At 45.1% G+C, this 66,832-nt stretch overlaps 1 protein-coding gene across 3 annotated transcripts; it reads right to left on the bottom strand.

The window, feature by feature from the left end:
* Positions 1 to 10,156: 10,156 nt before the first annotated feature.
* Gorasp2 (golgi reassembly stacking protein 2) lies at positions 10,157 to 38,914 on the bottom strand. Of its 3 annotated transcripts, XM_087646385.1 has the most exons (11): positions 38,730 to 38,914; positions 34,592 to 34,668; positions 24,697 to 24,777; positions 23,130 to 23,333; positions 22,606 to 22,692; positions 21,835 to 21,965; positions 18,734 to 18,866; positions 17,684 to 17,807; positions 14,120 to 14,206; positions 12,650 to 12,769; positions 10,157 to 11,250 (listed from the first exon to the last, which is right to left on the bottom strand). In XM_087646385.1, exons 4-11 carry the CDS (start codon positions 23,271 to 23,273, stop codon positions 10,916 to 10,918), a joined length of 1,161 nt encoding a protein of 386 aa, XP_087502511.1. In that variant the 5' UTR covers positions 23,274 to 23,333; positions 24,697 to 24,777; positions 34,592 to 34,668; positions 38,730 to 38,914; the 3' UTR covers positions 10,157 to 10,915.
* Positions 38,915 to 66,832: the final 27,918 nt, after the last annotated feature.

Below are 66,832 nucleotides of genomic sequence, written 5' to 3'. Positions count from 1 at the left end.
CTGCCATACCCTAGCGTCTTAGCGACGACCAAGTAGGACACCCGAAGCTGGCGCCAGCTATGCTGCGGGATGCTGTACCAGACTGCGTCCCAGTCATGATCCTCAAAGCCTGGATACTTTTTGGGCTGATATCCCGGAGCTGCCCCCACATCATCCATCCACCCAAACTACAGTGCTGGAAGCCGGAGCACGCCTTCCACCTCTGCTGGCCACGCCCTGGGCCCTGCAGGGCCGGCCTGTAGACCCCGCGGCCTCTGACGGGTCGCGGCTTTTCCAAGTTCGCAGCACCACCTAGTGGCTCGCGGAGCTCACTGAGGGTTGCCGTGGAGTCTGGGCGGCTGGGAAGGGAGGGCCGAGGCTTGAGGCAGGACAGACAGATCTACCTGGATTAAAACTTTCCACCCCAAGCTTCCCTTCAGTGTGAACTGGAGCCTCCCTAGCCTCGGTTTGAGGATCCTGAGAGGAAAGGCCTGTTACTTCCGAGGAAAGCATTCGGTGGTCTGCCCTCAGATCATCACATCTCTCTAAATGTGATTGATCCTTCTTCTCACTAAAATAGTCAAAATAATTGTTTTTCCATCTGTATTTAAAGTATGTGTACTAAATTAGAAAAATTAGTTTTCTTCCATGCATTGGTAATAGCGCAGTCCAAACCCTGAACCTGATAAACAACCTGCCTTCTGCCTCTCCCGCACTTCCTCTGTGCCCCCCGCCCCCCGGCTTCCTTCCACTTTACTTGCCTAGGAAAGACATGCATTTGAAAACGTGAGCCTTCTTTTTTTTTTTTTTTTTTTTTTTTTTTTTGGTTCTTTTTTTCGGAGCTGGGGACCGAACCCAGGGCCTTGCGCTTCCTAGGTAAGCGCTCTACCACTGAGCTAAATCCCCAGCCCCAAACGTGAGCCTTCTTATCTCATCGTTTATACCTTTTAATATTTGGGCACCGTTCCAAAAAGGACAAACAGCTTCAGCAGAGCCCAGAAGTGGTGTGCCTGGGATTAGACTCAGTGAACGTGGGTCAGAGGAGCTTGTCTTGTGCTTTAATTCAGCCCTCTACCAAGCAGATGGCGTTCAGTGGAATGTATTCCCTCCTGTTGCAGAAGCACACGAAACTAGCTACCAAACTTAAATGAAGTCATGTTACATGTGTGTGCCCACTGTACCTGACAGTTCATGGTAATTCTTGTGAGAACAAGGCCCCAAACATGATTATACACCATGGCTACTCCTCTAGCACAGGTATCAGCACCAGGCTACCTAAACAGATTCCCAAACCTCACAGTGATGCAGACCCAACAGGGAGACCTGTTCAGGATGCAACTGCCTCCGTGTCTGACCAGCCACAGAATAAGACTTTGAGATGTCAGAGAGTGATCACCCACGGTCTCTCCAGAAAATCCAGGCTTCGGGGACCTAAGGCGGAATACAGCTCTCCTAGACTGTAAGGAACCCATTTCCCCTGCTTAGAACCTTGTTTGTGCACACTAGGAAACAGCCCAAGTACATGTTGAAAAACTCTGGCAGGATGGGGTACAGCTCAGTAGATAGAGCACTTGCCAAATATGTGCAAGATCCACACTCCAAACAGAAACAGTAACACCACTGCGCACCTCCAGTGTCAGCACCACAGAGTTGGAGGCAGGAGAATCAAAAGTTCTCCAACATCCTTGGCTGCACCTCGAACTCATGGTCAGACTGGGCTTCCTGAGACTTTGTCTCAACAATAACAGTTATGATTATACAGGATGTGGAAATGAAACGTTCCCATAACTTACCGGCGGTAATCCTAAGTCATGGGCTTTTTGAAGATGCTTTCCTTGAGCCTCAGGTAGATGTCTTTGTGTGTGTGTGTGTGTGTGTGCACGTGTTCTCGTGTGAGCATGCACATGTGCATGGAGGCCTTGGGGCACAGCCTTGGCTTTTCTTCCTGCTCTAGTGATCACCATGTAGGCTAGGCTGGGTGGCCACCGAGGACCGACCCACCTGTCACCTGTCTTTGCCTTTCTGGTGCTGAGATTACAAGTGCCTGCTATTATACCTTTTGGGAGGTTGGGCATGGTTTGAGACAGGGTCTGACTACATAGTCCTGGTTGTCCTAGAACTTGCTATGTAAATCAAACTGGCCTCGTACTCAGAGATCCACCTTCCTCTGCCTCCAGAGTTGCATGATTAAGAGTATGCACCACCATGCCTAGCTAGCTATGCTTTGCTTTTTCCTACTCAGGTTTCGGGGATATCAAACCCTAACCCTAACCCTTCCTCACCCAAGGCAGGCACTGTACCGACGAAACCGTCAACCCTTGAGAGAGGTGTTTTTTCACCAACCGCTTCCCCATGGCACCTGGGAGAATGTCCTCTCTGCCCTTTCTCTGGCCTGTCACTCCAGAGATGGAACAACTCGTTACAATGTCACCTCTCTGCTTCTCTGTTTAGTCACTTGGTTTGATATTCTAGAGGCCTGCAAAGGAACTCTCAGTCATCTCGTCAGACTATCAGCAGTGTCATGTTGCTGGCTAAGCAGCGCCTTGGCAGACACTGCCCATCCTGCGGCCTTTGTCACCTCCCCTGTGCACAGAATCATCTGACTCTCCTCCTAAGAGGAAGGAATGCCAGTGTTAGTGGTACAGCTCGTCCCTCCTTCCCTGCAGATATAAAACAACAAGCAAGCCAGGGGAAAAGCCCAAAAGGCTTCATAAGCTCATATATTCTGAAGGTTCTTTAGGTGACTGATTGGAAAGCAGGGTCAAAGGTCTCCTGATGCTCAGAAGGCAGAAGGCTACAGGGAAGAGGGAGGCCCACCCTTTCTTAAAAAGTAACATAAAAGAGAGGGCCGTACTCTGGGAGAAAGTGCCTGATTGTTGACATATGATGAGTATGTGGTGTTTGTGGCTGTAGCACAGTGGGGTTTCCTGACAGCCTTGGGGCCCAGACCCTGGATTCTGGGCAGCTCCCCTGTAAGGATACCTGGGCACAGCTAAGATTTCTTTTGGGGGAACTAGAGCTGGGCCTCTCCTCCCTGCTCTTGGGTCTCTGTACTCTTCTCAGTTCACACATTTCTGTGAAGTTGTCTCTGAGGTAGGATGGAGTCTCCTGACTGCTTGGTTCCAACAACTGGGCAGACCAGCTTGGGGGTCTTGATACCTGAAGGTCGAGCTGGGCTGAAACTCCAGAGTTTCAGCTTTCATGAGTCAGCACCCAGTCTAAGCTAGACATCTCAGTGATGTAGCTAGCTACCTGTGAGTCACCCCCATTCCTGCAAGTAACCTGTGACCCCTGCAAACTCACATGTTCACTAAGATAGACTCAGTGAAATTTCCTTTGGTCTGACATTGTTACCCTCTCTGAAGCCAGTAGATGTTTGTTTACATTTTCCTTGGAAAAGTCACACAGATGCCCTCACAGGGACTGAGGAAGCCAAAATGAATTCGGGAGGAGTGGTTGCAGGCCCCCGCAGAGGGTTCTGAGTGTTCGCCTGATTTGACAGAGTGTAGAGCATCTGCGTCTGTGGAGGCAATCCTAGTATGGCTTCTTTTCCATAACGATGTGCTCCATTGATGTGGGGGTGACTGCATGCTCTCTGCAGTGCACCAGTGGTGAGACACGAAACCAAATCTAAGCTATCCGAGAGTTGATCTCCCTTGAGAGGATGCCAGTGTGAGCATCTTCCTCTAGAGCAGTGGCTCTCAGCTTTCCTAATGCTCTGACCTTTAATACACTTCCTCACATTGTGGTGATCCCCAACCATACATTCATTTTTGTTGCCACTTCATAACTGTAATTTTGCTATAGGCACAATTTTTTTTTTGATTCTTTTTTTTCGGAGCTGGGGACTGAACCCAGGGCCTTGCGCTTCCTAGGTAAGCGCTCTACCACTGAGCTAAATCCCCAGCCCCTAGGCACAATTTTTTAACACACTTTAAAGTGTACCCTTGTGTCATTCAGATGACAATTTCTCTGCCCTTGTTTCAACCCAGACATGGCACTGTAATGCTTATACCAAGAATCTCCTGTCTCAAGTTTATGTAAACAGCTCTTACCATCTATTCTCTGCCTTGTTAATAAAGGCTGATCACCCAATGGCTGGACAGAATGGCGAATAGAGCAGGACATAGGCCAACCAGAGCGGAAGAGAATTGAACTCAGGACCTCTGGAAGAGCAGTCAGTGCTCTTAACTGCTAAGCCATCTCTCCACACCCCCTCCTCACCCCTGAAGACTTTTAAACAAGGATAAAACAGCTTCTTTCAGCTGGGTTCAGGAAGCTGTGGATAGGGGAGGGAGAGGGCGGGGATACAGGAGGGAGTGGGCGGTATCAGCCCAGTGCAGGGAAGGCAGAGAAACTAAGCAATACAACCTCTCATCTCTCCTTGAGACAAAGGCCACACAGTGGAAGGGGACTCTGTCCCTGGTGCTTCCTTGAGCCATCAGGTACAGGGATTAGAGGACATCAGGGAACAGACAGGCTGAGGAAATTAAGCATGAAGACAGCATTTAATTCCCAGTTCACCAGACCTGACTAATTGTCAAATACCTTGGATTTGGTAAAGAGCTTCGGAAGTCTTACTGAACCCCATGGGAAGGGGGGGAGCTGTAGAAGAAAGGAGAGGTTCTGGAAAGTCTGTAGGATTTGGACAGACATTGTAAATGAGATTTGTAAAGTATTAAGTCAAAGGAAGTTGGAAGAACAAAGCAGCTGTCTGGTTACTCAAAGGCAGATGCGGCATGGCTTATAAGGACGCAAACGCTGTGCGAGTGACCTTCTGGGAGGCCTTGTGGCCTGAGCAAGAGAAGAGATAAATGACAAAATAGCACAGGTGAACAACATTAAGCGCGACTTAGTAATGGACAGTTAGCTCATGAGTATGCAGTGTGCATTTATCCTTGGCATGAAGTATAGTGAGGGAGAGAGTATTCAGCCTGAGGTTCTTTTAAGCAGCTGGTGTAGCTGACTGCAATATGGCAAGGACCATGATACTAGCTGGGAGCTGTCAAAAACTAAGGAACTGGCTCTAGAGACAAATATGGTAAACGAGTATGTCCCTGAGCCAGGTTGATCAGCACTGGCTGGTCCAACTGCCACCAGGATGGAGAGACATGTAATAGTAACTTTTATTTGCCTGAAGTAATTGTTGTCTTGGAGGCTTACTGCTAACCTGGGCCTAGTCCTGGAAGCTTCCAGCCTCTGTGCAATCTTATCTAGACCTAGGATGTTTTCAGCCTCTGAGAGTTGCTGCTGAATAAGTTCATCCCTTCCTAGTTCCTTTGAACTCTGGCTGGCTGGTTCAACTCAGCTGTTCTGCCTCAAACTCCTTTCCCAGCTGACTGATTCAATCTGGCTTCTCTCTCTGCCTCTGACTTTTTGTTCTGCTTGACTAATTTGGCATTCAAACTAATTCGGGCAATCTGTTCTAATCTTTTGGTTCCTTCTCACTCTCTGGCTCATTTTGTCTTCACCTATGTCTAGCTTGTTCTCTCTCTGCAATCTGTCTCTGAACAACTGTCTTGTAAACCTGCCCCTCCTCTTTCCTTTTTCTCCCTGTTCTCATCAGAGTTGAACATTATCTTATTCTGTCAAGTCTTTCTCTGATCCATCACTTTGTCTGCCCCTCAATTAGACATCACTTTCAAACATGGCTGCTTCTTTTTACAAACTAACTTTACCTTCACTGTTTAGGATTAAAGGGTGTGTACTAAGGACTGAGCCAAACAACTAGAAAAATGGGTTTTCAGTAAACACAATCTTGAGGTGTTCAAGATTTGATCACCATTTTTGTATAAATAAAAAGGGAAGATTTTTATCTCTACCACAGTAAAGCTATTTCAACAGACACAATTATCAATCCTACACATTTAACAGTCTGAATGTCCTTAGGAAGATCCCCAATGCCATGATCCTTTTTCACTGCAGCCTTTGTCATCTGACCCCTGCATGAGTCTATTCAGCATCACGGTTTTCAGTCTGCCAGTCTGATGAACAATTTTTTTTTTTCAGCCACTTTGTCGAGCTGTCCCAGGCAGGGGTTGGGGGGGTGGGAGACGGCTTTCTTGTCTGCATTGCTGTCCTTCTGAGTACTTGGATCAAATCTTTAACTCATTCCCTGACCTCCATTCTGATACTAAAATATCTTTAAAGTACACAGGTTGATCTAATTCAGTAGTTCTTTTTCCTCTGTAATCCAGTGTCTTCCAGCTAATCTTATTTCCCATTCTGCTTATCAAGGAACAACTAGATCTTTAGAAATCTGAATGTAGACATTTAGGCATTGCATACTCAGCTCCACCCCGGTGAGCCAGGCTTCATACTCATTGGCCAAGGGCTGTCTATCTTGATTCTCAATTTCATTAGGTAACACAGAGTCACAATTAAGCACATCCTGTTCTCTTCTTTCCTCTGTCTCTTGAATCTTAAGCCTTTGTATTATTATAGCTATCTTTTCTTGTATAGCTATTTTTCAATGTTTTTTTTTTGAAAGAGAAAATATAAAGATTACAACTGAAATTAGGGAGGGGTTTACTCCAGTGGTTAAAATTGCAATGAGTCCTTCAATGGCCTTTTCAAGTGATGTTTCAAACATCCTGGTTCCTACCCTTGCTCTCAAGGGATCTGAAATGGAGTTTCCCACTTTTTCTAATACAGGAAGAGTCTGTCTACATAATTAAAATTATCTTTGGGGGTGGCTTACTGTGATTTGCTGTCTCAGAGGGTCCTGTGTTTTCCCTCGTTCTGGGCTCGAGGCTCCTACCAGTTCAGTCTTCCAGGTCTCTCCGTATCCAGATGAAGTCAAAGAATGCTTCCCAGCCAATCTCCTCTGCAGCTTTCTCTCAGATGTGATGATTCGTATATGCTTGGCCCAGGGAATGGCACTATTAGATGGTGTGGCTCTGTTGAAGTAGGTGTGCCATGGCAGATGGGTTTAGACCCATCACCCTGGCTGCGTGGAAGTCAGTCTGCCACTAGCAGCCGTCAGATGAAGATGGAGAACTCCTGGCTCCTCCTGCACTATGCCTACCTAGACGCTGCCACGCTCCCACCTTGATGATAATGGACTGAACCTCTGAACCTGTAAGCCAGCCCCAAATATATGTTGTCCTTTGTAAGACTTGCCTTGGTCATGGTGTTTGTTTACAGCAGTAAAACCCCAACTAAAATAGAAGTCTCATGTCCTCTGTGACATTTCTGTCCAATGACCTTTGCTTTCTGCAACGTTGGTGGGCTTTGTCCTTCTCCAATTATGTTGGGTGCTCCTTCTAACCACATTGGTTGGGAGTTGTAAAATTATCTTTTATCAGGTGTTTTAACTGTCATCTCAGACGTTTACTGCCTGTCTAACCCAGGCCGAGTCCTGGAAGCTTCTGGCCTCTGGATAATCTTGTCTAGGCCTAGAATGATTTCGGCACCCGAGACTTACTGAATAAACCCACCCTTTCTAACCCTTTCTGACTCTGGCTGACCAGATCAGCTCAACTGATCTGGCTCTAAACCCTTCTCTAAGCTGGCTTCTCTAGGATTCTCACTGAATTGCTGCTGGACCTCATACTCCTGGCTCCTTCTTACCCTCTGGCTCCTTCTGTCTTCACCCGTGTCTAGCCTGGTCTCTTTGTGCAACCTGTCACAGTAATACTGCCTCTGCCTCCTCTGTGCTGCCCTCTTAGGTCGCCTCTCTGCTCTCTGTGCTGCTGAGAGTTGGTCATGTCCTATTCTGTCAGATGTTTCTCTGATTGTCACTTTGTCTGCCTCTCAATTAGACATCAAGAGACCAGATCTTGGGTTCAGACTCCACCTTAAAGAACCTGACCTAAGGTTGAACTTGAGTTAACCAACAAGCCAACACCTCGCACCATGTTCCAGGTTACTCTAACTAGTCTGCCCCGACACTTTACTTCCTAACAACCAGCAATGCAGAGGAAAGCAGAAGTTAAGTTTATGGTTTGGCTCCCAGCACCAGAAAATTATGTAAAAAGGCAACAAAATTCCATGATGGCCCCCAATCAAATGTGTGCCAGGCTAGAAACCCACTGCTTGTTTGCTTTCCTCCCATTCTGCTGCATCAGAGACAGCAGTGTGGCCCAAGCTCGCTCGAGCTTGAATAAAGACCCCAGTGTGAGTGCATCACTGGGAAAACCCTTTAGTGCTGGCTTAGGGTTCCACTGCTGGGAACAGACACCATGACCAGGGCAACTCTTAGAAAGGACAACATTTAATTGGGGCTGACTTACAGGTTCAGAGGTTCAGTCTGAATCATCATGACAGAAAGCATAGCAGCATGCAGGCAGACATGGTGCTGGAGGAGTCAAGAGTTCCACATCTTGATCCACAGGCAGCAGGAGACTCTGGGAGTAGCTTGAGCATAGGAGACCTCAAAGCCCTCACTCATAGTGGTGCACTTCCTCCAAAGACGCCACACACTTCCTCATAGTGGCACTCCCTATGGGCCAAGTACTCAAACACATGATCCTATGGGGGTCATACCTGCTGAGTAGCTAATAGGTTTGCAAAAGTATGTGGAAAGCCAGTAAAGACAGAGAACCAACTCCCATAAGGTATCCTCTGACCATCTCTCTCTCTCTCTCTCTCTCTCTCTCTCTCTCTCTCTCTCACACACACACACACACACACACACACACACACAGAGTCACTGCCACACTTTCCTGGAAATGTCGCCTCACTTTCCCCAGTGCTTTTCCCTCAAGTGTCTTGCTTTTCTCGAATACTGGCAAGTGACTAACCAGACATGCCCACGTGCTGCCCACTGACTTCCCTAGTGACTGTGATGAGAGCTGAAGGTGGAGGAGAACCAAAGACTCCATTTCCCAGCCTCCTTCAGCTACCTGTGGCTGCATGGCTCCTCATCAGCAGATTTTAGGCTATGATGGTGTAGCAAACTTCTCTACAGTGGCTGAGTAATGGTGGCTGGGTTTCTATCTCATCTGAGACCATGCCGTGACCTTGTGGGTGGACACACGCGCAGATGGAGCAGACAGGATCTCTCTGTGGCCCTGGCTGTCCTGGAACTCGTTCTTAGACCAGACTGGCCACAAACTCACAGTGGTCAGCCTGCCTCTGCTTTGAGGCTCTCTTAGATAACTCAGCCTATGCAACATCGTTACTGCCCTGGCTTTCTTGTGAGACCCTGAGCAACAAGACTGTCTCCCCACCTGCCACCAGGGTCTGTTACAGAGCTCCACCATTGTTGACCCAGCACTTAAACTGGGGCCCACGAGGTTCCTTCTTGGCATACTGACCAGGACAGTCTTAAATCTGTGCTTCTGGAACCTAGTACAGGGTCTACCATTGCCCTCAAACTCCTGGAACTAAGGAGTCCAGTGGTGAAGCATTTACCCAGCATACTCATGGCCCTGGGATTAATCCCCAATGCTAAGAGACTCAAGTTTTCCTGAAGAGAATACTCAAAGTTATGTACCTAAAAGTAGAGTCACTGGGTTACCACCCTCCCAGTGGGTGTTTTTGAGGGCTTCTCCCCTAGAGCCTGAGGCTTCATATTATCATAGGCATCTTCCTGAAAGATGGTCCAGGGATATCCTCGAATGATAACCCACTAAGATTAAAGACGCTTCATTGGAGAAACTGCTGTTTAATCATTTTATACAGCTTGAAGACTTGCTTTGACTGCCTTACAGGATGCTGTATTTTTCTAGAGGGAGGGAGGGATGGAGGGAGGGAAGAGAGGAGGGGAAGGGGAGGGAGAGGGGAATAGAGGGGAAGAGAGAGGCTAACCAGAGGTCTGCATCAGATGCCTTTCTCAATCACCTGGTTTTTGCTACAGGGTCTCTCACTGAACCTGAACCTGGAGCTGCCAGAGAGCTTCAGGAATGACCAGAGCTGGGACTACTAGAGACTTCTACATCAGTCAACTTTAGGTCTGTGTCTCTATAACACATCCTGGGAGAGGGGATGGGTTTCTGGCTGAGTGTCAGCAATGGCCAGCCTTGCACTGAGTGTCTTTAAGCTAATACCAGGCCAAGGGCCAACAAACTGCTTCCTTCTTATTTCCAAAGGGAGCATTTAGATCACCCAGGAAATCGATTCCACTTGATGTAGCATCTCTTGGAAACTTAGAAAAGCACACCCACACAAGCTGGCTTGAGAGGCGAGGCACGGTGAAGCATACTCCCATGTGTATCTGGATACAACACAAGGAGAACACAAAGCGACTGAAGTTTATTGCCGTCTTCGCTCTCCCAGGGTCGCCATACCATGAAGTAGCTACAGAGTGCAGCCCTCCTCTATTTCTCTTTAATGCCATCTTACCACGGGCATCTAAAGCAACAGCAGCAGCTACAAAACGGTGTCTGAGTAATTCTGAGTTCAAAACAAGATCTGTGTACAGGCAGAATAAAAAGATGTTCAATTAACAGTGTGCATGTAACCGGAACAAAACATCTTCGACTGGGAGTTCTGTGTAAACCTTAATAGAGATGCGACTCACAGAGACCAACATTAAATTCTTGTTTCCTTTTACAGTTTAGTGAGGTGGTCTGTGTTCTTGCAAACGACTTACAAAGTACAAGAAATGTTGCGTGTGGGCACTAGGCATAAAATATCTCATCTCCTTACACAAGGCGTAGCAGTGGTACAGGGATTCTAGCAGGCCCCCGCCGTCTCTTCCAAAGACGTACATCCCAGAATGGCAGCAGATGCCTGGCAGCAAGCCACCCATAACAACTTTTTTTGGTTGTTTAAAATACAAGCACATTCTCAGATTCCCCTCCTTGGCTGTAATTCCCCCAACTTGGTGGGAGACAAGCCCTCAGACTCTTGTGCAGTTTCCCCTTAGAATTATGTACAGGACCCCTACAGATACGTACAAACTAGATGAAATCAATGGTAGTTTGCGATTCCAGATATGATCCCATGGTTAAATAGACAGACCACATCAGTTCTGAAGGTTGATTCCAAGTTAAGAAGCCTCAGAAGCATTTGCATCCGTAACTGCAGACACAGGCTTCTCCATGGCTGGGGTGCAGTCGCTCACTCTGTCCTCAACAGTGGTGGGGACCTTGGAAGCAGGAGACATCACATCCACAGTGAGGGAGGAGGTGTCTGCCTTTGCAGTAGTCATGACAGGGTCAGAAGGTGGGCCCATGGCAGGAAGGGAAGACAGTGGTTCCCCTGCGCTGGCTGCAGAAGAGCCCTCTGGAACCAAAGGGAATGACGGGAGGAAGTCGGACGGCATGGGGAGAGGTGCAATGCCAGGTAAGTTTCGGGGAGGCAAGGACGGAAGAGGTGGCAAACCTAGGACAGAAACAGCAGAGATCACATATCCTCCCAGCACCCAGATCGCTGCTATCACGCACCACTACCTGCTCCTCGGCAAGAGCCTGAAGCTAGGAGGCAGCATGGCCGCCGCTGCTGCCCTCTGACTGGAGGCTGGGGCTGAAGGCTTCCCATCTGCAAGCTTGTGTGCCTCAGCTCTGCACTCAGGGTGTCTGCTGATGAACAGAATGTGGTGCTCCACGGCACTCAAGGGCGCTAGCCGGATGTCAGTTAGGAGGATCTGCACCCAGGCAAGGTACAATGCAGTTACAGCTGCCTCTTGTCAGCAAAGAGGAAGGAGCCATGGAGAGCAGCAAGTGCTGCCTCAAGGAAGCCCCCTGCACCTGGGGAGGCCCTGAGCCTGACAACTGTCTCTGCTGTTCTTGGTGCTCTAACCTGGAGACTATTTAAGGAGAGAAGAGCAAAGGGAAGGTGGACATACAGTGTATGTCCAGGATACCACTGGCTGGAGAAGCTGGTTCTGCTCTTAGACGCCTGTTGTATTTAAAGACAGAGGGGACCAAGAATATGGGCACCAGGGAAAAGAGGCAGGGAGTGTGGTCAATGCAGCTCAGGCGTTCTGGGTCCCTCGTTCTTCAGCCCTGGCACTGAAGATGTGTTGAGCTGATGTGAGAATTGCAAATCTGTCAGAAGTATGACAATGACAACCAGTATTTAATGTGGAATGATCACTACAGTGTCATGAATGGGCAGTTGGGGGCTGGGGGGGTCATCAGCAAGGGCAGACTTGGGGACTGCTGTTCCCTTTCACCTGGGCACTTGAGAGCCACCTGCTGGCAGCTAGTACCTGGGTTACTACTATAAAAACAACCGAGAATACTTAGCCGTGTAGACTGTCATCCTAGCACTTGAGAGGCTGAGACAGGAAGTTAATCCATTTGAGGTTAGCTTAGGCCAGCTACACAGTGAGACCCTTCCCCACCTCCGATCTCAAAAGAATGAAAAATCACAGGCCTAGAATGCACAGAGCAGGCACCAGCATTTCCTGTGGCTTGCATCCTTAAATAGGAACTGAAGAGAGGGGATTCATGCATCTCTAGTAGGTGACCTGGACCACACTGTCAAATTCAGTGCACAGGAAACTCCACTGATTCTGAGACAGCCTGTCTGGGGCCAACCCTGCCGGGGGGCGGGGCAGGGGGTGATAGAAAAAGGGAGGGAGGGAGGCAGGAGGCTGGGTCACGGACTTCTTTCTTTCTTCTTTTCCACATAAAAGATGGATACTGATTAGAAGAAATTGAAATGTGTTAAGCTGAGTTACTCTTTCTGGAAAAGACTGAACTGGAAGCCTCACTTTCCTGAATAAATTTTTTTTTTTTATTAGCAATGTCTTAGGAGGGTAAGGCATGCAACATACCCGGCTTCCCGAGCTCTGGCAAGCCGACCCCTGGCATGATGTGCGGAGCAGGGAGGTTGAAGTTGGAGAGGCTGGGGAGGTTGGGGAGGCTAGGCAGCCCTGCTGACAAAGGCATCAGACCTGAGCAGAGGTTGAGAAAGAGCACAAGGTAAGTCATTTACCTGGGAAGGAGAGTGACAAAAGTACCCTCTTTAGAATTCCAGTACCAGCGTTCACTGATAAGCAACAACCGAAGCTCATAGAACATGTTCTTCTGTCTAGGGATTAGGCTGTGAGACCAGCAATGTTATAACAGGCAACAAATGCTCCTAAGACCCTGGACAAGAGTGACGGTGCTCAGTGGTCCAGTACCTGGGGAAAGGCTCCTTTACTGTAGCAACTACCTAGGAAGCACAACTAGTAACTACACACTAACAGTTCTCCGTGCTGCACCATCATTCTGTGTGAGCACATGTGCAGCTCATGGCTGACTACATCTGCACACTGATGACTGTGGCCCTGTGGTGGGAGGCTCTACCAACAAACACACTCATCACTCAAGCAACATCTCATTGGTATCAGCTAGACAACTGGACTTAATCTACACTGGAAATACTAAGAATCCACACAATTTAACATGTGAGCTTCTCAATATATAGTAAGAAGCCTTCTTAGCCAGGGCAGCCACAGAACAGCCACCAGGAAGTTCTACACACACACAGACACATTCACACACACACACAGACACATTCACACACACACACACACACACACTCACAGACACATTCACACACACAGACAGAGACACATTCACACAGACACATTCACACACACACACACTCACAGACACACACACATTCACAGACACATCATACACACAGACACAGACACATTCACACACACAGACAGACACAGACACATTTACACAGACACATTCACACACACACACACTCACAGACACACACACATTCACAGACACACACACAAGACACATTCACACACACACAGACACATTCACACACACAGACACAGACACATTCACACACACAGACACATTCACACACATTCACACATTCACACACACATACTCACAGACACACACACAGACACATTCACACACACATTCACACACACACAGACACATTCACACAGACACACACTCACAGACACACACACAGACACATTCACACACACACACACTCACACACACACACATTCACAGACACACACACACAGACACATTCACACACACACACATTCACACACACACACACATTCACACACACACACACTCACAGACACACACACAGACACATTCACATACACACAGACACAGATACACAGATACACAGACACAGACACATGAGATGTTGGGGAGTCTCAGGCCAAGTGGTACTTGATTCCTGGCCTGCTAAGGAGAGCACCCCTGTTCTGTCACAGAGCTTCAGAAGCAAATGTCATTATCAAACAAGCCTTTAACCTGGTGCTTACTTGGTAATGTGGCAGCTGGGTTCATTGGTGGCACAGAAGCAAGGGACTGGTTTACTTGTGGCGGCAACAATGGTACAGTCGGTACACCTAAAATAAAATACATTAAATCATTTTAAAACCAATTCTACTGCCAGAGATGAATAGACTGATGCAGGAGGACACTGTTCAGTCTTCACCATGGCCAAGCCCCAACTCTTGGCTGCATCCTTTGCTATATATAACCTTTCAGAGCTGCTCACCAATGTATGTCCCTGACAGACACCCTAGCCATGGCCTAGGGAGGGATGAGAAAGCTGTGTAGCCTTCCCTGGATAAGCTCACTGGACAGGAAGTCTGTGCAAGCATGGGGCTGCTGGAGAGAGCCTGTGCCCCAGAGGCAGTGAAAGCTGGTCTGGGAGCGAGGAAGACCACAGATGTCTCCCAGACAAAGAACACCTGGATTTCCAGGGGCACAGAATGACTAGGCTCCCTTTAACCGTAGGCCCCTACATAGCCGGCGCGTGCCCACCTGTAAGAGAGGCTTGTGGAGACATTCCCCATGTACAAGGACCCTCAGGATGCCATGTGATGAAGACTTATCTACTGGCACTAACCTGCTTAAGTGAGAGGTTTTTCTGTCACAATAGTAATACATGTTGGACACCCTTAACTGAAAATCCGCAATCTGAGCTAATCCCAAATAGGAAGCTTTTTTGAGAGCCAATGTGACTCTGCAAGTGGAAAATTCTATACCTGACTTCATGGAAGGGATGGAAGTCAAAACACAGGCCCACTGCAAACACAATGGTCTTCACGCTATGTGCATGTGTTTCCGACAAATGAGCTCGTGCTTAGACCTGGGCTCCACTGCAGGGTGTCCCAGCACAGCTGCTGGCTCAGTATCCATGCAGAGCCAGGCTTTAATATGCAAGGGAGAGCACTGCTCCTAAGGATGAGCCATCCACGGGTGGCTGCTTAGTTATTTACTAGTGTACAAAGTGCTCTCCTGAAGGAACTGGAGACATGGAGGAAGGCAGAGGGGGAGGGAGGAGGAAAGGAAGGGAGGAAAGAGATGAAGAAAGAGGAGAAGCCTCAGCACGGCAATGGCTAAAGTTCTAGGGCCTCAGGCTGGGGGATTCCAGTAGGGAAACTCCTCTCTCTGGGCACACTGTTATCAGCGTGTGCTTGTTAAGTAGTAACACACAATAGCAATGTTGTAACTATCCTATATTTCTATCTTAAATCTAGCCTTTAACAAAATGAAAACGGGCGGGAGGGACGGCTCAGCACTGGCTGTTCCTCCAGAGGGGCTGGGCTTGGTTCCCACCTCCCACATGGTGGCTCCCAACAGCCTGTAACTCTAGTTCAAGGGCAACAGGAGCATGTGTGGTGCACATATACACACGAAGGCAAAACATTCATACACGTTAAAAAGAAAATAAAAAAAAAACATTCTTACAGAAAGAAAATAAAAATAGCCTGGATTTATTTCAAATCCTATATCCTAATAAAACCCTTCATACAGTTTTTCCCTTTTAAAGGGTAAATCCCATTTTTTTGTACCAAAAACTGACTGACCGAATCTAAGCCAGGGACTGTAACCTAGGGCCACCAATGGCCTTACTCAGTCTGGGAAGTTCCTGGCAGGTTTGCAGAAGAGCGCTCTTTGCTGCTATCAGATCTTTTTAAATTATTCTATTTATGTATGTGAGTGTTTTGCCTGCATATATGTCTGTGTATTATAGGTGTACAGTGTCCCCAGATGCCAGAAAATAACGTTGCATCCCCTGGGACTGTAGTTACAGATGGTTGTGGGCCACCATGTGGGTGCTGGGGATCACTGCCCTTGACTGCTGAGCCCTCTCCCCAGCCCAGCTGCTGTCAGACTCGTAGGGGAGTGGGATGGTTGGTGAGTTCAGGCATTCCAGCTAGAGGGTGCCTACTGTCTGCTTCAGCGTGATTTAGGACTGGGTGAGGCCCTTGTCAGTGGGAAGAACCTTTCAGAAGGGGAGGGGAACACCTGGGCTCGTAATAAACGTTCTGCAGAAAAGTCACGCAAGGCAGTGGGAGAGGGCAGTGTGAGGCATGTACCAAATTCACTGATTAACGCCAGTTAATATTCTAAAATATCTACAAAAAACTTAAAAAAACAAAACCAACACTTTCCTCTGCCCACAATCATTATGTGGAGTTCTCTGAGAACGAGTCAGGATGGAAAGCACGTCTAAGAGGAAGCTGCTTCTGACGTGTCATGGCGTTAACACTTCATGTCTGAAATTCCTGTTCTAAACTGAAAATATCAGTACTACCTTCTTAAATGGATTCAACACTGGAAATGTTTAGCTCTTGAGTTTTTTGTGAGCAAGCATTGCATCGTTCCTGTCTGTCTCTTCAGTATCCTGAGGCCATTTCATCACCTGCAGGGGCCTTGGTGCCTGTGCAGCTAACCCAGTACAGGTTAACTGCAGTGCGGGGAGCGGGGAGTCAGAACCAGCTGTCCATGTCTCCAAAGTCACTCTCAGTTATGATGGCCGGGTCAGACGGGCCTGCTGCCTTGTGAAGCAGCCCCACCTACGGTTACCACAGCTACTCAGAAATCAACTGGACGGCTGTGTGATGGCCTTCAGAAAGAACTCACACATTAGATGGATGGGAGATAAGCCCCTTGCTCCAGCCTCGGACGCCAATGGGGTCCGACTGCATTGGGAAACGTGCCTGCTTGCAGTAACGGCTGCATATCCTCCAGAAAGGAAGCTCACTCTGACAAGTGGTAGGATTTAAGCCAAAGGACCAACTCCAGACACCATACCTTCACCTATCAATGCCTGATGGGCAGTCTAATCCCATCAGAGTTGGGGGCTAATCAAATTCTGAATACAAATAGCTAAATGAGCCAAAAACCAAAACCCTATTTCCCAAGTAAACGACGTCACAATTCAGCTAGTGCTCCTGACGATAATATGGACACTATAGAGTCTACTCCAGACATTATAAAGAGGAGACACCAGAAAACAGGAGATGGCAAATGGGGAAAAAGAACTGTCGGGGTTGGGAGACTCGCATACAGACTCAGAGGCTTGCACACAAGGGTACAGACAGGCTGACTTACTCAGAAAGCCAGCAGAACCATCCTAAACGTCCCTCAGGTGATGAATAAAGGGGTCAGAAAATGCAACAGCCATACTGCAAAACATTATCATTTAAAAGGAATGAACGGCTAATATATACAACAGTATCAACGATCCTTGAGAACATTAAGCTAAGAGCACAAAGCAGTCACCAGACCATACATATTCTAGGAAATGTCCACAATGGGCGGCATTCAGCCTGGCAGACTGTGGAGACCAGGGAGTACTAGAGGTGAGTAGAGGGTTTCTCTGGCCTATGGCAGTAATGAAGTATTCCAAGTTGATTGAGGTGTTAGTTGTGTAACTTGCAAATAACTAAAAACCACTTAAAGCGAGTGAGTTGGATGGCATGGGGATCTCTGTCCATAAAGCTGTTAAAGACAACATTAAACCGAAGCGAAAGCCCTGCGTGGGGCAGAGCAGGGATAAGCCGGCTAAGTGAGCCGGCTCTACATACCTGTACTGAGAACATTGCTGACAGCCGGTGGAGCTGAGCTAATGGACAGTCCAGACAGACTCTGCTCAACTCCTGCAGTTCCTGGTGGTGACAAAGATGGGGGGCTGACTGAGGACAGCTGGACCTAGCAAACAAAGGAGGTGGGGTAGAGAATTACTTATCAGTTGAGAAACCAGCTGGAAATCCTAATGTCCTGATCCACTTCTCCACTCTCAAGTTTTTTGACCTCCTCAATGTACTCATTCGTCTCTCACTGACACCTCACCTCTCAGCAATCTGCTCTCTAGACACGCTAGAGCCCTATACTCAGTGTCACTTCTAATTCCCTCATGTCTCTGTATTCTCCCATCAGATTCTGACTTTTCCCTGGCTGCCACATGACATTATGGCCTTCACACACCAACCTCTCTCTAGGGAGTCAGCACCTATCACTGGGCGGAAGAGGGTGGAACTACCTGGGCTCTGGCCCTGGGCTCTGCAGGCATGGGAAAGGGAAGGAGACATTTCTCAGTTGCAGCTCCTCTGGAAGTGGGAAGGCTGAATTAAGACAATATGGCAGGAGTCTGGAGAGAGGGCAACGAAAGCAGCAAGCGCTGCAGAAGCCCGAGTGTGCGCAGCCCCTGCACCTACACTCAAGTTTGCACCTAACTCCAACTCCAATTCCCTTTCCTGGCCTCCTTAGGGGCACGCATACACGACACATGTGCGCACACAGCCCCAGCTTTTCATCCTGTCAGGCATGTGGTTTTTATGTGGCCAGGTAGACAGGAGGAGTGAGCACCCGGGATGCCTTCCTAACTAAGAACTGTAAAAAACCCTGCAAGCCACACAATCCTGTGACATCTCCATCCCTGGCCTGAAGTGCTCTCTGTGCTGATGCTCGAATCTGAACACCTAGTCCTGTGAAGGCCGCCCCGCATACCTCCCTCCAGATGTATCGGACCTCAAACTCACCACGATGCTTACTGCCTAACTTAGCACTGCATGCCTCAACTACAGCCACCAACGCAGGCTTCCACACACAGACGTGACCACAGTAAACGCTCTTACCTCCGTAAACCCATCCTTAGGAGGAGTCATGGGGGTGCCAGTCATTTGTCCTGGAAGGGAAATCTTCTTTCCTTCTTCAAAGGGACGCGTAGGTATTCGGTGCAAATAACCATAGCCGATGCCACAGCCGAGGCTAAAAAACATCCCCTTATTGTTGTCAATCAACTTCATTTCTTTGAGGTTTTAACACGTATGAGCCCATGCATTTCCTACCACTCCTTCGGGGTTTTTTGTGACGTGACCTCACGTAGTCTGAACTCCTGATCCTCATGTCTTCACCTCATTTCATTCTTTTAACTAATGCCATCTTCCCAGAGGTGTCTGGGCTCAACCCTACGTATAGTCCACTCTGGTCTCTACTCATAGGTCCTGTTTCTCTTCACGCCTGGTCACCATGAGCACAGGCATGTTTACTTCTACTCTCGTCCCCTGGGGCTGGGAGGAAGTCTTCACTTTTTATTACCTTAACAGTTCCTGGCACTAGGCAACACCTACTTATCACCCACTGCGTAAATCACGCCCTGCCTGCCCACTGAGGAGCTCTGCACACATCGATATGATGACATCATTTGACGAATACAGCATAAACCAGACTTATATACACAATGACAACTTCTATTTTCTCCTGCCACTCTCCACCAGAGGCGCCTTTCAACAGATCTGGGCACACTGCTTCTTTCTAGTCGCCCTCTCACTTCTCTCTCTTCCTCTGGAGAGAGTCTCCACTGTCCTCTGTGTGCACTGCCCTATTCTGCCAATCAAACAGAGCAGCTCATGGCCAAGTCAGCCCATCCATCGGCCTCTGCTCAGAGGTGAAAATCTTTTTTTTTTTTTAAGATTTATTCATTTATTATATATAAGTACACTGTAACTATCTTCAGACACACCAGAAGAGGGCATCGGATCCCCTTACAGATGGTTGTGAGCCACCATATGGTTGCTGGGAACTGAACTCAGGACCTCTGGAAGAGCAGTTGGTGCTCTTAACCGCTGAGCCATCTCTCCAACCCGAAAATCTTTGAAGTAACATGAAAACTAAAAATAGGCTCTTAAAAAAAAAAAAAAAAAATCAGTGGAGTGCTTTTTCTGCACCCAGGTCTTTAGCTGTCTCTAGGGACAAGCATGAAGAAGTCATATGAACATATGTGTACTATGGTGACAGCTCTTTTCTGCATTTTGGAGTCAACGAATGCTTACTTATTTTATAGCTTATACAAGTTGAATCTTAAGGTTCAAGTAAGTCAGATCTGAACCACTGCACTTACAGCCTTTGACAAGTTAAGTTCCAATCTGTTTCCACCATGATCTTGTCTTTCCCTAGCACCTAGCACTTTCAGAGCCACTGCCTGGATTCCTCCCCCAACCCTCTCCTTTGCCAAGGCACACATATTATCTTTGTGGGCCCCACTACTACCAAAAGCTGGTAGAGTGGGCAGTGTCCAACTTCAGCTCTTCCTTATCCAAATCTGATTTTCACAGTGATGCTTTCTATTTCAAAATTATACTTCCATTTTCTCTTATCATCAAAGCTGTACTTTCTCTCAAAATTAACAGAAGAAAGATTAAGTCATCTATATTGATCAATGATAACCTTTTGGCATAATCACATTTTAAAGCAAGGAGTTTTGTTTTGGTTGTTTGTTTTTTTATTTTTGCTGGGAGACAGTGTTTGATAGAAGCAATAGGGTTTTGCTAAGTAGCCCAGGTTGGTCTTGAACTTGAATCAATCCTGCTATGTCAATTTTCTCAGCACTGGGGTGGGCACCACCATATTGGCTTATGAGGTGCCTGCTATTCAAAATAACTAGGTAATGACAGAGAAAGAGCTTGAAGCAACAGCAAAATGTGCTGCAAATTCAAGAGAGGCTTGAAATGAAGAGCTGCTGAGTAACACATGGTCAGCTTCTAAGGACTGAAGGGAGAGAGGTAGAGATACTCTGAGTACAAAGGCAGAGCACACTTGAGAAAATGGCCAAAAAGGAAGTGTCGAAAGAGATGCCCCAAATGGTATTTAAATTATATAAAAGCAGAAAGCCTTCAAAGGAAAGGAACGACAGGCAGATGTTTACAGATGTTTACAATAGGAGAGCTCTAATGTACAGTATACAGTCAGTGTCATTAAACATGAAAGAACAACAGTGTCTTTGCTGCAGGCCACACTATCTATAAAGCTGCTCTGTTTCCATGACCTGTGCTCCATGTCACCAAGACCTCTGTGGCAATAATCTCACTTGTGTATTCTTCCAGGGTGCAGAGTCTCAATGAGCTTCTGTTCAGGACAGCTTAGCCTGTCATGGTTGCTAATTGATGCAGAAGACCCAGTCCATCCCTTGTCCTGGGTCCCTGTGCTGTGTAAGAGCAGAGAAAGCTGGCAGCGCACTGAGCGCACACATTCATTTTCTCTCTGCGATGGCTGTGATTACAGGTGTGTGTGTGTCTAAAGTCTGGTTTTATGCAGTGCTGGGATCAAAGCCAGGGCTCTGTGCTCACCAGGCACGCAATCTGCCCTGGAGTGGATCGATTATGAATGCCTTGAGAGCTTATTTCTGGGTGTTTGTAATAAACCTGGAGAGTAGACAACATCAAGTGTTGCCCAGGCAGGCCAGATGCTTCTAAGATACCCTGTCTTACTTTTCTTGCAATAAATCCGAAATGGCTAAACACGCTGAACTCCAGAACCTTAGGTAGGAAAACAAAAAGACTGTAAGGATATGGAGCCCATACGGAGTCCTTCCTCTTCTATGAAGGAAACCACACAAATCGAGCAGGGGTGAGGACAAGTATAAAGTTTAATTCTGCATAGGCTTTTCTGTAATTATGACTTACAACCAATAATTCCTCAAATCAGAAAGGTCATTAGCTCTTAGGTCAAGAAGAGGAAAACAAAACAAAACAAATGGGCTATAAAACGGGTGCTATCCTCCGTAGGCATGTACTTTAAAAAATGTATTAGTAATTTCAATATTCTACATCATTTTTCTCAGAATTTTTAAAAAATCAAGATGTTACTTAAAAATAAAAGCATTCTTTTATAACATAGTAAAATAAAGTTGTAATGCTAAGATTAGGCAGTCATAATTTTACCTTGTGAATGATCTTACCTGCCTTCCCCACCCCATGCAGAATTTGGTGTAATGATCACTTCTCGGCAGTTGTCAGTGTCTGTGTTGTACACGTAGAGCTTAAGAGGCTTTGCTTCATGGGTCTCAATAAGGCTGAACAGGTCTTCAGACTGCACATAATCAGGAAAAACAAGGGTACTGTACTTGAGAACAGTGGGTTTCAAATTTGGCTCCTAACAAAATCAACTGAGAAGCTTCCTAAAAGAATTCAGCCTCAGAGCCCTACCTTAGGCATGGAAGTCACTATTTAATACCAAATGGTCAAGCAGAGTCTAATTTAATTGCATATTAATATTAATCAAGCAAGTCCACTAGACACCAGGCCTCCTCGTGTGCTTAAAATGGACTCCTCTTCCCTAAGGTTCCACAGAGCTGGTCACTCAGGCGCCTTGTTTCTCTATTTGGATTCTTGCACCAGCTGAGAGTGGAGGAAAGGATCTGACTAAAAGGCTGAGCTAAGGAGACTTCTCAGCAAGGGGTGACTAGTCAGACCGATGAGAAGTGAGATTGCTGGAGGTGCTCCAGAGGGGTCTATGTCACACAAAGAAGCTGAGCAAGGGTCACACGGTCTTCTCAGAGCCACCCTTATGGAGACAGCTTCAGATGCTCCATTTAACACCCTCAGGCAGAAGGTATCTTGAAAAGACCCTGAACTTGGCCAGCAGAGAGGGCATGTGGCTCTCAAACACTTTACTAACAGACACAGCAACTACCTAGCACGTCTCCTTACTGAGTGGTGTTTCGGATTACCTCATTCATGACGGTATCAGCTCCAATGATGTAATCGCTGTGAGGTCTCAGCCCCGCCAGTGCTGCGGGGGAATTCGATTCCACTTCCTAGGACAACACAGGCACAGTCCAACTCAACACACAGAAAGCAACTGTCCACGTTTTAGAACGACGGCTCTTAACTATAGTGCCCGAAGAACCCCCAATATCCCAGGTTAGAAACGTCAGATTTAAGAAACTAGAGAATATATGTATTCTAAATTTCCAACCACAAAAGCTATATAATATTTGATACTTAAAATATTTTTATGGTTATCTGCATTATTAATTCTTTGGCTTCTCTTCTTTGAATTAAAAACAAATCCATACCAAACAGCAATGGATGCTGAGTTTCAGAAACAAAAAAACCACAGTATCTCCATATACAATTCAACCTTTAATAATAATATCTCTACAACCTGCCCAACCTGGAGATGACCACCAGTGTCCTTCCTGCTTCCTACGCTATGCTCTACCCAGAGAAACAGTTCCCAGCCAGCACCTACCAGCACGTGCCAAACATTTTCGTTGGCCCCATCGAAACTGCAGAACCGGATGCTAACCCCCAACAAGCCCTGGCCGCCCCACAGGTTGCTGGGTGTGACCGAGGCCTCCCGCAGCTCCAGGGTTTTGCTGCTGTAGATGAGCATCTTCACAGGCTTCTCCACGTTGGCTTTCAGCAAGTCCTTCAGAGTGTCGTTGTCCTTATTCTAGAGACAGAAACCAGACTCATTAGTAAGTAAGAACAATGCTAATTGCTATTAGTTTAAACATCTCATAAAACAGTATTAATAATCAGTATAAATAAAAACTCATCAGGCAAAAGTATTAACATTCAAATGTTTCTCCAAGTAAGAGAAGGTCAGGAAATGAAGAGCTCTCAATTAGCCAAGCAGATTGCTTTTCTAACAGTTAAGCATGAATGTAACCGGACACTGGGGTGACCAAGCAACTTTGTGGCTGAAAACAAGAAACCCTGTAACACGTTCCTCTAACAAAGTTACAATGACTGTGCTTTTATAATCTAAGATATGGCTGACCTTAAGGTCTAATTTTGGACCGCCTAATATATGCTCTATTGTTTATTAGGGGCTGAAAGGGAAAAGGAGAAATAAAGTTAATGTACTGTATAAACAAAGGCCATTAAGTCAGATACAAGACAAATTATGAGCAAAAACTTAATAAGACCATTATAAAGCAAAGCCAGCCAAATAGATACTGTTTTAAGAATTCCCTTTGTGGAAGTTACATAATTTCTTTTTCAACAGACTATAGCAGCAGTAAACTGAAGACAGTTTAGAAAAAGCATCTTTTTGAGAATAACTCTTTGTGAACAACTTTTTTGTTGTTCCAATAAATTTATGTATCAAGGGACTGGGACCCACAGAAATCAACAGGGAGTCTCACTTTCCTGATCCATTTGTCAATCGCCTAGAAAAGTCATGGAGTTCAAATCTGGAGAGACTCTACTTCTCTAAGATGATATGAGACTTTAATGTTGACTAGCATCATTCTCTTCAAAATGTAAATATTCTGTGCCCAGTGCTGCACGCCTTTGGTCCCGGGATTCAGGACACAGAAACAAGTAGATCTCTGAGTTCCAGGCTAGCCTGGTCTACAGAGCAAGTTCCAGGGGTAGATAGTGAGACCCTGTCTTGAAGAAACAAAACAAACAAAATATAAATATATTATGTGTACACCTAATTTTGTGTGTGTGTGTGTGTGTGTGTGTGTGTGTGTGTGTGTGTGTGTGTGTGAGAGAGAGAGAGAGAGAGAGAGAGAGAGAGAGCGAGCACTTGGTACTCTTGTTCTGCACTGCGTATGTGGAGGTAAGAAGAAATTCTGGAGTCAATTTTCTCCTTCTATCTTTGCATGTGTTCCAGGGATTCAATTAAGGTCCCGAGACTTCTGTGGCAAGGGCCTTTACCCAATGAGAAACCCCTAATATGTAACCCCTAATATGATTACTTCTAAAAGATAGTTGATATACATCTAACCTAGAAAATTTTTAAAATTCCACTTTGAAGAAAATTACAAAGGTCTATATACAAAACCATAAAAAGTTGAACTTACTAATCTCGAACCATTAATAGAAACAATAAAGTCAAAGAAAGGCTCCAGTCCAGCTCTGTGTCCTGGGGAATTTTCCTGTACCTGTAAAGGAACATTGAGATAAGTACTTGGAAGTGAAAGCAGGTGTGGGGCAGAGGGGCAGAGGGGCAGAGGGGGCAGAACGGGAGGTCCCTCCCCCAAATCAGCAGACAGCCAGTGCAGAGACACAGGCCAGCACTTATTTCTCAGGCACCACTCAGCTCCACACCAACAGAGCAGCTATGCCAGGGCAGCCAGCTGACCGTGCAGAGGATCAAGGAGGACGAAGGGAGGTGCACCGGCCTAATCACAAACCTATCAGATCTGGAGCTAGCAAAGGGGGAGGAAGCATAGATCGTCTAAAGGGAAGATCTAAAGTGGATTAACACTGTCTACCAGACTTTCTAAATTCATAGTAACATTAACAGTCAGTAAGAGAAATATAACTAACAAACCCCAAAGTGAATACAATTAATTTTACATTGGCTTTTCCAAAAGATTTTTGCAAGTGTGTAACTTTTGTCATTGTTGTTTTGAACAGGACCTTACTCTGTAGACCAGACTGGCCTCATACTCAGGGACCTATCTGTGCTGGAACAAAGGTGTCTGCTGTCATACCTGGCAACAATAAGGAATTTTTATTCTGCTTGAGGTTATTAACACTGTCAAAACTACTCTAAAAATGAAGCTTGCACTAATATTTATAGGCTGATTTTCTGAACTAGACTGTATAGTTCTTTTTTGGTTTTGGAAACAGTGTCATACGCTATAGTTCAGGCTGGAACTGTCAGTAATCTTAGCCTCCCTAAATTCTGGAGTTACGGGGATGAGCAACCACACCTAGCTTTAGACCACGTGGCTTTAAGGGCAATTCTGAGGCTATGCAAAGTGCAGTTCATACATATTTATATGCATGTAACTCTAGATATTCCTAGAGGAACATTCAAATTTTTACTTTCTTCTTGGGTCAATGTTTTTCTTTTTTTTTTTTTTTGTTTGTTTTTTTTTGTTTTTTGAGGCCAGGTCTTCCACTGTAGTCCTGGATGTCCTGAAACTTACTCTATAAATCCCACTGGCCTGGAACTCAGAGATCAGATTGCCTCTGCTTCCGAAGCGCTGGGATTAAAGGCCTGTGTCTCCAGTAGTATTAGCCCTAAACAAGACTATATATGTGTGTGTGTACACACACACACACACACACACACACACACACCCCTCCATTACAGAGATGGGTCAGTGTTTACTCATTTGAAAACTGTTTCTGCTTTATTATGTCTCCTTGTAAATGCTGGATTAAACCTGAGGAAGCTCTAGAGGGACATAAGGAGGAAATGGAGAGTGGGCTCCCTAAGTTGTTCACAGAAGACACTGAGAGGAGAGGGCGGGAAGACAGATGGCTAACAGGGAGAGGGAGGACCTGGAGGCGCTGTTCAGCACCCAACCCAGAGTCCTTAGAGGCCTTGCAGTTGAGGCTCCTGAAGAGAGCTGTTTGCAAAAGAGCTGCTGTTTTCACTTTCTTTGTGGATGGGTCTTCCGTCTTCCCTAGATATTCAATTCTTTGTCCATCTCAGCAATCTCCTGTTACAAATTCTTTTTATAAATAAGTTAAATATCAAAGGAAACAATTATCTAAAGATGTTAGTTCTAGTAAAGAAGTATCAAAGGGGCTCACTAATGAGTTATTTCTTTAAAGATTTTTTTTTTTTTGAGGGATGCGGGTGGCATATTGGTGCACACCTTTAGTCTTAGCCCTGGGGAGGCAGAGGCAGGCAGATCTGCAGGAGTTTGAGCCTAATGTGGTCTACATATCAAGTTCTAGGCCAGCTGGGGTTACTAGTGAAAGTGTCTTAAAAAATAAGACACAACTTTATTCTTATTTACATTTACATGTGTGTCTGTGTATGGCATGTACACATGAATGCAGGTGTCTGCAGAAACCAGAAGTATTAGAGCCCTGAAGTTAGAGTTCCAGGGCTGCCTAGTGTGGGCACTGAGAACTGAACTTGGTCCTCTGTGAGAACAGACTGTGCTCTTAACCACCGAGGCTGTTTCCAGCCCCAAGGGTGTTCTACTACAGAAGCAATTGGAATGTATCTTCAATTGTCTTATGGCCAGCCTTCTTGTGTATTATCAAAACAGAAGATACAAGTCAAAAGAGCAAAGAGACTTCTCCTTAAATGGCAACTCTAAAACGCAGAGGGTGACTTCCTGGAACATGCAGAACATGCCAGGATAGGCTACATGGCAGAGAGATCCTGTTCAAATCAAACCAAACAGATCCATTAAGGAAGAGGATGAAGTCACATCTACTAGTCACGGATCCCCGCTACAAGTAGTTATCGGTTAGATGTGAGATCCCCCAGGTATTAAAACATTAAGCCATCCCTTAGACACCCCTAGGAATAATTTTTCTTTTTTAATTGGGTCCATATCTAATCCGATTATCTAATATGAATTATCTAAACATAGGTTCTAAATACCCACTGGTAGCATTACTAGAATTCAACTAGTTTACTGATTGGTTTTGGGCTTCTTCCCTGAAAAGTTTATCTTTTAGTTTCACAGAGCCAGGGAGAGTTCTTCTGCAGTATCATCAACTTCCAAAGGTGACCCTACTCTGATTCCTAGCATGCTGCCCTACCCGCCCTCACAGTGTAGTAAAGTTTAAAGTATTGTTTGAAATGGAAAGCGTCCAATATCATCAGAAGGATCCTCCCTGTAACTCAAAAAGACTCAATAGCTTAGTCTGAGTTCTAAAAGAAATAAACAACCCTTTCTATTTTTCCATTTCATTTGCTACAAACATCGACTTCATCTGTTTTTAATGGACCTTGAAATTAATTTCTTTCTCAAATTTATTATACAACATTAGAGCCCAGCACAAATTAGGGCAAGAAGATATCTTAATTACTACTAGGACACCAGCAGAGGGAACTCTGAAAATCGCTATCTGGTTAGGATTTCATTTGTCACAGTATGGAAAAGAAGGTCTACAAGGTCTAGAAAGTAGCATGGAAATGCTACATGGGTAGCTTCCTCGTGCAATCTTATCCTCCCACAGGACTCCACAGCAGCTGCTGAGGGATCAGCTGCTGATGACTACTTCAGTGCTTTCTGTTCCTTTGAAGACCTCGACTTATCTTTTGCTTCTTTCAAGCCTACCTTAATTAAAACAAAACAAAAACTATATGTACCTGATTCCACCGACCATTTGGCACTTATTATAGGGTCAAATATTATACTATGATAACTTAAGATAAACAGGTTACGTTTGAAGTTTTAAGACTGTTTAAAATGTGTAATAAAAAGATAAGAGCTTTAGAGTAACGGACAGCTGTTTTGTTTGTTTTGAGAGAATCTCAGTGTGTAGCCCTGACTGGCTGGCGTGGAACAGCCCAAGGCTGGGAACAGAGATATGTGTCACTTCCCCCAGCCAGGACTGACATAAATTTAAGCCATAAACAAGATGGAGACCACCGAGCATGAATAAGGATGCACATTCAGAAAGCTCAACCACCACTAGTGAGGCTCCAAATAGCAGTTTGGCAGTATTTATTATTAATATTGAAAACATGTACACCCTTTGACCTAATATTCCACTTGAAAGTGTGTTCCCACAGAATCAGGTATGCAAGTGTTCCCCAAAAGGAGCAGGACAATGTTCACATTGTACATTTGTTATACTTCCAAGCCGAGGGCTATACAAATGCCTATCAACAGCAAATAAGAAAATATGGCATATTTTCAACAGTACTAAATCTATTTATAAAACACAACCTGGATAAAGCGACATTTGAGGCAAAGAAGACATACAGAAATGAGTAGAAAATCACCATAAAGTTCAAGACGAGGCCTACTAATTGCCATTGCCACAAATCAGTGCAGCAGACAGAATTCGCCCTAGGGAGGCTGGGAGCGGGTGGTGTGCGACTAGAAGGGGAATGTGGTTCAAGGGTTGTTTGTAAAAATTCACCAGGCTCCACATTTACAGGGACTCTTCATGTAAGAGCTTAAGGCATTTTCCCTCTACCTGGAAGAGAGAAATGAAATTATAATCTAAGAGCGTGTCTACCTCATGGAAAGTGTGACAACCTGCAGTTAGGCTTTTTTTTTTAAAGACTCTGAGCAGTCAATGTAAAGGCTACAAAACAAACTAACAAAAACTTGCTCTGATGTTCATTCTTCACAAGAACACTAACTTCACACGATTTACACTTGTGACCACAGAACTGACGAGAGGCTCCGCATCACCTAATTCACTGTGAGCTCTGTCAGAGCAAAGGCAGCTGTGTGTACCACAGAAAAGGTGAGACAGTGTCAGGGGGGAAGGACAAGGTTCTGGCTAACTATTGCTGCAGCCTTAATGCTGATGACAACTCTCTGAATGGGTGCCTTCCAGTACAGTGGCCACCACCAACATCCACAAAGCCCTTGACTAGTGACACTAAGAGCTGCCATTTACAGTTCATTCACCTTACCAAGAAGAGCCACATGCGGCTGGCTGGACAACACACGTCTACATGGCAATTACAAGCGCCTATTCCAACAGAACACGTTTAGTGGATGGTCATGAAGGTTTACTCACTGAGACAAAGGTTACCATGCATTTACCACGAAAAAGGCAGGAGAAGGCAGTACTTAGTGCTACTTGTGATGCTGGGGGCGGGGGCGGGGGTGGGGGAAGATGTAACACATTTTAAACACAGATTTTCAACAAACTGCTGTGAATAGTTTGATACAGATATGGAGATACTGGCCAATGGTTGCTAGGGTAAAATGTTCTAGATCTTGTTATCTCTCCACAAAAAACAACAACAAAAACAAACAAACAAACAAAAAACCCAGAGAAGATTATGAGATTGTAAACGAGCAGTTTCTACACTAAAATTAGATTGAAAAGTGGAACATGCCTAGAAGTGGAGCAAGGAGGATCAAGGTCGTCCTCAGCTACACTGAGCTTAGCCAGTCTGGGACACACAAGACTGTCTCCCAACCAAACCAAGACCAAATAAATTACAAACAAAAGCCACAAAACATGTCTAGAAGCTGGAATCTGGAACATTTATTTCTGTCCAGACACTGTGGGGAAGATTCCATAGGTCATAAAATCCATGTAAGTAGAAAGAAAAATTGAACAGACAACCAGAACAGCAAATCCATCAAACACTCACGACATAGTAAGAGCATTTTCATGGCACACTCTGCTCTGCTTTAGTGTGTTTCTTTGAGCTGCAAAAAAAATTAAGTTTGCCTAATGAAGTTTCAGGTCATAAAGACAATTAGTTTTCAACTTTCCCTGTTCAATGCGTTCTGTCTTATGTAACTGTGGGTGTGTGCATGCCACGTGTGTGAAGGTGACAGGACACCCTGTGAGACCAGCCCTCTCCATCCACCATTCCAGTTTCTTTGACTGAACACGAGTGGCCAGGCTTTGTGAACCATCTTTCTGGTCTACAACTTCCCACTTCTACCTTCTGCTCTTCTATTAAAGTTTCACCAGACTTACCCCAAACCAATCAAGCAATCTCCCTCCCTGCACACAGACTTCCTTTGCTGTCTTACTGATTCCTTCCCAGGAAAGCCTCTATAGTCAGTATTTTCTCCTCACTGAGACAAAAACCCTGACAGAAACAGCCTAGTTTCAGCTCAGTCTCACGGGTGTCTGTCTGTCCATCATGAGCTGGAGGTGAACAGGGCAGGCAGAAAAATTCACATCATGGCGGCCAGGAGGCAGAGATATCGGAATGATTAGCCTAGGACACAGTCTCAAGGACGAAGCCTCAATGGCCTGCTTGCTCTAGCTAGACTGACATTTACCACCTCCAATAATCCCATCATAAGGACTTTATCAGGGAGTAGTGCACTTATTAAGTCACTATCCGCAGAACCTCCTCACATCTGGAGCCCCACATAGCCTCCTAGAGGTGTGCTCTAATCTCCTAGGTGACAATTAGGATTGAGCAACACAGCACCCACCTCTTCTCCAGAATTAAGAATTCCAGAGGACCCTGGTTCAATTCCCAGTAACCACGTAGCAGCTCACACCTGCCTGTAACTCCAGTTCCAAGGGATCAGACACCTCAGACAGACATATATGCAAAGCAAAACACCAACACACAGTAAAGATAATAGTAGCAAAAGTTATGTCATGTGTCAGTCAGTATCAACCCTTTCTCCCCCTTAGTTCTCCAACTGGAGAGGGCGATGAGGAGGGGAGGAGTCTCATAGTAATATGAGTTTGGGTAAAGTTGGGGATTGGGCACTTTTCACACATGACTTCTATGCGCTTTGCCGCTGGCGCAGACGCAATGGCTACCACAGAGCACCTGGACAGGGAACCACCAGGGACTTGCTGAATCCAGCAGGCTAAGTGGTGCACAGTTCTCTTTACTATTGTGTCACTTGTCCTTGCTTAAATTCCAAACTTTTTCTAAAAAAAGGTTGTAAATTAAAAAAAACCCACGAACAGAAACTAACCAAAACTTTATGAAACTAATGAACTTCTATATGGTTGGAGTGGCCATCAGAACAGAAGCTATATGCTGGGTTGCATGGTTTTACTACCAATACAAATAGGTACTTTTAACTTCATTATTATTTTACTTCATGTTCAGCTTGGTGCCTGCAGAAGCCTGGAGAGGGCATCAGGTTCCTGACTTTTGTGAGCCTGTGAGATGCCTTATGGGTGCTGGGAATCAAACCTGGGTCTGCTGGATCAGCAGTCAGTGCTCTTAATCTCCGAGCCATCTCGTAGCCTCTTTGAATGTGTCTGCATGAGCTCATCTTTCATCAAAACTTTGAATCCGCAACAGAGTTGGACCTAGACACACTTGGCGCTCTGTCCTTTCACACTCAGGTTCATTACCTGCATGTAGCCTGTTTTCCTTCCTAATGTTTACTTTTCCTGTTATCTCTCCTACATGATACACTGTATCCACATGTACGTATGTACATACGTGTGTGTGTGTTTGTGTGTGTGTGTATGTGTATGTCCCTCACTTCACATTGTAAGTCCATCCACTTTCATGCAAAGTTTCTGACTTATTTTTAAGAACTAGAACTGAGTAGTATTCCATTTTACATATATATATATATATACACATATACATATACATATATATATATACATACACACACACACACACCAAATTTTCATTATCCACTCATCTGTTGATAAACAAATAGGTTGATTACAATCTTTTACTATAGTGAATAAAGCAGCAGTAAATTTGGGAATGCAAACGCCTCTATGGTACAGTTTGGTGTTCTCTGGGTATTTGTCCAGGAGTGAAATAGCTGGGTCATACAGTTGCTTTTAACTTTTTGAGAAATCTCCAAGCAGGTTCCCACAGTGACTGTACCATCCACCAGCACTGAATAAGGATTCCTTTCTCTCCACATCCTCTCCAACATTTGTTATCAGATTTATTGATGATGGCCATTCTGACTGGGGTGAGATAGTATCTCAAAGTAGTCTTGAACTCCATTTCTCTGATAGCTAGGGATACTGATCTAGATTCTTGTGTGTGTGTGTGTGTGTGCGTGTGTGTGTGCACGCGCGCTGCATGCACAGGCCTGAGGACTCAGAGGGTGACTCAGGCATCTTTCCTCAGGCACTTTCTGCCTTTCTTTTTGAGACAGGTGCTCTGACTGACCAGAACCCATCTTGTCTCAGGGATCTGCCTGCCTGCCCGCCCGCCTTAGCACCCCCAATGCCTGGACTACAGGCTGGCCACCACGCCTAGCTTTGTTCTATATGGGTAATGAGGATTAAACTCAGGTGCTCGTGTTTGACTACCACTTTGTTGAGCTACTTTCCCAGCCCAACTATAGCACAGATTCTTCTTTATAAAATACAGACAAAGTCTCTATGAATGACAGTACCATCATGTCCCCTGACTCTCAATATAAGCCCAACAGTAAAGATGCTAATCAAGGCCAGAAAACACTTGAGTGTGGTAGGCTCACCTGTAAGTCTTGTTCTTAGGAGTCTGATGCAGGGGCATAACCACAAGTTTGAGGCTGGCCTAGGCTACCTAGTGAGATCCAACCTGGACTACAAAGTGAGGCCCTGACTCAAAAAGACTAGAAAATAATTCCATGCATATGGTCCCTGGAGAACTCACTTCAACTACATACATAAATCCTTATACATGTGTGTGCTTACATGATCACAGCAATCCAAGATTTCTCAAAAAACCCTGAAACCTAAATGCTCTGTGGTTTTAAAAGACAAGCTGTATAGTAACGACTCTGTGACAGGCTAGAATGTTAGGTCTCACTTACCAGCAAATTCCCTTTCATGTTCCAACGACTGGCCCTATGCTGTATTGTGTAACATAGAAAGCAACTTGAAATGAGTTATTTATTAAGCTGCAGAAGTATGCCTATGTCCCAACTACTCAGAAGGCTGAGACTTTAGCTCGAAGTTTCTAATACAAACACACCCATCTCAAACAAACAATCTCAACTCTTGATGACCAAAAAGAATTGGCAAAAAAAAAAAAAAAAAAAAAAAAAAAGTCAAAATTAGCTTTCTAGAAAAGATCTGGGAATAGGGGGCAAAAACTATCCAAATCCCCCAGCTCAAATACTGATTCAGATGCTTTTCCTGAGGAAGAAAAGCTAACGGTGTGACTGAGCAAATCGGAGTAACCTCTCTGTGTTTTCTCTGACTGTGAAGTGAGGCTGGAGGCATGGAGAACACTACATGCAGACGTCTGCCCTGACCACCTGGGCTCTCAGGACTCTAATGACTGCATCCACTCATACTGGGGCAGAGTAGTAAGAAAGATAACGGTGCTCACCTGAGTTTCAAGAAACAACTTCTTCAAAAATGAAAATTCTTTAAAGTAACAAGTATCATATATGCGTGTGCTTTAGGGACAGGAATTAAATGGTCAGATTTGGACCAAGCTTTATTATTGTTTTATATGTGTATGAGAGAAATCAAGAGAGGGGGAGACAGACAGACAGACTCAGAGAGAGCAAGCGCAACGTACACACAAAGATGGGTGTGGAGGTCAGAGGACCATTCCTGGGAGTCATTTCTCTCCTGATGTCTTGTGGGAGCTAGGAAACGAGCTCAGGTTGACAGGCTATGCATAGGCACAGGCACCTAGCAAGTCACCTTGTTAATTCCCTCCAAACTTATGTTTCAAATAGCAGTCTATACAAGGCTAGGCACATATGGGAAAAGTATCTGCCAGCTGATCAGAAAGGAGTATCACTGAAACTGGCATTACCACTACGATAGTGGATTCACACACTAGGAATAATGTAATGCTGGTATTAAAGTCACCAGCTAACCTTCATCGAGTCTTTACCACAGTCCAGAGTGTGCCAGGGAATATCTCACTTAAGGAACAGGATAACCAGAGGGTAGGAGGTATTAAGATTTAACAGTACTTGCTTTCAAATATTCATGTCTGATGTGTGCTGTGGGACTGAGCAATTAAGGTGGCCGAGGCACCGCTCTAGTCTACTTTCAGACGAACAGGCAGTCTGAAGAGGTTCACAGGACTGCTCCGTTAGTAGCAGGGGCTGGAATCCAGTTCCCCAGTGTACTCTTGGGTGGTCTACTAGAATAATCTCTCAATGTATCCATGTCCACTAGTTGATGTGGTTCCCATTTCTGAAATTATGTTTTGATGGCTTCCAAAAGGAAGGGGGGGAAGGGCAGAAGAGAAAGTAAGTCAGCATCATTATTTTCCTGGTGTAGAAAATTTATTTGCAATGCAAACAGGGCAGTATATAGTCTCTCAAAGTACCCACTCTGATCATGAGTGTGTCTTTTAAAGAAACAGGTCACTTTACTAGATAATCTCATTTCCCCAAGCAATATGCAGTCAGATTCCAAAGCACGTGCTGAACTTACCAAGTATTTACCAGTTCACATTTTTTTTTAAGCCAGTGAATTGTCAGCATATAGTCCTTTCAGTAGAATATTAAAGGCTGTAAAATAAGTGCAGGGGTATCAAGGTCAGAACCAGCACTCAATGGAATCCTGACCCAAGCAACAGGTAATGGAGAACAGGAGGTCTGGCCAGTGAGGAGCCCAGTGGGCCAGATTAACTTGCTCAAGACTTTGGACACAAAGTTTATGTTCAGTGATGCAATGTTTAAAGGTGCCCTCAGGTTCATGTATTGGGTGTCTGGGGCTTTAGGAAACTCAAATAATCTGTGTCCTGCATTTGAAGGCCATTTCAAAGAATGCTTATGAATTAAAAAGCTTCCTGGTGTTAAACTGAAGGAATCAAAGGAGAGGAGGCAGAATCTGCAGGTGGTACCCACTTATAAAGCATTCTAACTACATCTGGAAAACAACATTAAGTAGCCCACTGTTTATGAGTTTGTCAAAAATGTAGTCCCCTGTAACAAGGCTTCTCTTCGTCAGTGAGGCACCCCTAAAATAAGGCAGCTCCACCCAAGAGCAGTCACTGTCCAGGTGTCCTCTCCTACAGGGCTAATTTGCAGCCACTTTGCACTTTGAAGTTAGCCCCTAAATGCAACTGCAGCAAGGCTTGGGTTAGGCCTCTGATTACAAGGGAGATGCAAAGTATATCAGTGGCCCATCAGTCAGCAGAGTAACACAACATGTCCCCAAACTGGGGTGAGTGCTGGTTCCAGAAAGTTCTTGGAGAGCTCCCTTCTCAGGAGTGTGTTATACAAAGCCAGAATTGTTTAATTTATAGTGGTCATCTAAGACGAAACTTTTGAGAATGGCTTGGACTCACTTGACAACAAACGTCTAATGGAACAGGGACTGCAGGAGGTAACTCTACAGTAACTTCTACAAAATCTAGAAGCCCTAACTGACACATTTTCTGTGAAAAGTGATACATAGTTCTGACCTGTTGTTTGAATTTTAAAAGTAACATTTCTTTAAACCCTGTGACACAAATGGTCGGAAACTCAAAATACCGACCAGGCTGAGCTTAACCTCAGAGATCTGCCTGCTTCCGCCTACAGAGTTCTGGGAATAAAGGTGTGCACCCACAGAGTTCACTTTGGCAGTGGTATGTGCATATGCCTGCACAGGTCAGGTATAACTCTTCCAGTTCAAGTTATAGGCATCTGTGAGCCATCCAATTTGGACGTTGGGAACTGAACTTGGGTCTTCTCCAAGAGTAGTATGTGACCTTAACCAGTGAGCCATCTCTTCAGCCCAAGTACCCACTTTTAAACAAATAATGTTTGAAAATATTCAGGGTGTTTGATAAACTTTTCCTTGAAAGTACAGCTTTCTAAATTAATTATAGGCTCCACTTTATTTACCAAGAAATAAAACTGCTAATTATTTAGGCTGGAAGACTAACATATCTTTGTTCTCTGTAACTAAGTGTGTCACAAAACTCATTTTGTACTCAAACTTGGTCTTCAACTTTTGGCAATCCTGCCTTACCTCACGAATGTTGGATTATGGGTGTGGCTGACACACCCTGCTCTAATATATATTTTGCCCACACTCAACTTGATTATTATGTCATATCATTCAAAACCTTTGTGGCACATATATTGAGGGTCGAGTAAAGCACAGGAAAATAAAGACAAATACTCTCCAGCAATATTTACCATTAGACAATGCAATTTCACAACACTTTTTTTTATCTTGAAATTTGATTAAGTGCTCTCTAAAGAATGGATAATCAGGAAACACAGCAACTCAGTAAAATGAAGATCAGTATTTATAGAATGTTAAAAGTCTGTAATTTTGGCATTGCATAAGTTAAGTGAAACAAAACGAATTTAAGGGTCTCAACATATCCTTTTAAGAATTAAAGACCAGAAAACTCAGTGCTCAACACCAGGAGGTGCTAGTTAACCACATTCTCCTATGAAGCTCAATTCAGTGAACCTCACTACCCTGTTAGGAAACTTCACAGTGCATATTCTATGCTTTCAACGGTTATATAAAGAAGCTAAAACCCGAGAAAAACACATGCAGTGTAGAAAGAGATGCTTCTCTAAGCATAAAACACACTGAATGACCACAGGAGAAACTCTGCAATGGGGATAACAAAGTGAATATATAGTGGGGTCGCAACTACACTGAACCAGGCAGGAAGGCAGAATACATACCACCTAAAAGAACGACAGAAGACAGACAGACATAGCACCTAAGAAGGTAAGTATTCTGTTTAGAGTAATTGCTGAATCTGTTTCCGGCTGCCCCAAGATTGTAATGCAGAGCTGAGCAGTAGGTACTGACAATAACCTCGATGTTAAGTTTTCTTTACTATGTGGACCTGAAATAACAGTAAGTGAGCGGCAGATACGGGCATCGGAACAGTGAGTACTGTTTTACTACTAACAAGAAAATGGCCAGTGAACTACAGGTTATCAATGAAAGTGAAATTGGATCAGCTCAAACACGGGTGAGTTATCTCAAAAACTTCCCACTACAGACACATTGGCTCCCAAGTTCAGTATCCTGTCGTGGAATGCATCACCTTGCCATAGGCAGTAACGATGAAGGGAGAAAATTGTTCTTTTCTCTCTGAAAAACAGAGGAAAAGCAATGAGTGGCAGAATTAGGGAGAGAAAGGGTTAAGAGTTCAAAAACATTTGCTTTCATGACACAATCACTAAAGCTCCCTTGGATAAAAACCCTTTATAGACTGATTTCAGATTTTGTAAAATTTGTGCTCCAGATGCAGCCTGGTAATTGACTGAGGCCGCCCCTAAACTCGGGAAGAGAGTAATTAACACACCTGCACTACTGACTACGGGCGCACACAGAAATCCTCTGAAGTGCATATGAAGGAGACATACTTCAACTGTCTTCCATAGGAATGAGGTCATTAAACTGGAGTCCTGTTGACAAGAAGATTTGTCTAAGACCCTAAAGACCATTTCTTTTCCTACTCATTAACACTAATGTGTCTTACTAGGTTTCCCTGGGTGTTTATTATAATAGAAATACTGCAGCTCCCTAAGGGTTCATGGGCACAGTCAACCACTCCGAGAACCAGCAAGTAACAAGATAATATACCTCACAGGAGTCAACTCAAAAGCAGACCAGATAAAAAGGCGCCACCACAAATTTTCCTTCGAATCCGGGATGGGGTAGTTCTTTTTGTTTTCCCTACTGATGTGGGATTTAGGAGTCTGGTTAGCTGAAGGAAATAGGAAAGTAATATGGCGTACGAAGAAACACCCTGGAAAAACAAACTATTCTACCTGCTAAGAGCTGGGCTTCAAAAGTCTCTTTTGAGTGGCATGGAGACAGCACAAACCCGACAGTCAGAAAGGTGACCCATCACAGGTGGCTATTTTAGAATGTTATCGCATTCAGAACATGGGACCAGGGGCAGAAAATGAAGGTAGCAAGCACACTCAGGAAAGACTGTCCCTAAATGGCGATGCCATTCTGTTCACAGCTCATGTTAGCACTCACACAGGTGTCACCACATTCCTGGTTCCACGAGGAAAGGACCGTTCACAGGAAGATGTGTCTTTGACCCCTGGTGTCTGGCGCGATGTTCCCCTATCAAGCCTGGCTATTCTGGAAACGTTCCTCCACAGACCTACACCTCAATCTCCCTATTTCATCTTAGAAAGAAGAACGGAAGTTCCTCTCCTCCAGGAAATGTTGGAGAGATCTGGAAGGGTCAGGAGCGACCCGGAACGGAAAAGTCCCATCAAAAATCAAGTAAATTCAAGTCTGCCAAATCTAGCTCGAGGCCATTCGTCCTCCTTTTCCTGCCCAGGTGGCCTTTCCAAGCATCCGGGGGTAGCTGAGATGAACCGACACCGGTCCTGACATCTCCGCTGTAGCTCGGTCACTCTCCCCTGGGAAACACAGGTACGTTTTCCGGCTCCTTCTGGAGGCGGTGCCCCCTGCCCTTCCCAACTCTGAAGCTCAGGTCAGGGCGCATCGAAGCCGTGCAGAGGGCCGGGAGCCAGGATGGAGGGTCCCCGGCCACGTCGCCGGCAGCCGCGCCCAGGACGCTCCGCGGACTGGGGCCTGGCCGCCCCGGAGTCCCCCAGGCCTCCGCCCCCGCAGCCCTTACCCGCAGGACGTGGTAGCCCTCTGTGCCGCCGCCCGGGATCTCGACGCTCTGCGAGGAGCCCATGGCGGCGGGCGATCCGTACGACCCAGCCGGCTCAGCGCTGCTCCGCCTCGCGCACCGTCCGCTCTGCGACTCCGCGTAGCTCTTGGGACGTGGCACTTGCAGCCGCCCGAGCCGGGCCGCACAGCCCGCCGGGAGATCGTCGCCCGGCAGCCACGGCCGCTGCGACGCCGCAGACAGCGCCCCCTGACGGGAGCCGGCGAGAACGATCCGGGAGCGTGCAGGTGGCGGACGGGAGGAACCCGGCAGGGCGCGCAGGAAAGCGGAAATACGGCTCTGAAGGCGAAGCCGCGCTACGGAGCTCCGGAGCGGACAAGACTCATCTAGGCGCGTTTCTACATTCTCGGAAGGGTACTTGGTTGCAGCGCCACCTGGTGGCCAGAGGCAAGAGAGGAAGGGAGCAAAATGCCAAGCATGCCTGGCGCTTGGTTTGTTTTAGGAATTGTTTAATAAGATTGTATACCTGAGGATAGTTCGCAGTGGCTTTCTGGGGTTGGAGTATCAGGCATTCTCAGCTCATACTTATAAAGAGCAGTGTTCCCTGAAATAACAGCTGTCTCAAGTTTTGGCGTTGTTTTCCTCCTCGTCCTGATAGAAAACTTCGGAGCTATGCCAGAACGAGAAACAAGGTTGGATTTCCTTGGAATTTTGCCTGTTCCCCCACTGCACTTCTTTTAAGTACCTCAGTTTGATCCACACATATCTCACAGAACCCATTTGTTCCCTCTGCCCCTCCCACCCATACTGTGGTTGGACTCTCTGCTACAGTGTGCCATCCAGGTGTCGCCTGTTTTTGGTGTTTTGCAATGTGAGCTACTACTAAGGGTGAAGTGTTCTAGTCCTAAATGATTTTTTTTTCTTTTCTTTTTTTCAGAGCTGGGGACCGAACCCAGGGCCTTGCGCTTGCTAGGCAAGCGCTCTACCACTGAGCTAAATCCCCACCCCTCCAAATGATTTTTAATAATTACCGTAACACACCTTCAGTTAGGTCGTCCAGTTTAAGGGATAGAGAAACACATGAATGACATTTTTAAAAACCAGGGAAAAACAGTAAGAGGACCTTTCTCGGACAGTTCTCCACATGGAAGCAGAATCATGTGAAAAGAAGACTCGATTGAGAGAGCTACCCATAGACATAACTAAGGAAGAGCTTGAATTGGGATCTTGCTACGGTTTGGATCTGGAGTGAAGCCCCAAAGGCTTCAGTGCTAAAGGCATAGTGTAGGAACCTTTAAGAGATGGGTCTTGAAGAAAGCTGGAGCCTGTCCTTAAAGTAGATAGTAGAATCCTCTCTTTGCTTCACAGCTGCCCCGAGATGAACAGCTTTGCCTATTGTGATACAAAAAGCTAATAGAAGGTCAGTGTGAAAAAATTCCTAGGGGTGAAGAGGTGGCTTAGGGGTTAAAAGTGTTGGCTGCTCAGTCATGTCGGTGGGAATTAAGATCCTAGCACCCACATCAAACTGTCTAGGATACTTACTGCTTCAGCTCCAAGGGATCTGGCACCCTCTCTGGCCTCAGTGTAAACACGCACGCATGCATGCACGCACACACGGATGCACTCACTCACTCACTCTCACTCACGAATGCACACACATGCGCACACACTTGCAGAGAGAGAGAGAGAGAGAGAGAGAGAGAGAGAGAGAGAGATCTCAAATCTGTGCTTAAAAAGAAATTAACCAATTAGCTTTAAAGGGAATGCTCTAGTTTGTTTTATTCTGAGCTGGGATCTTGCTGTGTTTTTCTGACTAGTCTTAAATCCCTGATTTCAAGTGACTCTCTTGCCTCAGCCTTCTGAGTAGCTGAGATAGACCACGGTGCCTGGTTTGTAAAAGGCATATTTGGTGCAGTTGGAGAAATTTAATTATGATTGCTAGAATATTAGAATTAGGAGAAGAATATTTTAATAAAAAGGAAGCTAATTACTACGGTGGGGGAGCTAGTTAGAAAACAGGCTGAGCCTCTAGGCATAAAAAATCTTTTTTAAAAAAGAAAGTATGCACTACTGCATTCCTCTACATAGGACTATCTGGGATGGTATGAGCAAAGGGCTATACTATGGGTGTCTGAGTAGTAACAGTGTTTTTATCTTGGCTTGTTAGAGTCTATACTGCTCAAGGACCTGCCTGCCTTTATATAACAATTTGTGTTTAAAAATTGAAAATAAATTACCATGTCTCTCTTTGCTGCTAATAAGTCAATTATAGTATCTTTAGAAGGTCCCACAAGTACATAGTTGAATAAATGAGAGGTGCAGTCACATGGCTTCTCAAGAGCAGGGAGTGCAGTGGGGTTGGTCACATATTGCTAGTATGTACCAGAATGCCTGGCAGCTAACGCAGAGAATCAATATTTAATACAAGACAAGAAATAAAAGAACTGGATTTGTTGACAATCATCTTACCCTGCTGGGCAGTTACTCTCCTTCATGGTACTGATGTGTTAAGATGTCAGAGTTTTAGATTAGTGTTTAGGAGATGGCTCAGGGTGGAGTCATTCACTGCACAAGAATAACAACCTGAGTTCAGGTCTCCAGAACACAACAAAGCCAGTCCACTGTTGTAGGAGTCAGTAGTCCCAGAACCCGGGAGGCAGATGCAGAAAGAGCTTGGTGACTTGCTGGCCACCAGCCTAGCTCCAGGTTCATAGAGACCCTGTTCTAAGGAAATAAGCCAGAAAACGAGACCAGAATACACAGTGACCTCCCCTGGCCTCAGCATACACATGCACGTACACACACACACACACACACACACACACACACACACACGAGAGAGAGAGAGAGAGAAAGAGAGAGAGAGAGAAAGTGAGAGAGAGAGAGGGAGAGAGAGAGAGAGGCAGAGACAGAGAGACAGTTGGTTTTGAATCAGTTTTTTAAGACATTAGCCACAGTTTGCAGATTCTAACAGTGGATCTTTGGTAGACCATAAGCAACCCCAGCTATTTTTGTTCCTGTTCTCTAGAGAAACAGAATCAAGGGGATGGGTATTAAACTAGATTATATATATATGATATAGATATATGATACATATCATATATATGATATATATCATATATAAGATATATATAACATATATCATATATAAGATATATATATAACATATATATCATATATGTATGTGTGTATGCATGTATATATATATATGTGTATGTGTATGTGTGTGTGTATGTTTGAGTGTGTGTGTATGTATATGTGTGTGTTGTGTATAAATTTGGGCATACACACACATAAATGTGTCAGCTTAAAATAGTAACAGGAGAAGAATCACACCTGAGAGCTGAGAACCCAGTAGTCACTTGGTCCCTGAGGCTGAATGCCTCAGCAGTCAGAGTATCCCCCAGTGAGAGACAACCAGTGGTTACTCAGTCCACAAGGCAGGGTGCCTCAGTCGTTCCAATCTGCTGCCAGATTGCCAGTCCCTGGAGAGTTGCTGAGCCCAACTCCATGATGACAGCTTGGAAACTCTAGTTCTAATGAGTAAAGGAATCACCACCACCATCATCATCATCTCCACCACTATCATCATCTCCACCACCATCATCATCCCCACCACTACCATCATCTCCATCATCATATCATCACCATCATCTCCATCATCATCATCTCCATCACCATCACCACCACCACCACCACCACCACCACCATTATCATCACATACACATACACACATACAAACACACACACACATACACACACACACACACATCATCATCATCATCATCATCATCATCATCATCATCATCATCATCATTGGCGGCGGCGGCAGCACCAGGACAAATCAACTCCATGGTAAGAGGGACATCCAAGTGAGCAAAAATAGAGATGATCTCTTTTCTGACAAATCCTTTTTTTTTAGCCTGACTTAATTCATGCAATTCTCTGCACTTGAATGCCTTTTCATACTAAGAAATCCTCAGTGTCATTTATGGCCCATCTTGAATGAACTTATTTACCCCCTAAATTCAGACTAGCTCTCTCCTCATGGTGTGTTCCTGGATCAGTTAGCTCCTTCATTTCTGGTAACACCACAGCCATCACCATAGATTTGTCTTTCAGTTGGGCTAAAAGTCCTGTTTTTGAAGGCCGAGGGATATAGCTCTGTGGTAGGACCTGGAGGGGTCTGGTGTGATAGTATCCTCTCGTTTAGAACGTGGGTTATGGTGGGGACACGGTGCTAGTGTCTTGTCAGGAACAAATCCCCTGCTTCAGCCTCCTATTTTCCCACGTAGAATTTCCCCGCATGTTCCTGAAGAGGAGGAGGAAAATTTAAAATATTGCTGATTTGAATTAAATGCATGCACTGAATAACTTCAGCTACTGTGGCTCTATTTCTGACTCATCAACGTGTCTACTGTGTGGTGATTTCTAGCAGGTAAGCTACAGATTTGAGCATTTAAAAAAAACACAACCACGGGATCAGTTTGCCTTCTTCATATTGCTGGGGCGAATGCTCAAATGGAAGGTCCTGAGGACGTCACCCGAGTGAATTTAAATAAATTCGACCCAGTGGAGGGAAACACGTGGGGAATTATTGCCCACGTCAGTCACAGTCTGAGTCAGGATGTGCTGCAGGCAAGTTGGCATTTTTGAAACATCACAGGCAGCAGAAAAGTGAGCTCCTGCCAAAAGAAAACAAAAACAAATACCTACGGCTAAAAACCAATCAAACCAGAAGCAACTTACTTCAGCAGAACCCGCATTCACACGTTTCATCTGGGTTTTGTTAATTGAACTGTCATCCGTAAGCAGCTCATGAGGAAAGGGACACTTCTCTTCATCCTGATGAGTGCGGCCTTATCTCCCTGCCCATAACCTGGGAAGGTCTGGCTCCCGACGTGTGCATGACAACCTTTCCTGACTAGATCAGATAAGGGGTCAGTCCACACGGTGACCCCATCCTAATGTAGCACTGCCAGGACTGCAGGAGAACTGATGACCTGTAGGCAATGTATAATTCCACATAATAGGGACCCATGATGTGGCATTTTAGCAGGAGTTCTGCTCATAAAACACACAAAGTGGGAGCTGGGCTGAGCCGATGAACAGATTGCTGTCTGGGAACTGGCAACTGCAAAACACAATGCTCGTGTATTTGCAGATCAGAATGACAGCTGTGGTGTGTGTTTGCAGCTTGTCTAGCTGTGGTTTGGTAGTAACAGAGGGTGGACACAGAACAGCTTCTCAGTAGCTGGCGTTGAAGGGATGCAGATTTGTCTGAGCTCGATGTTAATAGGGAGTGGTAGAGTGTTGGCTTTCTACCCTGGGTGGGAATCAGGAACTCTACAAAAAATATAAAAGTCCAAGCGCCACTATGTCTTCTTCAGAGCTGAGTTTCAAGGGATCCTGATACACAGTTTGAGAACTTCCTCTTGAAAGCAATGTCTGATAAAACTAGGCTTATTGAACGCTGGGACAGATCCTGTGGGAAGTTGAATGGTTACCAGACTCAAATTGTACTGATATTCTTGTGTCTCTTGAATTGGTCCTTATTGTCAAAATCATTTACTTAATGAGGCAAGGTTTCAATGAGTAGCTCAAGCCAATTTGGAAGTTAGAAGTCACTATGTAGCCCAGGCTGGCCTTGAACTCACGATTCTGCCTCAGCAGCCCCAGGTAACAGGAGAGTGCTACCATGCTTGGCCCATTTTTGAAGCGAGCTATTATCTTGGAACTGTTCTTGGGGCTGCAGAAAAGTTGCGTGCAGTGCCCATGCGCTCTTCACTCTGTTTCCGATCGTTCATATCTTAGAGGAACGTTAGGCCTTTGTCAAAACCAGGAAGCCTACATTTGTATCACGAACCGAAGTCCTCACTCCTTTCTGATTTCATGACCCCACCCCCCCATCTCACCGATTCAATCCCACAATCCCATACCACAGCTATTTGTCACATCTTCTCTGGCTTATGACTATGTCTTAAGCTTCCCCGTTTTTCATGACCATGACAGTTGCACAAAGCCTTGTTCAGGTATTTTAAAGAATATACTCTATTTGGGCATGTCTGCCGTTTTCCTCATGATTATGGATTATGGACTATGGTTATTGCCAGGGTTATGGGTTCTTCGGAACAACCCTAGAGAAGAGAAGTTTCACTCTGTCAGATCAGGATTATGTACTGTGAACACAGCTTACTGTTGGCCACGCCAACCTGCCTATTTCCAAGGCTGTCGTCTACCTTTAACCAGACAGACTCTGGGCTTGCGGGGTATTGGTTTCTTATGCAAGGATTGAAATGTGGACACACAGAGATCTACACAGTAGCCATGAAGCTTTATTCAAAAGCAAAGCCATGGTACAAACCAGAAAGAAATAGGCTGGCAAGAATGCTGGCCACCACATGAGGGGCGATGCTCAAAGGCTCAGACTGGAGGCTTCCTTTTATGGTGTTCAAGAAAAGGACCTGTCTGGTTGCTAAGGGCTACAGTACCAGGTGGTTGTCTGTTTTGATTGACATGTCCCTTCCCATGATTCATCTAATTTCAATGATTATATATATATATATATGTCAGTTGGATGGGCAAAGACGGTAAATAGGAGATTCTCTCTAAAAATTCACTGCAGTTATGCCCCAAACCAATTTAGGCTGGACTTGCTTCCCTAAATCCTACCTGAATATTACTTAAGTAGGACTGGATAGAAACCATGACTGACAGTTCTTAAGGAGAGGAAGAAGTTATTTCATTGTTTGGAGTGGGTGTGAATGTAGCTTGATGCAAGCGGGTGTCCTGTGTTTTGGGGAACTTTGCTAGGAGAGGGATGTGTGTGCATAGTACATGCAGGCAAGGGTCCTAAGCTGCCAAGTCCATTGTAGAAGAGGTGTGTGTTCGTCCCCCATTCCAAGAGGAGTCCCAGATTTCTAAACTACTCCCTAGGCTTGCCTGTCTAATTAATAGTAAGTTACTATTTGCCTTTTCCCGATGAAGCAAGTCCTTATGTTTAGGCATCCTTAAGGAGTGAGGAGCATACATTTTGGGGGAAGAAATATTATTTAATCATATTTATTTAATAATTATTTAATTAAATTAGTTAAATCAATTAAATAAATTATTTAATATTTATTTAATAATTATGTAATAACATTATCTGTCATTTATTTATATCAGCACCCTCCCCATATGTTTCTTTTATACTTAGCACTGTTATTCTTTGCTGGTGGAATGAAAACTGGCAGGTTTTACTGCTTAAGTTGTATGTGTATCCCCTGGTCAATCACTCCTTCCTTTAATTCTGGAAAACCACTAATCTTGTTTCTACTCTTATGATTTCATAATTTTGCCCTTTCCAGATTAGAATCATACAATATACAGCCTTTTAGATCTAGTTTCTTTCATTTAGGGAAATTTATATATGAATCCAGATGTTCATGCCTTTTAAGGTGGAGGAGTAAGAGTTCAAGGCCAGCTTTGGCTGTACAGTGAATTTGAGGCCAGCCTGGGCTATGAGAGAACCTGCCTTAAATTAATATATAAATAGACCCTGTCTTAAAATTAATTAATATATAAGTCATTTTTTAAAATGAGAAAGAGAGAGGGGGGAGGGGCCAGGTATAGTGGCAAGCACCCGTAATCCCAGCACTTGGGAGGTGGAGTCAAGAGGACTAGGAATTCAAGATCATCCTCAGCTACATAGCAAATTAGAGGCCACCCTGTGGTGGTTTAAATATGCTTGGCCCAGGGAATGGCACTATTAGGAGGTGTGGCCTTGTTGGAGTAGGTGTGGCTTTGGAGGAAATGTGTCACTGTGTGGGTGGGCAATGAAACCCTCCTAACCAAATGGGAGAAAATCTTCTCCTAGCGGCCTTCAGATGAAGATGTAGAACTCTCAGCTCCTCCTGGGCCATGCCGGCCTGGACGCTGCCATACTCCCTCTTTGATGATAATAGACTGAACCTCAGAAAGCCAGCCACAATTAAATATTGTCCTTAAAAGAGTTATGGTGGTTATGGTGTCTGTTTCCAGCAGTAAAACACTATTTAAGACACACCTGGAGCTATATGAGACCTTGTCTAAAAGTCAAACAAAACATTGATGTGCTGTGTATCCTATGTGCTTCTCATCTAACGGCATTCTACTTTGTTGCCATTTGCCTGTTGAAAGATACATAGTTTCCAGTTATGCCATGTTTAATTATCAATGAAGCTACGATAGCAATCTTGTATATGTTTTGGTGTAGACATAGATTTCTTTTACTTGATTGGAGAGATTTGGGGGGATGTATATGGCTAAGTTTATATATCTCTGTACAAAAAACTGCAAGCTGTCTTTTTGTTTTATCTATATGGGTGTTTTTCATATGGGGTTTTATCTATCTTGGTTGCTTGGTGCCATGGAGGCCAGAAGAGGGTTGTCATACCCTGGATCTGAAATTACAGATGCTTGTGAGCTGCCATGTGGGTCTTGCGGATCAAACCCTGGGTCCTCTAGAAGAGCAGCTAGCGCTCTTAACTTCTGAGCCATCTCTCCAGACACAAGTGTCTTTTAAAGTGGCTATTCTTGGGGTCGGACAGATGGCTCAGCAGTTAAGAGCACCCATATGATAGCTCACATCGGTAACTTAATTCCATGGGGTCCAATACCTTCTTTTGACCTCGATACACACATCAAGGCAAAACATTCACATACATTAAACAAACAAACAAACAAACAAACAAAATAAGTAGCTTTACTTGAACCAGGTGTGGTGGCATATGTCTTTAATCCAAGCACTACAGAGGCAGGGACAGATGCAGGGAGATCTCTGTGAGTTTGAGGTCAGCCTGACTTCTATAGCTGATACAGGTCATCTGGGGATATTAGTGAGGCTGTATTTATAGGAAAAAAAGAAAGAAGGAAGATTCTGTATGAAATGGCTGTACTGGTTTACATGTCCTCTTGCAATAAATTAGCATCCGTTACTCAGCATCCTTAGCAACCTTTGCTGTTTATCACTTTGTATGTGTATGTTGTTGTTGTTGTTGTTGTTGCTGCTGCTGGTGTCAATGATCAAACCAAATGCTTTGAGCATAGGCAACTGCTGCACCAGTGAACCACATCGCCGTCTGTTTTCGGGGGGTTGACTATCCTATTAGGTGTGTAGTAGTATCTGATTTCCATGTCCCAGATGATCCATTCATTAAGCAGCCTTTCACGAGTTATATGCCATTGAAGTGTCTGTTCAGACCCTTTCTTATATTTAAATTAGGTTGTTTAGGTCTGTATTGTTAAGTTTTATAGGTTATTTGTATGTTTTGGATATGAATCTTTACCAGGAATCTGACATAAATAGTTCTCCAATTTTCATACTCCTAACGGTATCATTACAAAACAAACCTTTAAAATTTCAATAAAGTCCAACTTATCATATTTTGCTATTAATATAAAAATTGAACATGAAGGTTTTTCCTCTTAGATTGAGGTAGGGTCACACCGTGCAGTCCTGGCTAATCTTTGAACTCATGGAAAGCTACCTGTTATTGCCTCCTGAGTGCTAGGATTAAAGGCCCTAATTGTCCACTGCCCATCTTAACATCCCATTGTTCATGACCAGGTCTGTTTTTACCTAAAACCTTTATCGTTGAAAGTAGCCTGTCTGGCTTTTTGCAGATGAAAGGATCTGCTTAATGCAGGCTTCCCAAATCCACCTCTTTCAACTGTCTCCCGTGCTGAATACCCCAGCAACTTTGTCTGACTCGGGGGCTGTGGCTTACATTGATTATTACCTGTGGGTCCTTTGAAGATGAAAGGTACAGGCAGAGCCCAGTCATTAGTGCAGCAGGAACTCTGATGACCTTCTCCTGGTACTTACCTTGCTTGCTTGATGGGTTGTTTTGATTTTTTTCCCCCCTTTATAATGTGAAGACATGAGACACAGCCGCACCAAATTCTGTCATGTCGTGGAATAAGCTGCCGGTTGCTCTGCGTTTCTGAGTGGTGGAGAAAAGCTTATTCTATCATCTTGGGCTATTTATTTTTCCTTGACCCTTGTTCTGTATGGTAGGACAGTGTCAATCATGTTGTTCAAGTACAATGTATACAGCGGAGTGAGAAGGCAGACGCTGAAGGTCTCTTATCTAAAGGCCACACAGTGTGTCAAGGGACTTTCAGGGGACAAAGGGCTTGAGAAGACATTATCTCTGGAGGTGACTGAAAATCCCAAGGGGATTCTTTTGTTCCCTGTTGAGATGAACTCTTTCCTTCCATGATGTTGTTAACAAGTGATTTTTCCCTTGGAGGATACCAGGGAGGCATGTCTAGGGTTATGCAAAATTCTCAGCTTGTTAACTATGAATCAAGCCGTTTCCTAAGAAGTATACTGTGAGCCAACAAGATGGCTCAGAACATCAAGCCTGACCCCTGGGACCCCCAACATGGAAGGAGGGAACTGACTCCCCCAGGTTAGCTTCTGATAGTCTCCCATTTACCCCTGTGCCCCTGACCTTTCCCCTACATAAATAAATAAGTAGTAATAAAAATAAAAAAGAAAGTGTTCTGAAATATGACTGGGTGAGAGTGGTGCTATTTATAAGAGAACAGTGAATCTGCTCTAGCGTGGACAGAACATCATTTGTGGACGTTGATACACGGCTTGTTAGTAATGCTGTGATTACTGATGTAACCAAGTATCACAAATTCATTCCTCCATAGCCAGAATGAATTGGGGAGAGAAAGAGCCGTTGTGAGGGACATGGGGAACTGGACATTTCAATGCTTTTCTAAATAGCTGGCTACCAGTGTTGTCAAAATACGGCTTCTCAAGAAGAGCTCAAAAGTCCTCATAAGAGGTCCATCAATTTTATCAACGAATTACTCATGTTTTAAATACTTTGTGGGCCAAAAGAACCAAGGACCAACAAATATATCTTGCAGATGTACTTAGAGGGAAGGCTGGACAGACATATATGTGATCATTAAGGGCCTCATCTGTGATTTAGATAATCTTCTACGTTACCGTTGTGGTTTGAAATATGAAATGTCCCCTACTCGCTCCTGTGTTTGAGCACCCAGTCCCCAGCTAGTATCAGTGTTTGGGAGGGTTACAGAAACACCAGGAAGTCCAGCCTTGCTGGAGGAAGTCTGTCACTGTAGGGCAGGCTTTGAGGTTTTATAGCTGGACTCTACTTCCTGGTGTCTTTCTGCTTCCTGTGTGTGTATGAAGTGTGATTGTTCTGCTTCCTGACTGCCAGGAGACTGCTACCTCCTTTGAGCTGGTCACACGCTCCCGCTGCCATCCCTTCCTTGCTGAGGGACTGTATCCCATCTGGAGCTGTATGACAAAATAAACTCCCCCCAAAACTTACTTTTTGTCAGGTCAGGGTATTTTTACCACAGCAACAGAAACGCAACCCATACAATGGCTGTGTTAAAATCCTCAGTGTCCGTTAACAATCGTATTAGCATCTTAAAGACGTCAGACATCCTGGCAAAGGACATTACCACGTATGCTGCAGAGCAGTGACAAACTCCTTTGATTCTCAGGCAAGGGCTTTTATTCTATTCTTTTAGGGGAAGGAAGAGAGACTGTGACTTGACTCAGTCACAGAAGCTGATGTGTAACAGAACCAGAAGTAGCAATTCTGACCCCAAGTCTAGAAACTCCCTCTACACCGACAGACAACTGTAAGGTAACTGTGACTTCTGTGTGCTGGGTGACTGCTGTGCCTTTATATCTCCTTTGACAGTTTCTTTGCATCAGCCCTCACCATCAGGGCATTGTTAATTCCTGGTCGGTATTATTAAACTCACGTTACAAAATCAAGGCCCGGAGAGATTAAGCAATTTACTCAAGATTCCAGAGCCAGCAAATGGCCAAACCTGAGTTGAGATCCCCACATGTTGATTCCAAAGCCAGCGATGCTTTTTGGCCACCCCAAGACTCCATTCCATTCCTTTTTGGAATGGAGACAGAGTTAAGGGCCGGGTCTGTGCTTACACTCCCACATATCCTTCCAGGCTGGCAGAAGGAGAGTTGAGGCCAGGGCTTTGAAGAAGAACATTGAGGCTACCTCGAGGCTTTGTCTTGTCTTATTTCATAGTCCCACATGGAGCCAAGTAGGGAGGCAGAGCCACGGCTTTAATGTTATTGTCTTCAAAAATCTCTGAACTGGCTGGAGGAACGTCTGTAATTACAAATATATTTTAGAAAAGTTTATAGGTTTTCATCTGAAGCATTGGTGACAATATTGCTATGTTAGAGTTTCTAAGAGATTGTCCTGGGAAGGCAGGAATCTGGGAAAGAAGATAGCTGCATCTATTCTGTAGGTTTCCACCAACAAATGGCTTAGAATGTCATACAGCCTCTGAGGCCAGTAGCCAAGATGTCTCCACTTGGCTTTAACTCACCCACTTCAACTGCTGAGTATTTCCAGAGTGCAGTCTACCCAAACTGGCAGAAAAATTAACAAGATAAACTAGTTGCCAGCAACAGCAGGGATCAGTGGTGGAAGCAACTGTAATGCTTGAGTCGTAGGTTAAAACTCTTGTTCCAAACGTAATGGTAAAGATAAATAGACCCAGGCATTGATGTCTATGGTACCACCTTTGCAGAGTTTCATTTGCTAAGGACAAAGGGCAGAAAGAAATGGATGCACGCATGCTGACTGGCTTACCCTCAGCTCAGTTTCTCTGCCCTTACACAGTTCAGGATTCCCTGCCTAGGGAATGGTTCCGACCACAGTGGGCTTCCTATGATCTTCTCACACCAATGATCTTAACTAAGATATGCTCACAGGCAAACCCTAGGCAGGCGATGCCTCATTGGGACTCTCTATCCCTGTGAGTCTGAGTTGTGCCACATTGACGAAGCTAATTACCACAGGAAACAATGTCTGAATAATTCTTAAGTAATTCATATTCTGTTACTTGTTAAAAAATACATAATATTCACACAACCCCCCCTTACAACTGGGGATCCAGTTGGGTCCTCATGTCCTCGGGTAAGTTCTCTCCCGCTGAGCCACCTCCCAGCCCCTTTCATTTCTTTCCAACTGACTATTGAAGTCTCTGAAAGGCGGCAGGTATGTTACCAGAGCCTTCCTCCTGGCCAGGCAGCAAGAGAACTCACTACTTAATGAGATGCTTGCTTGAAGTGCTTGTTCACCAGTCTGTCATGTTAAGATAATTTCCCACTAACATTGCTTAAGGTTTTTATTAAGTAAGCTTCCAAAGTATTGTGAGTGAGGTTTTGACACATTCCTAGTTTTTTGTTTTTTGGTGTTTTTTTTTTTTAAACTTGTGATGGTACTTTTTTTTTTTTTCAAAAAAAGAAGTTAATCTATTTTAGATTCTGAAAAATAATCACTTGGGTACTACTACTACTGCTACTACTACTATTACTACTACTGCTCCTACTATTTCTATATTCAACTTGTAGTACAGTATTTCATTGTTTAGAAAATTGTGACTCTATAGCTGAAATCCCTGTGTAGTTCCTTTTTAAATTTACTGGATTTAATGATGCCTCCTCGCCTGTTGCACTGTCTCCCTGATGGAAGTCATATATTTAATTGCTTCTGTGTCAGCAACTAGAGAGCGGGGACCGGGTCATGTTTGATTTTCTGTCTTTTGTGTCAAGCGCAATGCTTTAGGACATGGTGGGCGCTTGATGAATCTGTGTTGAAGGATGGGAAGGACAGCGTTTGGGCACACTTTCTTACGATCCGATTTTACCCACACTGTTTGACACCTTCCATATATTATCTTCATAACTCAGTAACTTCGTCCTGCTCATTTTACTAGTTCCCATGGAGAAATTCCATTATTGATTTCAGTACTATAGCCAAATGAATCAATGAGAGATGAGTGCACCAGCATGGATATAGCTTAAAGGTGTTAAATCAGACGAAAGAGTATTGGTGTAATCTGGGTGGGTTTACCCCAGGGCTGTGTCTTAAATGCTCGGTGCTATCAGAGAGTGATGAGGTCTTAGGGGGTGGGGTCTGATGAAGATTCGTGGTCCCTAGAAGTGCGCCCTTGAACAGTATTGGGAGATGTTGGTCTCTTCTCTCTTTCATATCTGGACCATGTTGTGTTTTACTGTATGTTTTTGCCATGATATGCTGCCAAACCTCAGGTCCAAAATCAATGGGACCTACTATAGATTGAACCTGCGAGCCCAAAGACACCTTTTTCTCTTTGTGCTTTAATTCCCCGGCATTTTGCTATGATAACAGAATGCTGACTAACATCGTGCTTTAAAAGTATAAATCTGGGTGTGACGGTGCATCACTGTAATCCCAGCACTTGGGAGGTGGAGGCAGGAGGACCCCAAGTTCAACATTATCATAACCCCATTACTCTTAGCAAGTTTGAGTCCAGGAGATAGATGCTGGCTTAAAACAAAACAAAACAACAACAAAATCAAACAACGTCAGTTTTGTCTGTTGCCTCTACTGACTCTGTGTAACCTCTCTGCACGCCATCCTTACCAAGGGGCTAAAAACCGTGTGAATGACACCATGTGGCAGGCTGCCCTGTCATTGACTTCTGATTTGGTTTGCCAATTCAAGGTGCTGGTGGGAACCCGGAGAACAGCAGAATGCGATTCAGTCTTTTTGGTTTTATGGCTTTTGCTTTTTCCTTCTGTCCCTGGCAGAACTTTCAGCATGACATCACCAGCTGCAGGAAGAGGGTGACTCTGTGGCTATTTGAGCAGTGCCGCGCTGATCTTAGCCACCTGAGGGGAAGAGACCTACCAAGCAGGTGCTCCGACCTCAGCCTCCTCTGCCCCTTGCCCCTTGCCAGTGCTTTGCATTGTCCCAAACCAACCAAAGCCAGAGGCCAGGACAGTCTGGTGAGGTGGTTTGTACTGCCCAGTTTCTGAGCACTGGAGGAATTAACCTGGAGGCCAAATGGAGGAAAGTATACCAACACCACTATTTTTCTCTAGTCCTTTGGAGCCAATCTCAGTGCTAAATCCCTTTGCACGAAATACGTTGAGTTGTTACTACTTTCCTTATTGGGAAACAATTAATTCACTCTAGTTTATGGATAGAATATCTGTAGCCAGGAAAATAATGATTTACATAGGGACAATAAATCTCATTTGAGATAATGTTTCCCTCTGGGTGGAGGAGAACAGAACAGAATTGGGGACAAGTCATACATACATCATATGTGTACAAAACATTTAATTTCTAAAACTACCAGGTAAATATATTATTTTTTCCACCAGGGTCTGTATTTATTAGTTTATTTTTTCATTTGATAGAACTAATCATGAGGGTGTATAATAAAAACTAATGAAATGTCACTTAGTTAATTTTCTGTTGGTGTGGTGAAATTCCCTGACAAAGGCAACTTAAGGGAGAAAGGGTTTGGCTCACAGTTCACGTTCCAGTCCAGTAGGATGGGGAAATCACAGTGGCAGGATCTTGAGCAGGTCACATTGTGTCCACAGTCAGGAAGGAGAGAGAGAGAGAGAGAGAGCCTATTAGCTCACTTCTTCCTTCCAGTCCAGGACCTTAGGGAATGGTGCCACCCACAGTGGGCAGGTCTTAAGGTAACCCCTGACAGGCAAGTCCAGAGGCACCTCTCTCAGTTAGTCCTAGATCTCACCATGATGACAGCTGAGACTAGATTAACCATCACCAAACCGGAGGATGTGGATTCTGGCTCTGTAGTCTGTGTGTAGTTGAGATAAATTAAGGTACTGAATTTATTGTAGTCTCTGCATCCTTGTTCATAATAATAAGGGCAACAATGTCCACCTTATAGGTCTATTGTAATGATTAATAGGAATCACATATGCAAAAATCCCAGCCTCCTACTTAGGCCCTCAATGAATCACAGATGCCTTCCATGTGCATATTAGGAACAACAGGGCTTGCTCATATAAACTGCCCCAGTAAAGCATAGGCCGCTTTCTCTCTTATTTGAAAAAGCTACATGAGTTTCTACTCTAAATACAAGAGTGACAGATGTTCAATGCAGAAAGTTTTTTTTAAATGTGAGAAACAAAGACAAAAATTAAAATGTTGTTGTGAATCTGACAAAAGGTTTAAATGCATATCAGTGTTGAAGACTAGACCAACACTGCCTGTCCTTTGTAACATACAATGTATGGTAAACATTTTCCCCTGTTGGGTGTCCTGTGACATCACTTCTGGGTCTCTTAATATTCTAGTGGGGTGACTTATTTATTGATTATATTGACTGTGGGAATTTTGTTGTTGTTTCTTCAATGTTTACTTGCTACGAGCAATGCTGTAGTTGGCATCCTCGTTGATATATCTTTGATTCTTTGGAGGAAATGCCTATAGAAATTTTAGTTAAATATTATGCATGTTTTATGACATTAAATACTGAAAGGAGAGAGAGAGAGAGAGAGAGAGAGAGAGAGAGAGAGAGAGAGAGAGAGAGATTGCATATGAGGAATACTTTTTTCCCCAAAAAATTACTTTAGGAAAGAGTAGCTGGAACAGACATGGGTCTGCAACAGTGGATTAACCATACTGGTGAGTAAAGAACACTGGGATATCCCATGGAGGGGAGGACTTGCCCGGGCCATTGGAAGCAAATTTTAACAGGCTGCGTGCAGAGAGAGTCTAATTTAGTTGTTGGTTTCTATCTAGAATCAACTAGATGTAGACACCCGCTGGAGATGATGTGGTAACTAGATCTGTGGGCTTTCTGAATGTAGGACTCATGACAACTTGGTTGGGCAGACAATGGAGTACAAACCATGTGCCACAGCTCTGGTTGGACCTTGGAGGCAGTTTTCTTGTGTCCTGGATACTCACTTTGTACCTTTTCTCCCTCTGGTTTACAGGGTCTGCGGTCCACTCTCAACTGGTCAAAGGGGGAGAAGAAAGATGCATATCAGCTACCAAGGCCTTCCACCCACTTGTTAATTAATTTCTGCAATAAAAACCCACTGGCACCTGCCAGCGTCAGTCTACAATGAGCCAATGAATTTGGAAAATAATTAAAGTTAATGAGCTGCTCTTCTGATAGGATCCGGAAAACTTAACAGCCATAATTAGTGAGAAGTGCAAAGAGAGGAAGTGTCTCTTGCTGATAAACAGGACTTCTCCCCTCAGTGCTGATAGAGAATCCTGCCCATATGTGAAAGCCACGCTCCATTGAGTCAGAAGAGCGTCGCTGAGTTTACAAGTGGAGAGCGAATGAAGGCCAAGTGCTAACCTGGAAAATGTTTCTCCAAAGCTGAAATATGAGATCTGTCTCCCTAGCTCCCAAAGCCATTGTGTCGGAAGGTTGGTAAGAACCCACGACAGTCTCCCCTGAATGCCATGAGCCCCAAAGCAGGGTGCCCAACTCTGTACCTCTACGTAAGAAAAATAAGTTTTGGAACTAAGGTTATGGGGGAACTGGATCCTAAATGGAAAGAGGATGTCTGGGAGTTCAGTTTGTCTGGATGCTTTTGGTAGAAAAATTTTGACTACACTGCAGAGTCGTCTAGCAACATGGTCTAGGATCTGCCTTGGTGGCCCTGAGGAAGCCATGGTCTGACTGGAGCCTCGGGTGTGTTCTGTTGTGAGATGATTAGACATAGGGACAGTCAGGTCTTCTTCAACGCATCTTAATGGAACTGAGTTCATTTTAATTCACATTCAAATGATTCCATTATACATCAAAGCCTTCAGCTCACATTTATAACCAAAATACCCTTCTTTCAAAATAAATGTATTTAGGCTTAAATACAACAGATCATTAAACCTTAGTGCAGATAGAACTTGGCTTTGCATTAACGGGAACTTCGAAATACTGAAGACAATTTTAAGGTTATTGTTTTGGACTACAGCTGTCGATAGTACTTTGAAATATAACAGATTCCTTCAAAGTAGGGTTTATTTTTTGTTTTGCTTATTTAATTAATTGGTTCTTGAAATAATGTCGTGTCCCCACCACCACCACCCAACCTCCCCAGTCTCTCTGCTGTGGCCTGCATGGCTTGAGAGATCTGACGGGGAGTAACAGGACGCTGAAAAAGACAGACACAGTAAGGTAAAGTTGGGGTCAGCTGGGCCATGCCATGCTTGGAGATGAACCAGCAGCCATGTTTGTTCCATGGAGCATGAACAAGGGAGTGGGCTACCTGGTCACAGTATGGGGGGATCTGTAGGGGAGCAGTCTTGGGGAGGTGGGGTGGGCTCTGTCAGTCAGATGGGATGGGAAAGCTCCATCCATACTGCCTTGCACACATTGTTTTGTTCTTAGCAAACTGTCAACTGTCTACACCTTTACCAGGAGAAAGCCCTTGCCATGTCCCTGAGCCTGACCCAGGGAAGACCGTGCTGTTCCCATGAGTCTGAGGCATCTGTGTCCCTGACGTGCTTATGTCACAGAGGCTAATTTATAGGGAAGCAGGCTCGCTCACCCACCTCCACATCCTACCTAGCCTGGCCTTAAACTTGAGGCAACCCTCCTGCCTCAGTCTCCCAAGAGTTAGGATTACAAGTATGAGCCCCTGCACCTGGCTTCTGAGGTTAATTAATTGGTAAAAAAAAATAATCATTATTATACTCCGTGCATGAGGAATCAGGAGAATTCTGCCCACTAATCTATGACCAAGGCTTCCTTAGCATCTAGAGTTGGTTTTATGTTAGGTAAAAGCACTCTGTCAAACTGACCAGGCAGAATGTCTTTTAGAGGAATTTCTTTTCTTTTTTTTTTTCTGCTCTGTGTCTGAGTGTTCCTTTATTACGGTAACCTTTTCTTTCACTCTGAATCACAGTGTGACCATTTTTGGGGTGGGGTGGGGGAATCTTTTCAACGATAAATTTCAAGTCCTGTGCTACAGACGGTATGCATTACTCAGCCGAGGGGACAGATGGATTGGTGCCCAAGCTGGCTCACATGCCGTCAGTGGATATTTCCTGCTGCATTTTCTTTCAAAGGAATAAAAAAACGTTACACTCACAGCAGTGCCCACCCAGCAGTGGCCTCTGGGAATTTCTTCCTTCCTTGTGCCCTGGGATTTCCCAGGAGCAGAGATCACAAAGATGAGGTCTATGCTTTAAACAACCCTTGGATGGAGTCAGAAATCAGAACTCTAGGCTACTCCACGTTATCCTGTGACGGGCAAAGCCTCCCCGCTCATCACAGCCAGGCTGGGGCCGTGGGGCCACCTCCCCCAGCAGGAGCTCAACGTGGGACTGCGATGACTGTACCTCGTCCTCGTCCTCACGTGACTCAAAAGTGAGTTTGGGGCTCCCTCGCCCACACAACAGGTGGATACTGAGAGGTGATAGGACAGTGGATAGTTTGTGATCTCACACCCAGTGAGGTGACCATCCTGCAGGAATGCTCGCTCGCAAGTGCACCATGATGCCCACGGTGGACCAGTCACTGTCATGATTGTTTTACATGATTAGCTGACTGATGGTGTAACCCCAAGGTAAAGACTGTTCTCATACCCTCACTTTATATATGAAGGAGCCGAGGCATGGAACATGTTCTGCTTTCTGTGGAGCTTGTCATAGCCTCTGTGAGTGCAGGCGATTCGGCTCACCCAGTATTTATGCCCTCAGCTATTGTTCTGCATCACTTCAACGTTAACAGCCCTGAAGAGCCGGAATCAAAGGATAAAACGTGTACGACTGTTTAAATTTACAGCTACTTTGTAAATGTACAGAGGGTAGGCTACGTTCTCTGAGTCCCCCATAAACACTTGTTTCCTAATTGTTCAAAGAATGAGATAGACAGAAATGACCCACAGTTTGTTCGAACTAGGGACAACAGAACGGGCGCTGTTGGTGGTCCTGGGGTTGGGAGGGGAAGAGAAGACCAGTTTTAGCTTAGCCATGAAGTGAGGGGGGTAAAGTGTCAGTCTAAAGCAGAAAGTTCCTGGCTCCAGTTGCCTGAGGCGGGGATGGGGAGTCCTCGGTTAAGCTAAGACTTAAATGTTAAGTCCAGGCCTTACTGTGGCCATCCAACCCCGAGCTCGCATTTGGAAGGTATCGAGCAGCAGCAGAGAATTACCTTGAGGGAAATCAAGGGTTCTAAAGTCTCCGGTCATTGTGTGTTTTTCAGCAAGCAGGGATAGGGAAGTTAATTAAACCTAGGAATTGAATTTTTCTTTTTAAAAGAAATGGCCATTGAGTGTTAATCAGCTGTAAAGAACAGAGCAGAGAGCCAAGGGGATCCATAAAAAACCTCTGCCCTGTAAGCACAGTTGCTTCACCTCTGACCTCCATAGCTGAGGAAGGATTTGGCTCCAGCGATATTCTCTGGGAAGCCAGCAGCTTGAATTGCTGCCATGAGCAAATGAGTTTTCTCTACCGAGAATGAATTCTCCTGAACTGCTGAAACAAAGGTCTGTGTCCCGGGTGGCTATTATTTATTTGCTGGAGACATTTCGAAATATCTCCTACTGTCTACCCTGGGTCTGGAAGCTGCGAGCCGTGGCATTTGGCATTTAGCCTCAGGTCCAAAGGAACAAAACTCACAGAAAAGAGAGAAGGGTGGGGTGAGGGATTATAAAATGTGGGAATTGCCCACCAATCCAAGCCTCAGAGTGAGCAAGTCATAAAAAAGCTGCCGTGTTTACTGTCCTGTGTCCCATCTTCAGGACGAGGCACGTGACTGAATTCGTGATTGGGCTTTGTGCTCTGCAAAAATGGAGTTTCGGGGCGGCAAGGGAGGGACTCCAGGGATTCTGAGACCTCCGAGTTAGCAGCAGTGAGTGACCCAACAGCTGCTATGGGCTCCCATTCCAAAGTTTCCATTTCTCAGTCAATAGTCTGGAGCTTTTGTGTTAAGGTGTAATAACATAGATCATTGTGACAATGGCTTCATGTCCCACTGCCACCGATGCCATGTGGCACGGAGCCTCGGTGCTTTAGCCTGTGGGAAAATCCATAGAGTGAGTGAGTAGTCTGGAAAGTGGCTTTTCTAGGTCCCCTCAGCTCCAGGGAAGCTAGGGCAGGCTGCAACTGTGGATACCATTTTTACCTCCTATGTCATTTTGTGGCTCTAAATGATCTATGATTTAAGGAAGTCCCTCCATCAACTCCCATTCTGCTGACTACTGTGTGTTTCCTAACTATTCTAGATGCCCAGTCTTCTAGATGGTTCCGGAGCCTTAAAGGAACAAACCCAAATGCTATATGGATACAGTTTACTAGAGAGATTTACATGTTTTGAAAAGCACAATTACTGACTCATTGTACTAAAAAAATTGTTGATAAAAACCAACCAACCAACTAATCAAAACAACCAACCAACCAACTAATCAAAACAACCAACCAACCAACTAATCAAAACAACCGCCCACCCAACCAGCCAATCAAAACAACCAACCAATCACTCAACCAATCAAAACAACCTAAAAATTATAAAGCATAGATAAGGAGCAGGGTCAAGGTTGCATATTTTGCAGGCAAACCCAGATTCCCGGGACTCACTGTCTTTTCCTGACCACCTTAAGAAAACAAGGTTTATAGGGGTGATCAATAGCGAAATATTTACAATAGCCAAGACTTTGGTAAAATAAATCTTGGTATATTCTTAGAGTGCTATATTTGAATGACTATATGCAAATTTCTTTAACAAAGAAAAGGGTTCTGAATTTTCAATTTCCCTATTTTGGTTTGAGTACTGTGCTTAGTGAGAAAGTACAATGGCATAGTTAACATGATCCAAGTTGGTCTTATAAGATGATTCCTAACATAATTATGTTTAGATGAAAGACTGGGGCCAGTGAGGTGGCTCAGCAATTAAATTTGCTCAAAGAGAGCACCTGCGCTCAATCCCCAGAACCCATAAAATGGAGGGAAGAGAGAGGTGATTCTCCAAGTTGTCCTCTGACTGCAAGACAGCGCGCGCGCGCGCACACACACACACACACACACACACACGTGCACACACAAGCTGGATGTAGTGGCTTTAATCCCAGCATGAGACAGAATCAGGGCAGATCTCTGTGAGCTAGAGGCCAGCCTGGTCTACATAGGGAGTTCCAGGACAGCTAAGGTTACATAGAAAGACCCTATGGGAGGGGGAGGAAGGGGAGAGAGAGAGAGAGAGAGAGAGAGAGAGAGAGAGAGAGAGAGAGAGAGAGAGAGAGAGAGACTGATTCCAGGGAATCTGTGTTAGATTCACTGGGTGTCAGTCCCACATTGCAGCCAAGAACCATCTATAACTCCACTTCCAGGGGATTTGACACCTTCTTCTGTCCTCCTTTGATACTGCAAACATGGCACACAGACATACAAGCAAGCAAAAAAATAAATAAATCTTTAACAAATATTAACAGTGGCAAGATTATAGAAAACTTATATTTTGAGTAAAGTACATGAGTTGTTTAATAAAATAATTGCTATCATTAATAGTACTGTTTTGGATAAATAAACTTGGTAAGAAAGTATATATTAGCTGTTCTCTAATATACACTCATGTAACTATATGAGACGAGAGATTTATCAACCAACTTCATTGTAGCAATTAAGAAATACACATATCACATCACCATGCGGATACCTTCTATACACACAATATTATTTGCCAATTGTGCTTCAAAAAGATGGAAAAATAATTGTACAGTTCAGGAAAAGCATAGAATTTTTATTTCAAATGAGGTGGTCCACAACTTCTTTTCAGAACGAAAGCTTTCTTAAAGAGTACCTGGGGGAGTTGGGGATTTAGCTCAGTGGTAGAGCACTTGCCGAGCAAGCGCAAGGCCCTGGGTTCGGTCCCCAGCTCCGAAAAAAAAAAAAAGAAAAAAAAAAAAAAGAGTACCTGGAACCAGAGAGATGGCTCAGCGGTTAAAAGCACTGACTGCTTTTTCAGAGGACCCAGGTTTGAATCTCAGCACCCACATGGCAGCTCACAGCCATCTACAAGTCCAACTCGAAAGGATCTGATGGTCTCTGTGGGTACTAGAGACAGACATACATGCTGGCAGAATGCCTATACACATAAAATAAATGATAAGTCTATTTTTTAAAAGAACACCCAAGCTCCTTATTTTACAAATGAGTGCCTGTGCCCTGAAGGAAACAGTCAGATGTTGGTCTTACTCCAGAGGCTTAGATCTCTTTATAAAGTCCCAGTGAAGGGCCAAGCACAGAGCTGTTTCCTAGAGCACCATGGGAACAGTCTGATCTGTGGGCACAGTCATTTACTGATTGTCAGAAGATCTCAGGAGCGCTTAGATCACTGCCTGGTCAACTGCTGGAAGAAATGTCTCAGAGCATGAGAAATTCCCCGCCAAGCTGCCCAGTGAGCAGTGCTTCTGCATTTGCAGAGTAGAGTCTGCTCTAGAGAACGCTGTTATAAAGAACTCCCTATGGCAGGGTGTCGATGACATCTTTCATGAAGAAGGTGACCAACTGGGCACCACATGTAATTAAACAGGCCCCACAACTCTGAGGATACTCGGAAGGACCAGCTTCCATTCAGTGCATGTTGGACTAAATCAGCTGGGATCGATAAAGAGGAAAATATTAGAGAGTCTTGCTATTATGTGCTGCCCTTGGTGGAGAGGCCCTGCTGGTTCCAGATATGGGTGACATTTGGTATTGATTTCCGTATCCTAATGTCTTTATAGGAGACAATTGGGCTCTGTGTGTGTGTGTGTGTGTGTGTGTGTGTGTGTGTGTGTGTGTGTGTGTGTATTGAAACCCTTTAGAGGAGGAGGAGAAGTGGGAGGAGGAGCGAGAGCAGGAGGAGCAGGAGGAGCAGGAGCGGGAGGAGCAGGAGGAGCAGGAGGAGCAGGAGGAGCAGGAGGAGCAGGAGGAGCAGGAGGAGCAGGAGGAGCAGGAGGAGCAGGAGGAGCAGGAGCGGGAGGAGGAAGAGGAGGATGCTCACTCTTAGTAGTCTCCCTGCTTCTTTCAGGGTCTTGGACTCCAATCTAGGAAGATTTAAAACCCTTTTCTTCTAGTCTGGCAAAGGACCACCTTGCCATCTTTGGGCTGTGTAAAGGGATATTTTCAGTTTAACAGTGGCACCCTCCATTACCGAGCTGATGTGGCATGTGCGTCTTTACACTAGGGTTTTGTCACATGAACTTTGCTCTTTCCTTTGTTCTTTCTTCCTTTCTAGCCCTGGGCTAGCAGGCCCCGCCACTGAAGGTCTGGGAATGTCCCCAGATGATGCACTCCAGCTATGTCAGCTCACACAAGAGCAAGCCTTAAGCAATATTCCTTCATGGCCTCTGCTTCAGTTCCTGCCTACAGGCTCCTGCCTTGAAGTTCCTGAACTGACTTCCCTCAAGGATAGACTGTGATGGGAAACTTTAATAAACCTTGTCTTCCCCAAGTTGTTTTGGCCATGCTGTTAACCACAGCAACAGACAGCAAGCAAACACACTCCACTAGCAGGATTTTTTTCTGGAGCAGTTCCCTGAATGCCAGGGCTTGGTGGAGTAAATATGGAGGTTGCTGAGGAACACATTTAACCTCTTAGGAGGGCTCCACAGTAAAGTCTGTGCTTCAGGCTGCCTTCCAGCCCTGTACCCTCTGGCAGATTTCCGGACTATTAGTTTTCCCAAAGACCCTATTCCCAGACAACAAGTCACAGACATGTGGTTGGCATATCGTGAACAAAACAGATGGTCTGAATTTCTTAGAAGTTGCTCTTGGAATGAGAGGGGACACAGAGGTTAGTCTCAGGGCCTGTGACTATTTTGCTGTGTGGGTCAATAGAAAAGGAGCAAAAGAATAAGCCCTTGTATGGGGTGAGCAAGGAAGCTGAGAATAAGACAGTGGCACAGCTCCCAAGGTGGGATGGGAAAGGGGAGGGCAAGGCTCTGCGGCCATCCATCTACGTAGCCATATCATCCTGGGCTGTGTTTATGGAAGGCTACTCCCAGCTTACCTGGGACCTGTCCAGGACTAGTCCCTGTAAGGAATGAGGAAACTCATCTTGTCTGTGATGGCCATTATAGATAGGGTGGGGGTTTCCCCAAGCCTCTAGCTATCCTGAGGTACTCCAGTAGGGAGCTAGAGGCAACGCCAGATAAGGCTGAGTATGCAGCCTTAGGGGAAAGGCTTGCTGAGTGTGCTGGCTTAGGCTGGGCCGGAAGGACTCAGGAGAGCAGGCGAAAGCTGCTTCAGTCACTCCCAGCAGAAGAGACTTCAGAACTCTCTATCAGTTGAGTGAGCTTCCTAACATTCCGGGATTAGAGCAAATCCTAACACTATAAATAGGCTGGAAATGGGTCAATCCAAGGATTACAGAAAGAGCTGGCTTGGTAGGCTGGGAGAGCTGGTCCTTGGCATCCTTAGTCACCAGCCCAGTGGCCTGTTCATGGTCTTTTAACTAAGTGGCTTGGGACAGCTGGACCACCTGGGCTCAGAAGTTCTCTTTATTCAATGAGCATCTATCTGATCCCTTAAAAGAGCTAGAAACACCCCGGAAAGGCATTGAGCCTACTGCAAATGAGGAAAGTAAATCTGGGTTTGCCAACCCTGTGCTTATGTGCCGAGTCATTAGTTATGGCATGGGTTGTTAATAATGGAAACCACTTAACTACACTACTTATTCTACAAGTATTACTGAGGGTACAAGGTCCTGGTGGCCCAATGGGAATATAGGAATAAGAACCCTCAACCAAATAAGTAAATAATCGGAATCTATTGTAAAATCAATGGCGAACAAGAATAGGGCAGTGAGAAAATGGTGGGTGGGATGGAAGGATATGGTCTAGACTGGGTGTCTGGGTATGTTCTCCTTGAAGCATTGATGTTAAAGCTGATACATAAAAGATGAGGAGCTGCTCTTGGGGTGAGGGAACTTCAGCATGTGGGGAAAGCCTGTGGTGAGGCTGTAAGACCATAAACACACAGGCAGGGCACAGTAAGCTCATGGAACTGGGGGGGATAGGGGAGGAGGGACTAAAAGTGATGGTTGAAAGGGGTCCTTGTAACAAGTTACCCCAAAGCTTAAAACAATAAACATTTATTATTCTGGAAGTTTCCATGGGTCAGGAGTTTGGGAGCAGCTTTGCAGAGTGGTTTGGGCTTGGAGCCTCATTAGGTTTTAATCAGAATGTTGGTGCTGTGCCAGACACATTTGTGTCCCCCCCCCCCCCGCAATCTCAGAATTGATTGAATAGTAGTAAATTTGTAAGGTTTAGCAATGTCAATGACAGCGATCTGTCAGATGATTCTTCCTACCTTGGTATCTAGCTAACATGAATGCAAATTCCCCCCAATGTTAATGTAACTCTCATATTACATAGCACACACACAGTGTGTGTGTGCGCGTGTGCGTGTGTGTGCATGTGTGTGCATGTGTGTGTGCGTGTGTGTGCATGTGTGCGTGCGTATGTGTGTGCATGTGCATGTGTGTGCGTGTGTGTGTGCATGTGCATGTGCATGTGTGTGCGTGTGTGTGTGCGTGTGTGTGCATGTGCATGTGTGTGCGTGTGTGTGTGCATGTGCATGTGCATGTGTGTGTGCGTGTGTGTGCGTGTGTGTGCATGTGTGTGTGCGTGTGTGTGTGCATGTGCATGTGTGTGCGTGTGTGTGTGCATGTGCATGTGCATGTGTGTGTGCGTGTGTGTGCGTGTGTGTGTGTGTGTGTGTGTGTGCGTGCGTGTGCATATGTGTTGCTAAATGAAGGCAAGTTAAAGCAGTGGTCTTAGAGTCTTTATTGATAATGAACTAGGCCGGTGTCAGAAGGAAGCTGCTGTTGGAGTTCCTATAAGAGAGAAGCTGTAGAAGTCAGATGTGGTGGCACATACCTCTAATCCCAGCACTAGGAAGGGACAGGTAGGTCTCTAAGTTCAAGACTTGCCTGGTCTACAGAGCAAGTTCCATAACAGTCAGGGCTTCAGAGAAACCCTGCCTCAAAAAACCGAGAGAGAGAGAGAGAGAGAGAGAGAGAGAGAGAGAGAGAGAGAGAGAGAGAGAGAGAGAGAGATGTGTGGGGTGGGGTGGGGGTGGCAAAGAGTCCTATTGTGAGGTGAAAGGTCAAACTGGAGTCAGGGCAGGAAACTGCAGGTTCAGGTCCAGGCTCATATCAGTGAACACATAGATGGACGGTATTCAAGGACACCATGTCAACACCAGGGGACAGAACCAAGCCAAAGCCCTAGGGACAGTTGAGGAGTCTTCTGCTTGTCAGTCCTTAGCTGCACACACTATATGTCAGATAATAGGGGTGGGGTGTGGGGGTCATGCCATCACAGTTAGTTAGGTATCTATTACTTTCTGAGGTGAGGGAGTTACACCCCTTCCTGGGTCTAGCATGTCAGGTAGTTCTTGAGCCTGTGTCCCCTGACAGAACTTTGGTATCCCTATGCTGGCTAGTTTTATGTCAACTGGCACAAGCTAGAGTCACCTAAGAGAAGGAAACCTCGTTTGAGGAAATATTTCCGTAAGATCCATCTGTAAGGCATTTTCTTAATTACTAATTGTTGGGGGAGGATCCAGCCCATCATGGGCGGTGCCATCCCTCGGGTGGTGGTCCCGAGTTCTATAAGAAAGCAGGCTGAGCAAGCCAGGAAGCAGCACTCCTCTGTGACCTGTGCATCAGCTCCTCTCTCTAGATCCCTGCCATGTTTAATTTCCTGTCCTGACTGCCTTCAGTGAAGAACGGTGGTGTAGAAGCGTAAGCATCTCCTCCCCTAGATGCTTTTGGTCATGGTGTTTCTGGACGAAGAAATGAAAATAAAAAAGGAAGGATATGATTGCTCCACTGGTATAGTAGAGGGTGGAGGAGAAGGTTTATTGTAGACAAAAGGGAACATAGCTAGAGGCAGAGACCCACGGGAGCGTCCTTTGTGAGCACGATCCTGGGCTGGGACGCGTGAAGAGAGCGAGGAGGGGAGAGCCAAACCAAGAGGCCAGAAGGATAAAGGGTAGAACAAAAGGGGCAGGTAACCAAAATGGCTGGAATATATAGGAAGGGCAGCTGGGGAAAGGGCAGCCCAGCCCCTTGGTTGGAGATTTGTGGTAGGTGTGTGTATGCTGGACAGGAGGGCCCTGTGACATTTGGGACTGAAAGATGCAGGGAGAACCCGTGGGCTGCTTTGATAAGTTAAATAGGCACCTAGGCCATTCGTCCCAGCTTTGAGACCTTATATCTTTTAGGGCAATGTACAAGCTGGAAAACCCGCTTTTACAATATGGAGTAACTTAGACTAGTGCCTGAACACTATT

The sequence above is a fragment of the Rattus norvegicus genome, chromosome 3, assembly GCF_021556685.1.
Source record: "Rattus norvegicus strain SHRSP/BbbUtx chromosome 3, alternate assembly SHRSP_T2T, whole genome shotgun sequence".
Classification (NCBI taxonomy): Eukaryota; Metazoa; Chordata; class Mammalia; order Rodentia; family Muridae; genus Rattus; species Rattus norvegicus.
Note: the sequence above shows the minus strand (reverse complement) of the source record. Positions and strands in the feature narration are given on the sequence as shown.

Excerpts from the sequence above, each read along its gene's own strand:
- Gorasp2 (XM_087646385.1), bottom strand. The coding sequence starts at position 23,273 with ATGCTCATCTACAGCAGCAAAACCCTGGAGCTGCGGGAGGCCTCGGTC. Across the intron at positions 18,867-21,834 it reads GCATGGGGTGGGGAAGGCAG|CCTCGGCTGTGGCATCGGCT; the intron begins GTAAGATCATTC and ends GATGTTTTTTAG. Across the intron at positions 12,770-14,119 it reads CCCAGCTGCCACATTACCAA|GTCTGATGCCTTTGTCAGCA; the intron begins GTAAGCACCAGG and ends ACCTCTGCTCAG.